We start from the raw sequence: 60948 nt of genomic DNA on the forward strand, positions 1-60948 counted from the left end.
TTCAAAGCTGTACATTTTTTATAAAGGAGAAGGAAAGGCAGAATTACCAGGGTGGTGAAAAGTTGTTAGACTCACCAGGGGTTACTAGTTGCTTACGTCCTACCTTGGGTCTAACCCGACCCTTAAAAAAAAAAAAAAAAAAAGCACAGTACTTTTCAGCTGTACAATCTGCTCCCATATCATTCTAGTATCACAAACATGCTGGGCAAGCACATACACAATAGAGAATTCTGCCAATTTCTATACTGGGCATGTGCCCAGCTTGAGAAGGTTTAGGGAATACCTGGGATATCAATACAATATGGCAGTGAGAAAAAGTACTTTGGACCAGTGCCTAACAACTTGGCACTCCCTGTGATTCTACCTCTATTTCTCCTTTAAATGCCAACAAAAGCCAATGAGGTACAATTTTTTTAGACAGCTCCAGGGAATATAATTGATATCATGGGATCCTAGGCTGGTGCTCTGCTTCTCTAAAAATACTAAAAAAAAAATAAAAAAGTAGATGAAGGTTTAAAATTAACTTTTCGAAAGATGCAGAGAGTGATATTCTAAGACAATTTGCAATTGGTTTTCATTGTTTATTATTTGTGGTTTTTGAGTTTCAGCAGCTCTCCAGTTTGCAATTTCAGCAATGCGGTTGCTAGGGTCCAAATGAAGAGACAATAATATGAATAGGAGAGGGCCTGATTAGAAAGATGAGTAATAAAGCGTAGCAATAATTATAATTTGTATACAGAGCATTTGCTTTTAGATGGGGTCAGTGACCCCTATAAGCTGGAATGGTCAGAAGAAGGAGGCAAAAAAAAAATAAAGGCCATTTGAAAGTTGCTTAGAATTAGCCATTCCATAACATACTAAAAGTTAACTTAAAGGTGAGCCGTCCCTTTAAAAGAAAAGTACCCTTTTAGAGAACAGGAATGCATGTTATAATCTAAGGAGGGCCCAGACCACATGTTGGACCTCAAAGTGGGGCTTGGAGTAAAAGTATGACAAAGAGAATCAACCAGTCTGTTACAAAGAAGCGGTTATAATTTAATATATTAGTCACCGGTAAAATGTCAGGTTTGGGAGTATGCCCTGACTATTTGCCCGTACATGGTAGAACATGCACCCAAATCCTATCCACATCTTGCTTTGTGTTCTTCTTCTGTGAGTACTTATGATTGAAAGACAGGGAAGCTTTGGGAGCAGAGGAGTATACACTTTCCCAGACTGACACACACGCAACCCTAACCTGCAATGGTCATCAACCCAAATCCACCCAACTGGTGGTAGACCAGTGGGTCACCATGGGTTTCGGGTCAAATATATCAAAGTGTAACAATTTACAGAGTTGGCAGCCAGCCAGCCTTGACAGTCAAGTATAAAGCAGTTGAGAAAACATGTGTTTAACTTTGATAAAACAACACATTGTGAAATTGAACTACCCCTTTAAATCAATGTGCAAGTTTTTTTAGTAGAAAGTTACAAAGAACGTGTTTTTCTGTACCCCCCCCCCCCCATGAGAGTGATTATGCAACAGGCAAGACTAATAGCAGGATAAAGCTGCTCAAAGCAGAAGGATAAGAGAGATCTGGCAAAATGAGTGCGAGTTCATATGTAGCACAGGTGCCTTAAAGGAGAAGGAAAGGCTAAAATGAAGTAAACTTTATCAGAAAGGTCTATATAAATACACCAGTAAATCCTCAAAAACCCCACACGTAGTGCTGTTTTGAGTCCTGTGTCAAAAGAAACACATCATTTCTTTCCTTCTATTGTGTACACATGGGCTTCTGTATCAGACTTCCTGTTTTCAGCTTAAACCGCTAGGGCTTGAGCATGCTCAGTTTGCTCCTCTCTCCATCTCCCCCTCCCTGCAGTAATCTGAACCCAGAACTATGAGTGAGCAGGGAAACACTCAGGCAGGAAGTGATGTCATAACAAGACAATATGGCAGCTGCTATCCTAAACAAGCTTCTAGAGCTGTTTACTCAGGTATGATAAAGCATTCTGCAGAATAAATACAGTGTTATAGCTTGCAGTATTGTGGATAATCTATTGGCAATAAACTGCTTCGGTTGCTTTCCTTCTCCTTTAAACAGCTTAGATGCAATATGCTGAGCATTTCCCATAATCAATGAGTTATATTACTTTTCAAACAAGTTTGGGTTACTCTGGTGTGACTGACACTGCTTACAAAGTGACTAGATTAGTATTGAGTTTTTAAAACCTTTGTCGTACTCTTTATGTGACCACTGTTTGAGGCTCGGACACGCAGGCCTCGCTCCCCAAAGGCAGCAGATCATCTTAAATCATTCCATTTCAGAGTTTAACGTTGGATACTGATCAATAGAAAGATCATCTCGGAGGGAGATCCCGGCATCTGAAAAGGGTTGGCCTCTAGTAATGCAAAGGCCAAATCTAACAGGAGAAACTGCTTAATCAGGGATGACCAGTTTGTAGCCCTCTAACCCTCCAGCTGTGGCAGGGCAGCAGGCTGTATCCATTTAATGTCTATACATATTATTATTATTATTATTATAGCCTTTGTACTTTATCTACTTCTGCCCTAAGGGCCACTGTAACACTCGAAGCCCAGGAGACCAGCCCTAAAGGATAGCAACACCTAACCAATAGAAAAGCCCCAGTTCCAAGCTGGATCCACTCTTGAGTAATAGGTGCTCTCTCTGTACACTCAAATTCAAAAATACATCATTATTATAACAATAGCCGTGTGATGACCTAGGGAAGACGACTATCCTATGTCCCTGCAGCTAAAGCCTGGCGCCGTGGCTGCTGGGAGTTGTAGTCCAACAAGAGCCCAAGGGCCGCAGGTTGAAGCGTGACAGGCAGATACACTTACCATGTACAGGGTGAAGGGGAAGCAGAGGAGGAAGAGCCAGATGTAGAGGTGTAGGGTATTGACAAAGGTACTCTGGTGGGGGTCATAATACCAGCCTCCGGTGATGGAAGCCCAGACTCCCTGCCGGAGGATTTGTAGCGTCTGGGAACCCATGGTCCTTTCCACCTTCCCAACCGGGTCACCGCACCAGCCCTCCGGGCCTCTCTTCACCTGCCCGTCCGCAACAGAATGAGAACGCGGCGATGGGAGACAGGCCCGGGCGGCCTCTCGGCAGCCATTTTATCTCCTCTCACCCCACTGAGGAAGCGATGGTCCTCCAGCGACTAGCGGCCTATACCTCCGACTCTCGCTCTCCCCCTCAGCGTTACCATAGAGTAAATGCTAGAACGCCTCCTTGCAGGCGGCTGGGGCTCCTATCCATGTCCTTTGCGCCACCCAGCGATTATATGTAGTATTGCAGCTGTGATGTGTTACTACATCAAGTAAGAAATGTCACCGCGAATCCCAAGTGTCATTTTATCACGAGCATCTTAAAGGGCCAGAGTGAGACATCAAATAATTCTTAAAATTCAGTGCGTATCTAATGTGTAATATTGGTGTGCATCAGGTCCGGACTGAGAACTAAAATAGGCCCTGGCATTTCAGATACTCAGAGGCCCAAACAGCTCATACCAGCCCACTAAATAGTGACTTTCTATGGCACCTTCTTCTGACTGTTTCCAGCTTTCAAATGGGGGTCACTGACCCCATCTAAAAAACAAATGCTTTGTAAGGATACAAATGTACTGTTATTGCTCATTTTTTTATTATATTCATGTCTCTTATTCAAATCAACGCATGGTTGCTAGGGTAATTATGAGCTTAGCAACCAGACTGAAATGGCAAAATGTAGAGCTGCTGCCGAATACAAAGCTAAATAAATCAAAAACCACATATAATAAAGAACTGAAAAGCAATTGCAAATTGTTTTAGAACATCACTCTCTACGTCATACTAAAAATTCATTCAAAGGTGGACAACCTTTCCAGAAACTGGTCATATTCTAAATACTGAATGAAACTGACCTAACAGGGGAGTAACTGCAGGGGGTGTTATCGCACCCTGGCCTGCTACTAGGGTTGCCATCTTATCCAGATAAAAATACTGGCCTTCCTAAATATTTATCTTTTTCCCTTATTAATAACATTGGGATCAACCATCAATTTTACCGGCCAGGCAGATAAAATTCCAGCCAGGTGGCAACCCTACCCACAACCTCTGCACTTGGCCCGACCCTCCTTAGTTAAGTTACTGTGACCTAATACCTATATCTATTTGGCCCGTGAATATGGTACAGTAGTCCCAACATTTTACAATGGCCAAAGGCTTTCAGGAGAATGATAGGAGCCTCCTACCAGGGGTTTTTTTCCTCAGGCCTGGCACTGATAAGAACAGCCATGTTGACAGGCCAGCTGGAACATGATAGGGTCACATGACAGCCTCTTAGAAATACTGCCCCATGGCTTGGTAGTTTCATGAAACAAAACAAGACAACTGACGTGCCTCTTATGCCCATCTCTTGTTCCGGCCTTGCTCATTGCTGTTGGTCCAGGAGGTTCACCCAGCACAAGCACAGAAAATGTCTTTATTGCATGCTTTAATATAATCAAGTTCATCTGGTTGATGATAGTACTCCAAAATGGTGTTAGTAAGGATTAGTGCTGAGAGTAATTTCCCTATGTTTCTATCTGCCATCCTGGGTTTCTAAATAACAGTCTATAATAAGAAATTATAGTCACGCTGCAGTTGAATTGTGCTGTTTACTCTCAACAAGCTTTTGTTCCTTCTTTGTGCTCTTTACAACAGCTGTAGGTTCATATGTAGATGCTATGCCAGCTAACATGCCCACAGTGTCACCTCTTTATGTAGCCTTAAAGGAGAAACAAACCCTTAATAAAAAAAACCCTACCCTACATAGACCGTCCTCCCTCCTCCCCCCAGCCTAGCTGCCCCCGGGGCAAATTCCCCTAACTCTTTACTTACCCCTCCATGCAGATTCTGTCAAGCGGAGTTCACGTGCGCCATCTTCTTCTCTTCGGTAATCTTTGGAATGAGACCGGCGAAGCGGTGCATGCGCAGTTGGAGCAATTTTCTGTATCGCGACAACTGCACGAAACTCGCGAAAATTGCAGAATCTTCGGTCTCATTCCGAAGTTTAACAAAGCAGCTGAAGATGGCGCCTTATGCACTAAGCAAATAGTAATGCAAGGGACTAAAAAAATCACCAAAGAACAGGTATGAATACTATGCTATTGCATTTAAACAATCACTTAATCTTTTCACTTCATAACGTTACGCAACTGACAGAATCTTTATAAAAGTAAATGACTTGAATGTGTTCTTTCTTGTTCATAAACTTCAAGTATTTCTTCATTCCATATCAGGGTGGTGTGTAAATCAACAAAGCAAGCAGAAGACAAGCCACGTGATTTTGCCCTGTGTGAATCCAGGCAATCCCTGCCCTCAGTCCAGATATGGGTAACAAACAAAACAGGGATGGTCCCAGTCTGAGTACCCAGGACTTCCAAGTGGAGAAGGGAAGACTTTACAGGATAGACTCATATTTCCCCTCGTTCCTGGACTTCAGAGGCCCACTTTCAGACCCAAAGCTTAACTAGTTCAGACACAGACAACTTATAGTTAACCAAGTCTTACCCAAATAAACAGAGCCTACCTAATTTATTATAAGCCTGTTCAAACTATCAGCAGCCCACACAGTAATTCCAGACAGTGTAAGCTTTTGTTTAGCAACAAACTAATGCAAATTCTACAGTATATTTGTATGATGGGGTCGGCTGGAGTCTGGACAAAGGTGAACCAGGACAATAACCCACAGCAATCAATCAGAGACTTCTTTCCCTAGTGTCCCTGTAGTGAACTGATTGAAGCAAATTGCTGATTTGTTGCAGTGGGCTACTACACTGTTTCAAATACTCCTAATACTTATAAATGAGATCCATCACTTGGAATTGACTGAGCCATCTCTGCTGAAATTGGAAGCAGGATAAATGGTTAGAACAGCATGGTTTTTTTTAATTTGCACATTCCATATTGTCATAGAGGATGTGGTTACACACAATCAAGGAGAACAGAAAGTAGAAAGACCATCATGACTTATGTCCCTATTTCATTACTTTCCTTTCAACATTGAAACATTGTAACATTTGCATGTACATCTGTACAATAGATCTGTACATAGTGTTGGCTGATTGCACTTATTGAAAGGGTATCAAACAGATGTGACATGAATGCATATGAATGAAGTAGCAGATGGATACACACAATAAGAAGCTATAAAAATTACTATAGCAATCATCTATAGCTTTTATGGGAGGATAATCCAATACACAGAGTAGGTATGTGCCTAGAATTTAGGGCCCCCAGCCTAATGGAGAATTCACACTTGTATTAGATGCTAAGCAGTTTAACTGAGTGGGGGTTTAAAATCCCAAGCACAGTGATGCATTGTCCTAACATGATTGGAGTGATTCAGTTAGCATTGGGGGATAACAGCCAGTGCACTGACCCAAGAGTTCAGGGGTCCCCAGAGGGTTGATCTGGCAATATCTGCTTTATTATAGGCCTGGAATGGCAATCTGTAAATTCTGACAAATGCCAGAGGGGCTGCTGTAAGATGTCATAGATGGTTACTATTTAGTGGGCCTATTGGGGCTTGTTTGGGCCTCTGGGTAATTGAAATGCCAGGCCTATTTTGAATCCCAGTCCAGTCCTGCTTTATTACATATACTATTGACACTTAGACTTTTCAAAAGTATGCCCACTTTGTCCAGCTTGTAGTTTAGGGAATTAAGTTTGGTTGGGATACATTATTCACTGCATGGTATCTAAGACAAGTTGTTGCATACATGATTATATGCTTTGTATAGGCCAAAAATAGAGGCACTAGTCTGTCACTAAATAGGCACAGCAAGCATGTTCCATTTTCTTTCTAGCTATCAGACTGTTGTGTTCTGAGATCAGTAGTAGTATTTAGTACCTAGTAGTAAAACCTGTTCATCCACATTCAGGAAATATATATATATATATATATAATTCCAGAAAGAACCGCACTACAACTTGTTCTGTTGAATCATTTCACATTTTATTGTGCTCAATTTGCGTGTCCAACGTTTCGGCCCACATTAGGGCCTTTGTCCTTAGTTGGAGTGCGGTTCTTTCTGGAATTATATGATAAATTTTGATCCAGCACCCACCATCGAACTAACAGATCCGGATCAGAGTGCGACTGCCTATGTGGAAATTATATATATATATATATATATATATATATATATATATATATATATATATATATATATATATATATATATATAAATCCGTAAGTGACTTCCCTTATTCGCAGGGTTCACAGTCACATTAGTAATTGTCTGGAGGGCCTGGCGTTCATTGGCGCTCCCGCTTGTGCCTGCCACAAACACCCTCCCTCCCTCCCCGTGCTCACTCAGGCGCGATCGCATCAATTTAAAGAAGAAGAAAGCAGCAGGGAGGGGGATTTGAAAGCATTAGAGGAGACAGACCCATCGGCCCAGGCCCCCCACCCCTTGGGGTCTGCTCCCTCTATAGTTACTACAGTGCCAATGAGCCATGAATATCCTGTAAATTATATTTTTATAATCTACAGTCTGGTCATTTCCCTATGGGACCAGACTGTAAATTATATCCTTATAAACGGTGTGTTCTGACATCAGAACGCGCCGTTTATAACAGGGGCCCCCAGGCCGCTGAATTTTGACACAGCGCGTCGGAATTTGACGCAGCACATCGGAATTTGATGCCGCGTGTCCGAATCGGACACCGGCGTGCCCAAAAAGGACGCCGACCAAAATTTGACTCCGACCCCCCCACAAAATGTAGATTATAATGCATAATGTACCCCATACTAGAAATTTATAAAGATATTAGAAGTCACCTCAGAGTTATGTGACCTGTATAAAAGCACTCGGCCTTCGGCCTCGTGTTTGATATGGTCACATAACTCCTCGGTGACATAATATCTTTATAAATTACAGTAGGGGGTACATTCGGCCTCGTGTTTGATATGGTCACATAACTCGTCGGTGACATAATATCTTTATAAATTACAGTAGGGGGTACATTATGCATTATAATCTACGTTTTGTGTGAAATGTTGGGAGGGAGGTGGAGGGGTCGGAATCCAATTCTGGTCGCCGGCGTCCAAATTGGGCGCGCCGGCGTTCAATTTGAACGCAGCAGCGGCAAATTCGGATGCTCTGCATCAAATTCGGACGCATGGCATCAAATTTGGCCTGTTATAAACGGCGTGTTCTGACATCAGAATGTGCCGTTTATAAGGATATAATTTACAGTCTGGTCCCATAGGGAAATGACCAGACTGTAGATTATATAGTGGATAATGTGATATCATGAGTTATGATTGGTGCTTAGTGATGTGATTTGTGTCACATGACTCACTGACATTAAAATAAATAATTTACCCCTTTTTGTGAAATAGGCCAGCATCCTCATGCTTTTTACATGGTGATGTAACTCCTTGTTGAATTCTAATACCTTTATAAATTACAGTAATTCTCTATATACTACACAAGATCCATGAATATCCAGTAAATTATATCATATAAACAGTGCTAGTTATGTTGATCTGTGCCCTTCTGTATGGTCATGTGACTCTTTGGTGATTTCTAGCATTGAAAATTACAGTAGAGGGTACATTCTATCCTGTAATTTATACAGATTAGTGATGTCATCAGTTATAAACAATGTTTAGTGATGAAATGTGTGTCACATCATTTATGGTAACTTGTGTATTATAAAAAATAACTTAAACCCCTGATGTAAAATATGAGGATATTAAAGGAACTGTATAAAAGCCTACAGCCTTGTGACTTTAGTAGTTATGGGACTCCTCTGTGACTTATAACAACTCATTTACAAGGGAAACTGATTGCAAGTGCAGAGTGCAAAGTGAAATTCTGAGCACCTAGCCATCTTAATTTTACCCACAGTGCAGCATTTCCCCCCAAATTCCAGCATCACTGCAGCCTTGAGCCAGCAATGCATCTGACACAATTGCAGGCATTGTGTTTAGTGATGGGTGAATTTGCAGCGTTTTGCTTTGCAGAAAAATCCGCAAATTTCCTGCAAAACGGCAAAAAATTCGCGAAATGGCACCGGCGTCTAGTTTTTGCCGTCTGCATCCATTTTTGACGCACATTCTTGCACGCTGGCGAGAATGTGCCGGCGTCTAAAAAGCAGGCCGGTGAATTTTCGTGGCCGTTTCACAAATTTATTCGCCAAAATTTATATAGCGGAAAGTCGCCACAAATTCGCGCCTGGCGAATAAATTCGCCCATCACTAATTGTGTTCAATCTAGTGTGCACTTTGGTGTGAATCAGACACAATTGTGCTGAATATCTTAATTGTTTGGATGTCCTTATTTCAGACACAGTGTCAAAATAATGTATGCACATGATTTTTTAGGTGCACATGTGCAGCATCCATTGATGCATGCCACTCTGAGAACCCTGTAGCTACTGCCTCCTTCGAGGGTGGCTGATGCTGCAGTGTTGCCTTTTGTCAACAGGTGCACTGCACATGGTTTGCATGAAGAGTAGGGATAGAAGTAGTGGCACCAAGCGTATCAATATGTAAGTGAACAAATTAAAATATCTTAGATCATCATATCTAAAGATCATTTCATCTTATGCAAAAATACATCTTGCAGATACTGAATTGATAGAAAGCTGTAAAATGTGCTCAGAGCAGGTGAACACTTCTAGCTGTTAAATTCTTTAGTAAATCCCACTTTTGGGGGGAAAAAGTCACATGGAAAAATAAAAATAAGAAACAGCGTGAGACATCAAAGCTATGTGTATCAATGTGAAAATTCAAAATAAGACGCCAGAAACCCAGGTTCAATACCCAAATATAGTTTCTTCCTGGGTGCTCTAAATTTGCTATTTTGTCTAATCTTTGGTTTTTGACCCTTCTTCCTGTTCCTGACCCAGGGCCAGATTTGATGAAGCTTGTCCCTGAGGCCACATGGTCCCAACACTGGGCACTTTGCGCGCACGGCCCCCCCCCCTGAGGCCGCAGGTTTCTCACGCCGGCCCCTTAGGGCACGCAACCCCCCAACTGCACGCGAGCGCACTCTCCAGCACCTGAGCACCGAGAAACTTTGAGTCCCCAGTACTCCTCAGGATGTGGATGGGTGGCATGCCGCCTCTAAAATTTTGCTGCCCTAGGCCCCGGGCCTTTTTGGCCTCGCCACAAATCCGGGCCTGTCTTGACCTTGCTGATTGCTGCCTGCCACTAACTATTGCCTGGATTACCACATTGAGCCTCTTAAACCCAGCAATAGCGAACTAACTATATTGCCACTTGGACTGTCTCTGCCTGCATTACAGCTTCCTCCTTTCAACATCATTTGGCCATGACATTATGTGACATCCGGTCATGCCAGGCTTCATGGATTACATTTTTGGCTAACTAACTTTATTGTAAACATTTTTATTTTGCACAGCTTATCTGTTTACCCAGTTTTTATTTTTACACTGAATTGTGTATTGTCACTTGGAATGTCTCTGTTTGCCTGCATTGCAGCTTCCTCCTTTCAACATCATTTCGCCATGACATTATGTTAGACATCCGGTCACTCCAGCCTTTATAGATTACATTTTTGGCTAACTAACTATATTGGAAACATTTTTATTTTGCACAGCTTATCTGTTTACCCAGTTTTTATTTTTACACTGAATTATTCCTTTAAGTACTAAATTACAACAAATCTTTAGGCCTAGGCATACAGGCCATTTTGACTGCTGTTGGAACTTGAAGAACACAACAATAGTCATGATGTCCCTATTCACTTGTCAACATTTGTAATGTTACTTAATAGAAAGTAACCCTGGCTGATGCACTCAGAGCAGTGAGTAGTGACAGAAGCATTTTATGTTCAATTTATTGCTTGAGGTCCACCTCAGACAGGCACATAATAGGTACCTTGGCAGTTAAATAAAATGTCACGCTTCATGCAGTAGTTTTACAGGTGCCAGTAAAAAGTCTAATAAACATTAATTGAGAACAATGACCATTTAAAGTTTGCCTTACTCCCGAACACAGACTTACAATATAACCATCAGCATTTGCAAACTTTTGGCATTGTCTTCAGTCTTTTCAAGGAGGTTGTTTTTCCTGCTATTGCTGTACATAAATAAGTGTGCCAAGGATAATTGTTCTGTTTTGGTTTTGTTATAACCATTTGCCGTTTCTCCATCATGATTATTCTTCTTTACCTTACATTACATCTTTGCTTGCTTTGGTTTTAACAGAATAACGATATGTTCTAAATTGGATGTAGATCTACCTGCAATATAGCTTGATTGATCAGGAAGGGGTTATACAGGGGTCTGACACAGTCAGAGGTATTCTTTCTCTCTAATTTTAAACAATTTCAGAATATCAATATCTGTTCAGACTAATATTCCCAAATTCACTCTTTGAGAATATACCCAGGGGCCCCTCATTCATATATAACTATGGCTCACAACATGCTCAGAATCACACAGCCTTCAAGAACCAGCTTGAAAAAGATCAAAAGCGGACAGTGGCAACCAAAGTCGACTGTGTATGTATTTCTCAGAACTTACAGTACAATGTACTGTAATAAAAGAGGCAATACACTCAATGACCAACCTTAGAGAAACCCAACTGATCAGCCTTGTGTGGCATTGCAAAGGGATGGCTATTCTACTCTAGAAAGCTACAGCAGAGTATACTGGTTAAATTGGTCAATCCATAGCTGTACTAGCTGTATGGCTACTTTAAGGATGCTGACAGAAAACCAGAGATTTTAACCACCCAAGAAAGATCTGTAAATGCCAGCATACAGGGACAATATCTTAATTATACACTCTAATAAATATGCTACACTTCATAGATAAGAAAAAAATATACATGCACAGAATCTCACAATCTCCTCCTTCACGACCTCCTCTGATGAAGCAGTGCAATATACACATGTCTTATATTGGACATGCTCATCCTTTTCTTTTCATTTACTTTTTTCAAAAAGTGTTCTGTTATAAAGGACTAATTATAATGGTTTAAGTTTTACTTTCCCCCTTCCACCCACTTGAAACGGGGAGTGTTAGTTTCCGAAATTATGGCATATGTATAATGAGTCCCTTTCTATAATGCTGCTTGTGTGTAAGGCTTACAGGTATGGAGGTAGATTTAAATTTTAACTGTTCCTTTTCCAGCAACTGTATCAAAGGTTCAAGGAGGATTAATTCCAGGGTTCCTTGTGTCAATGTGTGAATTTACAAGATGGTCTACAGAGGTGCATTGACACTCACTTCAGTTGCAAATAGGGCTTCCATCAGGTTTCCAACATGCCCCCTCCTCTAAGTGATGCATTCTCAGGATGGTGTGTGCATGGTGTGTGCATTCCCCTAGTGCAGAAAAGTAGGATACCTCAGTCCTTTTCAGCTCCACTGCCAGATTAAGCTGCAAAATGCACTTTAACATAAACATTGAAAGAAATGATCTCACAAATAAGCTATTGCAATAAAGAGAAAATACACTTTTCAACATAATGACTGTTAATATGCGGTACATAGTATTTCTATAGTGCTTTGGTGTCACATTATCAATTACTGCCACATGATGGCAGTCTTTGCTTCAACCAGAAAGGGGCTTTCACTGCAGAAATTAACTAACAATAACAAGAGTAAAGCTGGCTTGAATCAGCAGTTTATAGTTAGTGCATGTCTTACATTCTTCCAAAGTGGAATTCATTAGGCACAGTGCCATACTTCAAATGAAGCAAAACACAATGCAAGCAAATACTGGTAGTGATGTATGATTTGTCTTAGAATGGGATTTATTTTCTGTTAGGTTCTTTTTAAAGGCTTGCAGGAATTCAGCATTGCATGGTTGTCCCTGTGAGACCCCGGACTTTACAGTATTTGCCATTTTTTCATCACTCAATATCTGCTACCCTCGTAATTGGTAGCTGTTGCAAACTTGGTAAATGCTTAGTGATTCTCGATCCTCACAAGGCTGGCACTGCAGATTTACTCAGTAGTCAACTGGGGTATTAGTAGACTCCAGATCAGAAAAAGCTAAGAGGTAACACTGATGCATGTATCAATACTATTTATGTAGCTGCTATCTTTGTCCTAATTAATACAGTTTTATCTGTACTGATGAGAACAGCACCTTTATAAGTAAACACATTAGAGGCCTGATGTATAGTGCAGAAGTCAGCATGCAAAGGCTGCAATTAGTAATTTTTTTGCACATTTCAGCTGTCTCCTGCATTGTGTAACTTGCTGCAGGCCTCTGCTCTCCTCTTTCAAGTAAAGAGTTCTGCAGCATGTCCCATGGATCTAGCCTTTACTGAGCTTACTCCCCTTACCACCCCTGCACAACTAAGAAATCATTTACCCCCCAGACAGCTCCAAATTTCCATTTTTAAATACAGAAATTCAACCCTTAAAGTTACTAGAGCTGTCTGATGCAAGGTTCTCACCTCCGTCATGGCAGGACTCAGAGTGTCAAACACACTACTAGGCTTGTAGTAATTAAAAGAAAAAAAAATCTGTGCCAGAGAAGAAACACTGCATGACAGTGAAGGAAAAAACAGAGGCAGAAAGTAGGATTAAAAAAAAGGTAAAGAAATAAGAGGTACGGGTTAAGTGACGAGGGGATGGGGTGACATTTCTAGGATTTGGATCTTGGGACTGGGTTGTAGGGCCCCTGGGGGATCAGGCATGGTGGGCCCCTGACACCCCAGTCTGACACTGCTTGTGAAAGACATTACATGGACATATTAATTAACTCTGGAAGGGGATTTACACATTCCTTCCCCCAGTAGGAAGTTTTTTTGATAAACAATAGCACATTTCCTGTCAGCCAATGAATGTAGCATTAGGCTTAGTTTCCTGTGTGTTAACTGCAGTTGTTTTTGTCAATTGGTAGGGCCAGGAAAAAGCTGGTGAACAGGCATATTACTAGATAAATAGGAATTAGTTCTGGGGAAAACAGAAATGATTTGAGTTGCTGTCCTACCAACAGCAGACTGCTTATTGGTTTGTATATATGTTTATGAATATAAGCTTGCTGACTACAACCAAAGGCACTGTTGGGGCTGGGAGGCAATTTAAAATGTTTTATCCAATTCACCCTCCTATATTTCTACCTCTGTGAATGTGTGTGGATGTGTGTGCAGGGGTGCTTCGCTAATGAGGCGAGTTGAGGTTGCCGCCTCAGGCAGCAGCGCCCCACTAGGTACCAGGTGCAGCAAAAATGTTGCTCCTGGTACTTTAAGAGTGAATTTCCAGGAGAGGGGGGGCAGCAGCAACTGCTGCTGCCTCAGGCGGCAGAGGGGCCAGGATCGCCCCTGTGTGTGTGGTGTAAGGGTGTAATGATTTGTGTATACGAGTGTAGTTTAATGAGTGGGTTATGAATCGGTGGGTTGTGGGTGACTTAAGTAGAAATGTCTGTGAAGATTCTTATTCATCCAGGTCATGGTATATCTGTACAAATAAGTCAAATCAACTGGACTTGCTGAAGATGTTTCACCAGTCATCCAACTGGCTTTCTCAATTCAGAATAACTTGTAAATAGGATCTTTCTTTGGGAAAATATCCTCTGGAATGTTTCTCCAATCAACATAATCTGTTTATCATAATACGCAAGGATGTCATGAAGTTAGGTGTTGATTGTTTTAGCATGATTGGAGCTTTGATGTGTGCTAGAGTGGAAGCAGGCCCTGCGACTGCAGGGGGACCAGAAGGTATAGGGGGCACCATGAGCCTCTAATTAATGAGCAATTTAAACATATATTGGTAAAACAGGTCAACCTCTGTATATGTTGAAATTAATTTTCTGTGGGGTCCAGTAACATCTAGTTACGCCACTGTTCTGGAGGCCACTGTTTGAGTATCTTGCAGTACAGTGGTCAAATTTTACCGTCATCTCTTCTGTCTTCACTCCTAGTCCTAGATTTAGTCCCCACAAACAATATTATGCGGATCTGTTCTGTATAATTGCTTCGCATGTACGATGTATTTCAATTAAGTTGTTTCATGAGGGTCTACCACCTCAAGCGTTACACTGTCATGGAAACGTCACTACATTACACTAAGGGGCAGATTTATCAAGGGTCAATTTCGAGTTCATGTGAGTTATTTAATGTAACCTGTAAGTGTTTAACAGCTACCACTCAAGGCATCTATGACAAGGACAATTCTTTGCGCTTGCCTAGGATTGCAAAAGTCATTCTTGTCATTCTTGTCATTCTTGTCATTCGGAAGATGATACTTCTTTTTGCTCCCCAAGTCCAAGACATTGTATTTAATGGGGTAGCTTATATTTAAATTACAACAAAGGGGATCTAAAAATGCAAATAAAGATTGTAAAAAAAAAATTACAATAAATTTCTAAAGTTAGTTGGTATGGTTATTATTCAGAAAGATGACCTGCCAGGCAAATCAACACACTACAATCCGTCTAGCTAAAAACAGAGCTAAAGGTTTATCTTAAGGAAACATTAAAGACCTCAAAACAGAGTCAGAACCAAGACTGGGCACTTATTATAAACACATTCTCTTTCCTTTGTTGCTAGATTCATGCTTCTTGACTTATCCAACCAGCATGATGCTGATAAGTAAATATTAAGGCTGAACTGGCAAAAGAAGCCATTTGGTAGGTATGCAATTTCAGCTTTTTCTTCAGGGGTACAGGGCCTTTAAATTTGTTGTTTAGACCCTTGTTTAACAATTTCACTGAGGAAGAACTCGTGTTACCTTCACTCTTCTGAGGAGGATGTGTTACCCCCCCAAGCCACTGGCAGGTAAACCCAGGGTCAACTCTCCATTTTTAATTCCCAAAGGAGTCTTTCTAGCAAAGTTTCTTTAATTCCATCTGGCACTAGTTTGCACAAAAACACTTTCATTTTTGGTCAGATTGGGAGAAGAGGATCTGATGTTAGCAGGTACAGTTGGCAACTAAAAAAATTGGGAGAAGAGGATCTGATGTTAGCAGGTACAGTTGGCAACTAAAAAAAATGCCTGAAATCCTCTGACAGCACCTAAGACCCTAAGAAACCCCTGCCAGCATCAGTCTTCACCGCTGCCCTTTTGGAGCCCCAGAACTTTATGCTGAGTGCCTGCACACATCAAAATTGGGACCAGAGGAAACAAAAAAGATTACTTTTGGTCAGTTCCACCCATTGTCTTCTCCTTAATTAGCTTGTTTGCCAAAAAAGGGACCCTCAAAGTACAATAAAACCGAAACTTAATTTCATCTGGCCCTAGTTTGTATAAAAACTCTTTCTTTTGTGGTCAAGTTGGAAGAACAGATCCTAATCGTAGAAGGTACTGTTGTCAACCAGAAAAAAACTGTCTGGTAACCTCTGACGCCACTGTAAAAAAAGAACTTAAAAACCAAAAATAATTTTAGTAGCCATTAGATTATCCTAATTTAGCCAATAGTCCCTAAATTGGTAAAAATATTTTCCTTTTCTGTACCAGAAAAGTCTGTACCAGACTGAAAGTCTGTCTATGAGTAACCATGGATGACAACCGCTGTGGTCTAAGGCTAGTGCCACAAAGGGGCTGGAATTGACCTACTGAAATACGGAGGCAGAGAATTAGCCCCTACACGGGCATGAGCCTTCTCTTCTGCCTGCACTTGGGAACCATTATGTTGGCTCAGGTGCAGGCACATGCAGCTGGTTTCGGTAAGAAAAACAAGACTTTGCATTATCGTGCCGAAATCAGCCATGATGCAGGCAGGAGGGGAAGCTAATGCCCACGTAGGGGCTGTTTTTTGGCCTGCATATTTCACTGACATACGCAGACCTATTTCAGCCTTGTGGGCACAAGCCTAACTCCTTTATGAAACGGGAAACCCCTGCCAGCATTGGTCTTCACTAAGGCCCTTTGGGGTCTCAGAACTTTCTTCTGAGGAACTGACAGGGAACCTGCACCCATCAGAATTAGGAAACAAAGAGTAAAAGATTACTTTTGGTCAATTTCACCCATTAGCCCATGTTTTGCCTCACATGTGAACAAAAATACTCCTTCTTTTGGAGCTTCCTATAGATCTGTCCACATTTCAAATAAGGGGTGGGTGTGTCCTAAGGATCCCTACAGAGCTGGGCCAGGCGCCCTAGGCAACTTGGCCGGCCCCGGCACCTGGCTGTGTGCACATGCGCAAAGTGATGCATGCGCGAAGTGACGCCGGTGCAAGAAGCCTGGGAATTGGGGGCCACATGTGGGGTAGGCGATAGAGCAGGTATGTACCTGGTGCCCCCCCCAGCTTTGCTTTGCACCCTAGGCACGTGCCTACTGCAAAGAGTCAGAAGAAAAAGCCAAATAACTATAAACAATAAATAATGAAAACCAATTAAAAAAAAGTTGCTTAGAATTGGCCATTCTATAACATAATAAAAGTTACCTTAAAGGTGACTCACCCCTTTAAAGGCAGCGATTAGAATTGATACAATAGTTGCTTATACTCCAGAGATGCTGCTGACAAATTGGTGAAAAATATGTTGTAGAGACAAAACTTTAACTAATCCTTATACACATACATGTTCATGGTCTGTTTGTTTAAAGGGTAACAAAACCCAAAATTTCTTGACAGACGTCACTATAAGTAGCACAAGTGGTGATTAAATTTAAATACGACACTATGTTGTTTTCTATTATTTCCCTTTTTAATTGTACTCCTTCTCCAGCATTAGTTTGCTGATCGTTATTGGATAATCTTCCTATCAGGTCAGCCTAGTTGCTGATTGGTTCCTATCCGACAGTGCAGTGTGTTGAGTGGTGCAAGCATCAGGAAGCAGGGATAACAGCATTTTTGCATTATTTTCAATAAATCGACCCAAAAGAACACTTTTTAAAGCACATTCCTTATTCATTTAAAAGAGTATAAAGTACTGGCACATCCTTATTTTTCACACAACGTCTCCTTTAATTTCCCTGGGCCCTAGTTTGCATTAAAGGGGAACTACACAAAAAAATAACTTAAGCTTTTTGAAAAGTAAACATAATTTTCAAGCAACTTTGCAATATACATCATTTAAAAAATATGCAGACTTTTCATGATATTTTTTAATGGTTTCTGACAGTTCCCTAAGCCCAGCCCCCTGCTCTCCTGCTGATCTCTCTGACTACTTTGCTGAGCTGTCTGACTACTGTTACTTTGTATCAACAGCCTGTATCCTCCAAACCAGGGGACACCAACTGCCAAGCCGTGGCCCAGAACCGGTCCAGCGGACAGTCCTGAAGTGGGCTGCAAAACAATTAACACGTGCCAAATTGGACGCCGGCCCCTCCTACCCCCTCCCTGACCCCCTTCCCGACCTCGGTCCTTGCAAAAAAGTTTGGCTATTCTTTGGTCCCCACAATTCCCTGCACATGTGATTTCAATAAGGAAAGGAACATCACAGTGCAATGCATTGTGGGTTATGTAGTTCCTGCATGCTGTCTGTAAGATGTGGAGAAGTTGTTACAATTTGTAACATAAATGTTTAGTCCCTCCTTCCCTGCCAGGATTTCAAATGTTGCAGAAAGAGAATAACTGTTTAAACAGCTGGATTTCAGCATAGAAAATGGCATTTATTTATTTATATACTTTTTGAAGAAACCGATAATGGTGATGGGTATATTAGGGTCTCTTTATCAAATCTTGGTTTGGAAGCCGGAGTTCCCCTTTAAAAAAAAAACAAAAAAAAAAAACTTTCCTTTTTCAGTCAAATTGGAAGGAAAAGTTCTGACGGCAGAAGTTACTGTTGACAAACACGAAAATGTCATTTTTCAGGTCCGTGCCACAATTCGGAGCTCTAAGCAGAAATTATAATGACTTCTGAGGAAATGTTGGAATCTGAGGAGGCAGCGGGCAGGCAACTAAAACAACAGAAAAGTCTTCTTTTTTTTTTCTCAAACAAAAGTAGGAGGTAGTGCGAGCAGTAATAAAACAGTTATTTATAAACACTGGGCAAATTTGCACCTGGGCAGTAACCCGTGGAAACCAATCAGATAATTGCTTTCAGTGTTCAACCTACAGCTGGCAGAAAAAAGCTAATCACTGATTGGTTGCTTTGGGATACTGAGCCTGACAGAGTGGAATAGACCGCTTCGGATTGACAGAAACTTAGTTTCTACTCGTCGCTCTTACGAGGCACCTAAGTGATGCGTCGCGGCGTTTACGTGTAGTCGTGACTCCGGTCTCGCGAGATGAGATTTGAAGCGTCGGGATTTTGTGAAAGAGTGGGTGGAGGGAGCTTGCAGTGAACAGCTATGCGGAAGGTGTAAGTGTCGAACCGGGACTGCGGGCTGTATCAAGAAAAGCCCGGGCACGGTGCATTTACGCGGATTAGAGGATGACGTTTGAACTCAGCCCCAGCCTGTCACATTCTCATACGGCTCTACCGGGACCGGGAAAACTGTGATAAAACTAGGTGTAGAGAAAAGATGCTGCTCTAGCAACCTCCCTCCTTCTGAAGTCTGCAGCTCACTGAATGCAGAGGGCCTGGTAATTGATTGGTACCTGGTTTTATTTGTGCCAATCCCAGCAGTGCAACCTCAGGCTTCTCAGCATCTTATGATAGCAGGCACCTTGCGTTGTACTAGTAATACACGTCTTGACTTCTTAAATATAATGACTTCTGATCCACTTTCACATTTATTAGTCTGTGCATGAGCACAAGGCTCTAAACCCTAATCCTCCCCTATGGATCATTTCAATGGAGCCCCTCAGATCTCTCCTCTCTTTGTCTGGCAGCAGCAAAACTACCTTTGGGGCAACTAGGGCTGGTGGAAATGCCTCAGCGTTACCTGTGCCGTTGGTTTCAGAGGAGGATGAAGAACAGGAGGAGAGAGGCAGTACACCGACTAGACAGGATTGTATGGAAGAAGAGGATGACGGCGGAGGAGGATCTGGTGAAGTTGCCATTGCAGAACAGCCTTCGTCCTCCTCCTCCGCAACTAACCCTTTGTACTGGACGGCTGTGTTTGACTATGAGGCATCTGCAGAGGATGAGCTGACCTTGCGTCTGGGTGACCTGGTCCAGGTTCTGTCCAAAGACTTCAGTGTGTCTGGCGATGAGGGATGGTGGACTGGAAAGATCCAAGATCGTGTGGGCATCTTTCCCAGTAACTATGTAACCAGGACACAGAGCTTCTCCAGCAAGCTACAGGGAAAGAGGGTGGAAGAGCTCCCCTGCTACCCAGCCTCAGCTTTGCAATGTAAGATAACACGGTGATGTGTTGGGGGGAAGGCATTTTACAAAGGGTTAAATGTTTTTAACATTTTCTAGAATAAAAGTTCATTTAGGTAATAATAGGCTAAAGCTCAACTTTTCTATAAAATTAATGAGCCTGCTGTGACACTAGTTTATGTGTAAATTGACCCACCACTACCGTGAAAATGCATATTACCAGCATATTTGGAAAGGATGCTTTTATTTGGCTTCCTTGTTTATAGGCCAGAAAGTGTAGTGCCACTTTGTCATAATGCAACTATAAATGTTACTGTTTATATTAAAGATGTTTTTTTTTTTATTTTTAAAAAGCATGAACTATTGTAGCCAAAGGCAGCTGATAGACTTTGAGCAGTGCTGATTCTGCTACATTATTCAAAGAGTTCAAACAAGAAAACCAAAGGGGATGCACACATACTGCCTTTACATTCAATAACATTAACAAATCGCTTTAAATCCACTAGAGCTTTGCGATTAACTTGCAATGAAAAATTTCTTAGGGTTATATTCTTTTCATTATTATGCAAAAAAAAAAACGTTTTGGGTGAAAAACGGCAGGCAGCTGTTATTTCATTTTCCTTTGTGGTATGTTGCACTGATATCTGAGCTATACACTATTCAAAAACATATTGCTTGGAAAAGCTGAGCAAGCATTGCACAACATTTTAGGGATAATTTGGCCATTGGAGGACTTGAGTCCGTAAAGAAGCATACTTCTTTAAAACAATCATAGCTGCTCCCAGTGATATTAAATACACGTATGCAGCTAAATAAAACTGCCTGTGCAGTTACGTAGTGCAGAATATTTTAGCGAATATTTAAAGGTAAATCACAGATAAATGAGCTAAATGTGCTGTTGTTATACACCGTGTATACAGGACCAGTGTACTGTAGTGTTTTATAGTTAACCATCATAAACATTAAACGAAAGATCTGTATTTTGCAAGCAGTCCTTCTATGCAGCCATCTAGTTCATTCGTTACCTTGGGGACTTATGGGTAGACTGCAACATGGCCAATGTACTGTAACATAATGGAGGAAGAGGCAAAAGGCCTCTCTGCATCCTCTAAAAAACACATTGTTCAGCATGATTACACACACAATTCCTTACCTCCGCTGGGCCTCTCCGCTTCAGCGACGGGGCCAGCACCAGGAAGTCTGACACAATACTTTATACTAGTAAAAAAACAACAATGGCAATCTAAGCAGGCTCCTGCCATTTGATTTTATTTTTTTGCTTAAAGCATCTACATTTAAAGGAGACCTACAGGATAAATAAAAAAAATCCCTAATTGTGTAGGCAGTAATGAATACTATATAATGCTGGTTTTTCTTTTGGCTCTCAATTAATATTATCTTCATAATAGCCCCTTTATTGGAGCTCCCCATAAATGGTCTCTGTCCCTGTTTCAAATGAAGGGTGGGTGTGTCCTAACTGTCCCTGCCAGAAGTACAGTAGGAGGGGGGCAGCCAATCACAGCCCTGCAGCAGTCACACAAGCAAAGACATACTTCAGTTCCCTATCAGTTCAGCCTAGCTGCTGATTGGTTCCTATCCTACAGTGTCTGCTGAGTGCCGCCGGCTCCCCTGCACAGCCAGAAAATACAGCGGGCAGGAAGTGGAACAGATGGGCGGGGTTAGTAGGGTTTTTGCAGACATTTTCAATAAAGTAACTAGAAGCACTACTTTTTAAAGCATATTCCTTCTATATCTAAAATAGTTCAATGCACTGGCATATTCTTGTTTTTACATAATATGTCTCCTTTAACATTTCTGTACAGCAGTGATTTTATTTGAATGATACCTTCTCTATACTGGATTATATTCTGAGAGAGTATCCTTCGGTGCTGCAATGGTCCGTATTATATCCCATTAGGCCAAAGTGATGCCCTATCGTACAGAATGCCTAGGTAGATAGTTACATGCAAGAAGGAAACTGATGGCGATCACAGTGTAGCAGATATTGACATTGTTAGTTTAAAATCTTTGTGGCTTATAAGATTTCCACAAAAAGAGGGGGTTTCCCCCCATAATGAAAGAAAATGTAGTTCTAAAAAACGTTCATATGCTCATTGGTTTCGGTGATTTTTAACTGGATGTTTGCATTCTCTGCTGTCCTGGTTCTGAAACAATGGAGCAGAAGCCAGCTGACTTGAGGGTTACTGAATTCTGCAACATTGTTCATTGTTGAGTGAAAACCAGGACTGAGCAACGATGTGCAGCCTGGCTCATAACCCTTAGAATGTGCTGGTCACTTTATGTAAACTAATGTTGGGCATGGATAGAAGCTGGCCATAGTAGCAAAAATACCATTCTTCAGACCGTGTGCGGAGTTGCCCTGCCTTTTTTTTGTACCATGGCAATCGGTCTGTCAGTCAAAATTTCCAGAACATTGTTTGAGTTGATATTTTTCCTACTTTTTTATCTGAATGGTAATTATGATCAGTAGACTGAAACGAATGAGCGTCGAATGATACTGCTTTCAATAGCAATTATGACGGCACCTGTCACAGGACAGAATGGAATCCTGTGTGGTGGAACAAGTGAAAGAAAGCTACTGCACAGGACCACATGAAGAAATAGCAATGTGCAACCCTTAGGCTTACGTATTTGGTTTATTTGTATTGTGTGTGTGTGTGTGTGTGTGTTACTTTCATAGTCTTTGGCACCCATCTTTATGGCAGTGTGTAACTATAAATGTGTTACATATTTTTTATGAATTAACAGGGCATGGCATTGATTTATACCAGTATGTTATCTGCACCTGGGTACATTTGGGTTATTATTCTTAAATGTGCTCCTCTGTGTTCATGTGTGGTGGTGGGGAACCTGTCTCTAGAATCTCCCTAAAGTGCCCTCAACACTTTTCATGTAGTGGGCATAGTAACTGACATTGAATATGCTTGTGGCTAAATGACATCAAAATTATGATGTGATATAACAGGCTCACATTTGCCCATGATAATTTGTAACGATTTTATTTTGCGGATTCTCTGTTGGCATTATAAATTGTATTAATGTGAACTGGTAACTTACTTATGTTCATTTCAATTTGTCTGTATTGCCTTTGATAACCTGTAAACTCCTGTTTTGCATATATTGCATTTGTTTGAAAAGCAATAAAAAATATTGATGGACAAAAAAAAAAATTATGATGTGAAACATAGGAGTCTAGGTTGCCAGTGTTGGGACAGGGGCCTGTAAATATACAGTGAATAAAGCATCCCCAGTGCAATATATAAGGATTGTATAAGTCATCAAGGTAAGCTAAGCACTGATTATTACTAATTACATCACTTAGTACCATTTATAAGGATATCATTTACAGGGTATTTGTAAAATATATATATATGTCTATCTGGACGGACCTGCAATAGACACAAATGTGTCTATTTACGGTATATTCATCAAAAAGTGAAGTTAAAAAAGATCACTACAGTCCGCTAGAGTGAAATGCCGCCTCTTTTCATTCATTTCTATGGGCGTATTTATCAAAGGGTAAAAGTGAAAGTTCGATAAATACGCCTTTAAAAATCCCATAGAAATGAATGGAGAGAGGCGGTATTTCACTCTAACGGATTGTGGTTATCTCTAACTTCACTTTTTGATAAAGATACCCCAATGTATGGAAAAGGCACTTTAAATAAAAGAAGGGAGCTGTTGTAGTAAAATGTTAGCTCTTTTTGCTCACATAAAATCAGATGCAAAATGTGTGCCTTTGTAGGCTATGTATGTGCAGAGAATATGGAATTATTCATGTAACACAGAGGTAGAATCCCCGTTAACCACATTTGCTTGCCCAGTTCTATCTCTTTGTTTTCTATACTCTAAGTTTTATGGGTCAGTGGTTTTTAAGTTCATTTCATGTTTTTCAGAGTAGCTTTGAGATGTCACAATTATGTTTATAAATTAAATATTAAACATTTATAAATTAATATACCATTCCTGTTATTTGTAAATATGAAGGTTGTGGATACTATACATTGCTATTTTGTGTAATTACATGTACTGATTCAACAATGTTGCACTATTCTGCTCTTCTTAAGCCTAAACCTCCAGTTTTTTCCCCCACTAGCCCTTAAACACTTATGCTAGTTTCATTTTTTAAAGGCCTGTTAAGTGAATTTGATTGTGTAAAGCAGCGCTGTCAAACTTCTGTGGTACTGAGGGCCGGAATTTTTCTGGCCTACATTGTAGAGGGCTGATAATGGAAGCCACTGTTGACCACTCCCCTTTGTAAACCACACCCACTTTAAACCACACCAATGTTAAAAAAAGAAATGTTAAGACGATACCCACGTTAATGGTGGTAGCACACAAAAAAACGAAATGGTTGCTGCTCACTGCAGGGATATTACTCCTAACTTATATGTGAAAATGTTTTTCATATAAAGACATACTTCTGTAATGTTCTGCAGTATTTGGTTATTTGAGGCACTGGCACACAAGTGTTGTTCCCTTATACTGTAATTACGCTTGACTTTAGTAACATGGGAGTAGCTGAGCTGAAGGTGCTAGCAGGTTGGCCTAGATTTGCATGTGTGAGAATAGTGTGCCTTCTACCGTTGCTTAAATGTTTAGAACCTGGATCAAATATATCTTTGAACTTTTGCTTTTTTTGTCCCAGTATAATTGCAGTCGTCTGCTTTCTTCTGATAAAACAAACAAAAAGCTTTTTTGCTGACTAAAGAGATGATGGAGTGAAATTCAATACAAATTTTCTTCTAGCATAATATTTTATTGTTTTGTGTTCTTGCCTGACGTTACTTTTTTTTTGTTGTTCTTTTTAAATTACCCTTCAGTAGAAGAAATAGACTTTTCAGAGCTGGTCTTAGAAGAAATCATTGGAATTGGAGGTTTCGGGAAGGTGTACCGTGCCATCTGGGGACAGGAGGAGGTGGCTGTGAAAGCGGCCCGCCATGACCCTGATGAAGATATTAGCCAGACTATTGAGAATGTCAGGCAAGAAGCCAAACTCTTTGCAATGCTTGATCACCCAAACATCATCGCTCTTAAAGGAGTTTACTTAAAGGAGCCCAACCTGTGCTTGATCATGGAGTTTGCCCGGGGTGGATCCCTAAACAGGGTGCTGTCTGGGAAGAAGATTCCCCCTGATATCCTGGTGAACTGGGCAGTACAAATTGCCAGAGGGATGAATTACTTGCACAATGAAGCCATTGTTCCTGTTATACATCGGGATCTCAAGTCCAGCAATAGTAAGTACAAATATGGTCTGTAATTCCAATCCATATCACACTCTGCAATGCTACTTCTTGCTTTGAACACACAACACTGTGTCTCTGCAATGATTTTAAAGTAACAGTTCAGTGTACAAATATAAACGGGTTAAATAGATCGTATGTGCATAATAAATGTTTCTAATATAGTTAGTAGCCATAATTGTAATTTATAAAGGCTGGAGTGACCAGATGTCGAACAGAACACTACTTCCTGCTTTTCAGCTTTCTAACTCTTGAGTTAGTCAGCTACTTTAAGGGGGCCACATGGGACATAACTGTTCAGTGAGTTTGCAATTGATCCTTAGCATGAAGCTCCGATTCAGAGCAAACAGTTATGACCCATGTGCCCCCTTCAAGTCACTGATTGGTTATTGCCTGGTAACTTGGTATCAGTGGAAACCAAGAGAGCTGCAAAGCAGAAAGTAGTGTTCTGGCTATTATGTTACACATCCAGTCACTCCAGCCTTTATACATTACATTTTTGGTTAATTAACTATATTAGAAACATTTTTTATTTTGCATAAACTGTCTATTTACACCCAGTCTTTATTTTTACAATGAACAATTCCTTTAACGTTACTTTTGCCATCTTGCTGAAAACAGGACCCCTCTGAAGATTCTTTTGAAGGGGGCCCAGCACACTCTAGTTACCCCACTGGAAGTAGATATTGCTAAACAAAGCTCTTTTATGTTTCGTCAATGATTAATTCAATAGTTATTTCGTGGTAAAAATCAAGCAAGCTCTTTAGCTTGTTTATGATAATTTAATCACTCTGATAGATTGGATAAAACAGCAAAAACTAATGGAAAGTAAATTACATTACATTACATATAACTGGTATTCATCTGAATTTTTGAAAAATCTGCACTAGAATTATTTGTACAGCTATTGGACCTATTATCCAGAATGCTCTGGACCTGGGGTTTTCCGGATAACAGATCTTTTCATAATTTGGAATTCATTCATAAAGTCTGCTCGCAAATCATGTAAAAATTAAATAAACCCTGTAGGCTGGTTTTGCTTCCAATAAGGATTATATCTTAATTTGGATCACGCACAAGGTACTGTTTTATTATTAAAGAGAAAAAGGGAAAAAAAATTTAAAAAATTTGGATTATTTGGATAAAATGGAGTCTATGGGAGATGTCCTTTACGTCATTTGGAGCTTTCTGGATAACGGGTTTCCGGGTAACGTATCCTATACCTATAGATGTTTCATTTGAATAGGCTGCTAGGTGTCTTTTAGGAATGATTAGGTTATTAAACTTTGAATCAAGGTTTTGTAATGAAGATATCCCATTAAATAAAGACTAACTTTTAATGGGATCATTGTGAAAGTTCATGATGTCACCTGTTTTAAAGTGACAACAGTCATCTCCAATAAACCTGTACAGTGAAACAGGATTTTAATTTTACAAGTATGGTTTATTAAACCCTTGCATGGCAGGCTGGCTTACCTGAGAAGCATTCTGTAGTCTGTAACCTATCATCATTATTATTTGCTCTTTAAGGCATTTCTAACACTTAAACCCTAAACATCAGCTTTGGAAAAGCCATAATGTGTATTAGCTCTGAATCCCTTTGGCAAAGCCATAACCAGTAATCCTGAATTCTAGTTGCAGCAGATGCTAAACTGTAAAATTCTGTAAGTCTTATTTGTCCTTTGTTCCTAGGAAAATTAACTGATATTAACAGTTTTTTATTCCTGTATTTTGTTACTAGGAGTAGTATTTGGAATTTACTGTTGGTTCTTGGTGCACAGGATTAATAAGTGATATTCCCACAACTATTTCTAACCAAATGTTCAATTCCAAAGTCTGAGTTGCACATAATATACTTTTATTAGTTTCTAGGTCCAAATCATGCATTAGAACACAGAGAGGCACATTTATCAAAGGTCGAAAAAAAAATTTTTAATTTGGCCAATAGAAACACACCTAACTGGGTGTGTGTCATAGTTTGTGATGTGAGTGAAATTCAGTCAAAATACCCCATTAGGCACAACTTGCTTATAAATAAAAAATCTTGTATGCTTGGGGCCTCCTGCTTAACTGGAGTGAATAAAAACCTAGCACAGAATAGGTTATTATTCCTTTCACAGGATCTATTCTCAATAATAAGAACGTATAAAACACTCCCTTTAAAATATAAACCCTGTGCAAAATCTATATACAAATTAACAGTGGAGTGTGTAACAATAGTGCAGAGACCGTTCACCCTGGAACACTTAGGGGCAGATTTAAAAATTCGACTTCGACCATTCGTCATCTAAAACCTGCCGAATTGCTGTTTTAGCCTATGGGTGACCTCCTAGAACCTCCTAGAATGCTCTATTCCTGCGATTCGAACGATTCGAATTCAGACCTATTCGATCGAAAACGGACATATTCGACCCAAAAAAAAAACTTTGACTTAATTTCGATTGGTCTTTTTGAATTCAAAGGTTTTTTTAATTCGACCCTTGATAAATATGCCCCTTATGTTCCAAGTGGTCATCACTTCTTATGCCCGCTTTCTGTGTTTTCCTGTATTCCTCATTCCCTTCATGTGGAATTTACACCGCTCAGACCCCACAGCGTCTTCTGATTTAAAGGTCAAGTCATTGGTGGTGTACATTCCATAGGTCCTGAGCTTTGGTTGTAACCACTTTAGCTATGCTCTCTAGCAGATGCTCAGGATGCTGGTAACCTGGTCTGCTCTGGCTTTAGGAGCTGGTTAGATCTTGTATACACTGTCCAGCTTTACACCCACTTTCCCCAATCCCGTTTGACAGTTCTGGTAATAATCATATAACACCCGTCTAACGATCCATTTAGATCAGGGGTGTCCAACCTTTTGGCTTCCCTGGGCCACATTTGAAGAAGAAAAATTTTCTGGGGCCGCACATGAAATACACAACACTTTTGATTTATAAAAATAAAGGAAATACACAGAAATTAACTACAATACCAGCTAGATAACCAGATTGAGCTAAGCTGCACGGGAACGAATAGCAAGAGCTATAAGGAAAATATGTACTATATTACCATTTATGGCTGCCAAATGTAAAACATAGCAGGCGATGGGAGAGGTGCCACTTAAAAATGCTTACCTACCTTTCCAAATAACGACCGAACGCTCACTTTCAGGTTGATCAGCTCAGAGTTTCTGCTGTAGGAAGCTGTGTACATCTCACAGGAACAAATAACTGTTTAAAAAAATAACTGTTTAAAAAATGCCTGTTCATGGATGGCACACATCGCATACAAACAGGGTTGCCAGGTCTAATTTTTAAAACCAGCCCAAAAATAGCCAAGTGGCACTTCAAAGGTAGCCAAAAATAGCTCAATATTTGCAGTAAAAAAAGTCTAAAAAATAAATGAACGTATGTGAAAATATGCCTTTTTTAAATTTTCACTGTTTTGCTAATTTTCTAACAAAGCAAAATGGTAGGTACAGACTTGACCATCACCAGGGGCGTAACTAAAAGAGGCCCAATTTGTAACTGGCGTATTTTCATAAAAAATTATTTATTTCACTGCACATACTGTGCTATGTTTGGGCTACTTTTGAAGTTGAATAAACAATTTATTTATAATTCATTTTTCAGTTACAAAATTAATTCTCTATTTTTGATACTATGAACTGTGAATGTAATTAAGAAGTGATTATTCATTGCAATGCACTTATAAGCTATTAAGTACATTTACCTCATAATTAATTATCTTAAAAAACAAATCAATTGATTATTGGGAATCACAGGGGGCTTGGGAATTCATTTCTTTTTAACTAATTTTTGTATTAATTCTAATTTATTGCACTGCTCTTTAATTAGCCTTATCCTACAGACCTACACACAGTGAATTTAGTAAAAATAATAATTCCAGAAAATTGTGGAATAGGTATATGGCCAAGGGGTGTTATTACACAAATCCCTACTTCCAAATTTATCATGTCAAATGCAAAGCACTAAGCCAGACTAAAACAGTTAAAAATTCTGTACCTGTAAAAATACTGTGCAGGTGTATTGTGCTGAACCAGGGGAGATGAGGTAATAATAATTGGTTGCTGTGGAGTGCAAGAGTGCCAGACTTGCCAGTAAGCTGCAGGCTGAAGCTAGCCTTTCATTAGGCAGGAGAAGAGCCACGTAGTTTTGGGAGTTGCTCGCCACGTAGTTTTGGGAGTTGCGCTCTCTCTCTGTGCCTTTATCACGCTGCCAGACAAGAGTAGGCAGGGCCCAGCAAAGCCAGGAAATTGGCGCCAAAAACAGCAGCAGCTAGCAGCCGTTGGGGAGACTGGAGAACACAGGCGGTGACTTCATACGCAGAGCGTCGGTGCTGACGTCACACGCAAAGCGCCGGCGCTGACGTCACACGCACCGCACGCACAGCGAGGCTGCAGCCAGCAAAGCTGTGGGGAGAGGAGGCGTGCCTTTGCTCTGACGCGCAACATGCCAAACAGATTGCTTCCTGCTGGGCCGCATGGATCTCCATTCAGGGCCGCATGCGGCCCGCGGGCCGCGGGTTGGACACCCCTGATTTAGATCTAAATTTTTCTATGACCTTCAAATTCAGTCATATGCAGACAAAACAAGTCAAGTCTTGAGAAGTAGAGATTTGATTAATAATTTTACATTATTCACACCAACAGGTTTGGATTCTCTTCCTATTCAGACCAATTTGAATGTAGGTAATTAGCAACTACTGTTTTAATATATACAGACATTTTAAAGGAACAGTTCAGTGTAAAAATAAAAGCTGTATAGGCTGTGCAAAATAAGAAATGTTTTTAATATAGTTAAGTTAGCCAAAAATGTCATCTATAAAGGCTGGAGTGAATGGAATGGAATAGATTACATTTATGGCTAACTATATTAGAAACATTTTTTATTTTGGACAGCCTATCTATTTGCCCAGTTTTTATTTTTACATTGAACAATTCCTTTAAGTCACTAAGGAATTCCATGACCCTATACAGGCAAGTAGGCCACAGACTTTTATAAGTACCTGCGATCTGGTACAGCACATCATTTTTTTTAGACAAGTCAGGGATGGGACCTGTTATCCAGAATGCGTGAGACCTGGTGGGGGGGGGGGTTAGCACCAATTGTTAAAATATACTGATATTTGAAGTCACTGAGGAATTCCATTACCCCATACAGGCAAGAAGGCCACAGGCTTTTATAAGTACCTGCGATCCCCATTAATCGGGTACAGCACATCGTTTCGTATACATGTCAGGGATAGAACCTGTTATCCAGAATGCTTGAGACCTGGGGGGGGGAATTGATATTTGAAGTCACTGAGGAATTGTTGGGACCTGGAGTTTTCCGGATAAGGGATCTTTCGTAATCTGGATATCATAGTTTAAAGGAGAATTCAACCCATAATAAAAAAAAATGGGTTGAATTCTCCTTTAAGGGGGTTATTTATTTAACCTTGATTTTTTTTTTCTGGTCGAGGTTTTTGGGGCAAAAGCTCAAATTTTTCGAGGAAAAAAAAAAGCTTTAATTTTTCAAGATTTATTATAACCCGATGCTATAAAAATTCTGAATCTGTAAATCCGACATCTCAAACCTGTCGAGGTCATGTATAAGTCAATGGCAGATGTCCCTATAGTAATTTGAAGATATCCTGATCTGCGCTGGGTTTAGCCCGATAATCGGAAAAATTCAGGGGTTTCAGGTAATAAACTGAAAAATCAGAAAAAAGTAGGATTCGGGTTTTCGTGTGATAATCTTTGACGATACCGTTATAATGTAAAATTGTGGATGGGAGTTTGGTCGAGCTTTCTTTATTTAAAGAAATGAGATCAATTGTATTTGAATAAATATTTATGGGAGATGGCCTTCCTGTAATCTGGAGCTTTCTGGATAACAGGATTCTGGATAATGGATCCTATACAAATATTGGGTACAATTGATCTCCCTGAACCCTGTTTGCGAGAACAGATTTTTCAGGCCATTCAGTGATTTTGTGTACTAATCCAAATGACCGCATACATTGACTGTGGAATGAATATAGCACTAGATCTATAGGTCTATAGGATCGGGGTGCAACATTGTTCCTGCAGTCCACACTGAAACCTCACGATTTTGGGATGTAGTCTGCTGCAGTGCCACTCAGTGGGTGTCAGTTATTCAGTTTCAGGACTGATGGTTTCTTAAAAAAAAAAGTTTTATAGACCAGTCCTGTAAAGAAATGGCAAGGGGATTTACTGAAAAGAAAAGGTTGGCCAAATTACAAATGTGGATCAAACAACTGTAAGGGAATCTTCCAGTGCTGCCCTATCAATATTCTGGACTCATGCACATTTCGCAGAAGCGTAACTAGAGGGGGGCGGGCCCTGGCGCAGGACGCGCAGCCTGGCCCCCGCCCCCCTCCGTACACCCGGAAACTGTCCGGGAATATGCGCCGCGCGGACTTTGCGGACTGCCGGTAGTTCCGCCACTGACATTTCTATAGACTAAGTTACACTGTGACATACAATATTGTCATTGCTTTTGTAATGGGGCTGGGGAAGCAATCAATGTTAGGCCCCTGTCTCTATTGCTGAAGGACATCTGCTGCATTCATTAAAAACAAGTCAAGGTTTATTGAAGATTTTTTAATAAAATGTCTTTTTCAGTGCCCAGGGGAGCAGTGTCAGTCCCTAGTGACCTGTTATACAAAAGAGCCCCAAGTCATTTCTCTTGAAATGACTTCTTTAAGATTGTAGCAGAAACTTTATGATTGTAGCAGAGCTTACAAATGAATATTTAAGCCATGAAACCAGAGCAGCAATAATGACTACACATTGGAAGTGAAAGCAGAAGGTTTATAGTCAGGAATAATGTCTGCACAATCTGGTAATGCCAGAAACCTTGCAAATCAAATATCTGCATTGATCATTGTGTAGTGTAAGAGTTTCAATGCTAAGAGCCCAGGGGAAATGAAATATGAAGTGCCCATTGCAGGTATCCATGCTGCATTCTGCTTGCTGCTCTCTGCTGAACAAGAATTCGGGTTTGAAAGCAGAATTGTAATAAAACTGACCACATCAGCATTCTTACTGAAGAAAATCAATTCCAAAATATGTCTCCCTATAACAAGGGCATTATTAGCAGCAGAAAGATTATAGGAATCTATATAATCCTTTGCCCTTTGAAAATGACCTGCGTTCCCTTCGCCTGTCCTATTAGCACCCCTTGCCTACTCCGACCTCTGACCCTTCTGGTGTTAGAATGTTAGGAACTACCTAAAATTGTTGCTTGGTGTAGGGTCTTGATAGAAGAAAGAAAAGAAGTACCAGTAGTCTTGTGCTGTGAAACTGCTTTTCTTCCATAGTGACATTCTCTTTCAAGGGATGTTTTACCTTTAAGTATTTTAAGGAATGTCCTATTCCTTTGCAACTTTGCAATTGGACTTTATTTCTTTTTTTTTCTGCCTCTTACCAGCATTCACTTGAGGGTTGGCCAAAAAAAAAGATTTCTCTGTGAGGTACAATTTTCTTGTTATTGTTACTTTTTATTACTTATCTATCTATTCAGTCCCTCGCCTATTCATATTTCAGTCTCTCATTCAAACCACTGACTGGTTGCTATGGTAAGTAAGACCCTAGCAACCAGGTAACTGCTGAAATACAAAGCTGCTGAACAAAAAGCTAAATAACTGGAAAACCACTTACATGTTTTAAAGAAGGCCACTTGCTTATTGTCTCCGTGTATAAATGTCTACGACCCGTCATACTAAGTTAATTGAAAGGTGAACTACCCCTTTAAATAGAAGGATGAATTTGTGTCACTATTTGAAAATTGAGGTGCAAATGCGGAACCCGAAAGAATGGGTCAAAATCAATTCCAACCATGCAAGGCTTAATAACATAATGGTGTTATTACGCCAAGAGGCCTCTCACATAAAAAAGTGTGTATACAGACAGTGTATATCAGAATTGTATTTGTCTTAAGACTTTTTTTTAACATAGAACTATATTACATTCAAAAACTATTTTAAGGGTTAGTGATTGGAGAAGCAGCCAAGGCACGGTATTGGCACAAAGCTAATATAAACTATGCAGGTATTGTGATTCATGAAATTGTGTAGATTGTTGCCCCCCTTTATAAGAAATAAATAAATAAAAAAATTACAAGACATGATAAGGAAGTCACACCATTACCAGGCAATATGTTTCCTCATACAATAATATGCTGAGAAAGCTGATCTAAGTGCTAATAATATTGTATAGCACATTGTCCTAGACATGTTTACACTTATTTTCCAATGCCAAAATGTATGTTTGATGATGGTGTGCTTGTAGCAAGCCCTTGTTCGTTTCCATTGTTCTGTGCCAAGATTATCCAAACTCTGCATTGTTAGCTGACACTCTCAAAAGCACCGCATTTCCAACCCTTCCGCACTACTGCATCTTGGAATTAGGAGCAAGCACGTCCATTCTGCTGAGAGCCTTGCTGCATAGTTAAAATACTAGTTTTTGTAAAGTCATTGAGGGCAGCTCAGTTGTTAGAGCACTGGGGTTCTGAAGTTTGATTCTTTTTCACTTTGTCTGCATGGGCTTCCTCCTGGTTCTCTGGTTTTCTTCCAGTCCTTAAGTTTAGGCAGGTTAATACATTTAGGTTGATTGGCTCCTGATAATAATTGACTTTTAAGTGTTTGTGTGAATGTGATTAGGACTTTAGACTGTAAGCTTACTGGGGATAATGAATGATCTCTGCAAAGTGCTCAGGGCAAAAAATGCTCAGGCTCTGGGATCTTTCTAAGGAAGTGACACCTTTTTACTTTTATACTCTTGCTAGGGACCCTTGTGTAGGCTTGGGCTTGCACATGCATAGCATAATAAAATATTTAGTGTATTTTAGTACACTGTGCATGTGTAAAGCAAAGCTATGCAAGGGAATACATGTAAGATAGAAGGCCTGTGCATTTTTTTCTGAAAAGTGACCCTGACCCAAAGAAAATACATATTTATGTCACTGGGGGATGGAGGGGGTGCTTAACATTTTGGCACCCCCATTGAATTAGCCTTTCCTTTAAACTCTTAATGCATGCATAAAGCCAAGCTATGCAAGGAACCCCTGGGAAAATTGCATTTTTTTTTCAAAGTAGCCCTGACCCAGGGAAAACATATTTAATTCACGGGGGGGGGGGGCAGTGCCTAACATTTTGGCACCCCTATTGAATTAGCCTTTCCTTGTCCTTTAAACTCTTAAATGCATGCATAAAGCCAAGCTGTGCAAGGGATCCCTGGGAATAGATGTAAGATAGAAGGGATAAAAATATCCCTAGGCTGGTGCATTTTTTTTAATGTGGCCCTTACCCAGGGAAAAACCCCTCTAATTCACTGGGGGGGGGTGCCTAACATATTGGCACCCCCATAGAATTATGTCCTTAAAACTGTTAACGGCTGCCCCATGTGAAGGTCAAAAAATGTCCTAATATTTTAGATGCCGACCATTTATATTTTAAGATGATGTGCTGTGTGTGTACCGGCGATTGCTTAAGTGGTGTTTATGCTGAATGCACACAAATTACACAGGACCAGAGATGTTCTGAAGCTTGTGGAAAGGTTAATTGAATGACCTTGACAGTTTCTGACTGCTGAGAGAGGATCGTGCAGTCACAGGGGATTCAACGCTGATGGTTCATCGAGAAACTTTAATATCCCTGTGTCAGAATATCGTAATTGCTGCTGATGTTCATTTGTACCATCTGATGTCTCCTGTATAATTGGCAGATCTATGCATTAAATTATTCAAAGCTGCAGTTTATACAGTCACATTCCAGCCATTCGCTTGAAGTAAGGTGGGAGCTTTTGGCAAGAGCACCTCTAAACCAGATCAGCAGTAAGGAAACCCTCGTTGTGTTCTGTTGCCTCTTCACATTTATACATGGGACAGTAATGCTGTTTTTGTGCACACGCAACACAACATATTAGCATATTGATTTGGCTTGAGCAGAATAACTTTACAGTATGATGAGACTTGTATGAAGTACACTTGCTGAAACAGTGATCTATTTGGCTGAAACATAATAATATGGTTGTTGATGACAGGGGTTAAGATACCAGAAGAGAACAAAAATAAAGTACATGATAGAACATATATCTTGATTGCAGTTTGTGAAAGCAAGTGATTTCATTGAAAAAAACTTAATGCGTCTATTCCTGCGCTCCCCTGCGGCTGAACGCACAAAAAAAAACCGCAGGGGAGCGCATCTTCAACCGCGCGTCAGTAAGAGCCCTAACTGCTGCCTTTAATAAAACTCAGGGATTCTGCTCAGCAAGGATAAACAGTAGAAATATATCCACAAAATGTATCAATTTAGAACAGGGAATTTACAGGCGACCCCCCCCCCCCCCAGGCTGCTTAGAAGGTGAAAAATTAGACTTTACACTTCAATATTTGAAAAACAGTCACACATAGAAAATAGAAAGAGAATAGAAAGTAACTGGAAAAAGCTTTTATTTCTGGTGAACTATCTGAAACCAACTGAACTGAAAAAAGTGTTGGAAGGTGAACAACTCCAGACTGAAAGTTTCATCTGTACATGCCCCTTTTTGGCATGTTACATTGACCCCCCGCAAGTGACTTAGTCCTTTAGGGCAGGGCTGTCCAATTGGCGGCCCACGCCCCCCCCCTTGTGTGGCTCCCACATGAAAGTCTGCCTGCTGTGTCTGCTTACCTTGTGTAACATTTAAAATCTATCACTACAGAGATTAACTGCCCCCTGCATTGTTTAAACCTCAAATTCACACTGTAATCCCCCGTATTGTTCACACATAATCCCCCCTGCATTGTTCACACTTGTAACACCTCTATTCTTTACACCCCTAAAAGCCCTGTACTGTTCACACCTGAGACATTGACTGAAACTGCCCACATTGTTCACCTGTTCACACTCATACAAACTACTAGAGGGGCACAGCACTGTGTCACTGTATGTAGTACATTTTAGAGTGATCATGATAGGTTTCCCTGTCTCCTGCTCTGTTCTGCCTTCTCTATGCTCCCTGTGTGTGCCATACTCTGCCTGCCCTATGCTCCCTGTGTGTGCCCTACTCTGCCTGCCCTATGTTCCCTGTGTGTGTCATACTCTGTATGCCCTATGCTCTGTGTGTGTGTGCCATACTCTGCCTGCCTCATGCTACCTGTGTGTGCCATACTTTGCCTATCCTACTCTGCCTGTGTGTGTGCCATACTCTGCCTGCCCTATGGTCCTCGGGTGTGCCATACTCTGCCTTCCCTATGCTCCCTGTATTTGCTATACTCTGCCGGTGTGCCCTGCTCTGTCTGTGGAACATTAGCCTGGTCTTGGTTCTGGGTGTTTTTTAGCATTTGAAAATTGTTAGGGGCCCCTAAGGTGTTAAATCATGTGCTGGGGTGCAGTGTTATCCACAGGGGAGTATGGGTCGTGTCGATTTAAGGATATTTCTTAATATGACTTACTAAACATGTTTCACATATGAGTGATGAGTGATATGCCTGCAGTGAGCACCAACCATTTGTTTTTTTTGGTGTGCTACCCCCATTAATGTGGACATGGTCTTGTGGTTTAAAGTGGGTGTGGTTTAAAAACAGGGAGTGGTTAACACAGGCTTCCATAAGCCCTCCGCCATGTAGGCCAGAGAAATACCGGCCCTCGGTACCACAGAAGTTGGACAGCACTGCTTTAGGGTAATGGCTCACAAGTTGTTTTGTTCGCTTTAAAAAGGACTGAAGTGCCATGTGGTTGCTGCCAATGTAAATCACCGAAGGTCAATGATTCAAATCCCAAAAATCTTGCAAAAAAAGCCTCGGAGGATTTTTTAGCACAATCTTAAGAATTTAACCACGCTGATTCACATTGCCAGCAAAGGAACATTTTGGTCCAGCATGTCATTGCTCAAAAGAGGCCTCCAGCTCTTTGTCATATGGAACATCAAGAACATCAGTGAATAGATAAATGGCAGGTTGGCCCATGTATGGGATACCACATTTTGCTCCTCTTGTTTCGTTACCCTGTATTTTTTAGTGACTTTTAATGCCGAAAACATTTTGAAGGTCAGACCCTTTCTTTACAGCCGTTGCCTCTTCTATTGTAAAATGTAAATTCAGACCCCCCCCCCCCAACATTCTGCCACATCTCAAGATTGTGTTGTTCGTGATGGGCACACTACACTGCAAAGGAAAAAGATTTAGCTAGTGGCTTTAGCAGCAATTTTAGCGTAGATCCCTTTCCTCAGGAAGTCCGTTATCAGCTCGGGTCAGACATCCTGTTCAGTCCACAGGCCTGGCTGATATGCTGCGTCAGCTGTTAACCATTTCACTGCCACAGCCACTTCTCTTTAGGAATCGACGAGGCACTCTGCAGAGAACAATAACTTTTTGATGGCACAACTGTGACAGTTTCAGCATATGGGAAAGGTGGGGGTATGAGGACATGGATACGCACCCATACACACATGTATAGGCAAAGATAACACCGGCCCTGTATTTGTGACCTTCCGAGCCGGTAAAAATTATTTGTGGTGCCAATGTTATTAATAATGGAAGATAGCAAGGCCAGAAAAGTTGCAGAGCCTGATTCAAGTCCTTTTGGTAAATCCAGTAACTGTCAGGATATATTAATTGAAAGAGAATGGGCTATTTTCTTGGTTGTAGAAACATTTAGTTCAAGGGGATTTCCATTAAAACTGTTATATTTCTTTAATCACACAATGAAAATGATTTTTCAGTGGTTTTAGAGTTTGTTTGTTTTTTCTAATTGAAAGCAGTATCTGTCTGGTTGATATATTTTGAGCTCTGTAAGTTCAGACTCCGGAAAGAATAGAACTAAAGCCAGCTGCTAAAGAATCCTGGAGGAGAACTGGCTTGTCCTACATTGTTTCCAGAGAACAGAAGTGGACAAACAAATACTGCTACTTCAGTTGCAACTAATTAACAAATCACTTTAAAACCCCTGGACAGAGGAGCACCACGGGCAGCCGCAGCATGGAGGTATGCACCAATTGGATCCAGCATATGGAATGTGAACCCAAATCTGTGTTAGTCTCAATCCAATCTGCACCTCCGACTCTCCTCAACTGTCAAATGAACTCCCAATTCCAAAATAATGTGCTCTTGGCCTGCTCCAAACATAGAACCATGCGAGAAACAAGATAATCAAATATTCTCCAATAATTCAGTTTTTCATTATGGACAAAAAAATATAGCATGTGCAAGTACCAGCCGTTTTAATAAAAAAAACCATTGCACTTACAAAATATCCTTAATATTTGAGCATCTCACGTTTTACAAACGCAGTCCCGAATAGCGTCCATTTCAGCTTGTATTGATGTGTATTGCTCCTATAGTGCTAATATCAAGGAGATTTTGTAAGTGCAATAGTTTTTTTATTAATATGGAATGTGACACAGGGTGGGCTCCTTACAGCAGGCTGAAGAGTTGGGGTGCATGTTCATAAAGAAGCCCCTGGAATATTGTATGGCAGTGTGCATGAGTGCTGTATAACCCTCTGAATATTCTCTGCATGTATTTTGACTATGGAGAATGCCTACAATCAACTCATAACAGGGACACCTAAAGGAAACTGTTAGATGTTTCTCTAATTAGCTGGCATACTACATGCATGACTTATGTATATCAAATAGATTTGCTGCAGTCCAGACATGCAGGGCTCCATATGAATACCTAGCAGGCCCACGTTCAACATCCAGTTGGACAGCCCTGTTGCAAATGTAATAACAACTGGACTGCCTTCAAATTTTTTAATAATCACTCATCAGTGGAATAATAATAAAAAAAAAACATTAAACAGTAAACATTAGTGTATGTAAATGTCTTGTTGTTGAGCTTTGCTGCTGTGTGAGAGATATTTCAGAATCCTTTGTTGCTAGTGGACTTGAAGCTGGTGCCAGGAGTTAATCTTGTCCCTCTGTCTTCCTTTATAAGAGAGCAGGTTGTTGCATTCCTGTGAGAGCAGCAGAACAAAAGCGCAGGTCACGTGTGTGCTGCCCGCCCGCTGTGCTTGCGGGAAAGATAAGGGCAGCAAAACAAAAGTACTGGATTCCCGTGACTCTCTAATAGACTGGAGAATGAAACGCTTGATTGCTTCAGAAAGGCCGCGGATTACTAATAAACTCAATACTGTACAGCTGCACTATTCATTCTGTAACTCTTCAGTGGCTACTGATATCTTGGCTTATTGCCCAATTTATTAACTTATACATTCATTCATTCGTTACTTTTTATAATGAAAAGTTGTGTTTGAAGTAGCAGCAGTCGTAGAGTTTATGGGTACGGCATAGTCTCCCAAACTGGTGGACTGGCACCTTAAGGAGCTCAGAGCATCATGAAGATCAGTCAGCATTAGGTGTGGGGCAGAAGACCTTTGGTGGCTGTCCTCCATACCCCTGAAAATGAAGCATGGAATCTGTTAGGACAGTATATTGTATTGTATTATAAGGCACTTTGTAGGCCCTGCAGGAGAGGTTTCCCACGGGCGACAAGTGTTCTGTCTGTAATGGCCCTAAAGAAGAGAGAGATGCATAAGCTGATGAATCTGAAAGGTGTTGGTCAGGGGGTTGGGTTTGGTGTCCATAATGTTGGTCATTTTCGAATAAAATGTGCAGCTTATGTCAAACTGAGACAGCTCTCTAGTCATCATTAGGGTTTAGCCCAAGGCAAGAGGAACTTTTAATTGAAATTGTATATTAGCCAAGATTATATATGGAAAAATCAATATAGGACTAGGAGCTGCAAGATTGCATCTGTGGGGTAGCAGGGGTTTCTTCTGTTGTGCAAAGAATAGTTTTCCTCTATCAGAGATTTTTATTTATTTATTTATTTTTGGAGGTTCAATTCCTCCTTTTGCAGTCCAGCTGTTTAACCCCTGATTGCTCGTTGAAGCTGAGGTTTTGGGTGCTAATTACAATAAGCAATGCAATAATACAGCTCTCTTCAAAAAAAAAAAAAAATTGGGTACATTTATTGGAACATCCAATGTTTTGGTTATCAGCATGACCTTTCTAAAGGACTGATTAAGAATTTAAAAGAAACTGTTTGCCAGCACTTCCCTTTTTTGAATGTGGCTTTACTTGTTATTAGAATAAAGCATTGCACTTCAGTTCCCTTTCTGCAGGCTGGGAGAATCTATTTACTTTATGGTAGATTGCTTCCTTCTCTTAAGCTGGCAATAGACGCAAAGACCTGATCGCAAGAATCGAGGATTCGTTAGATTTTCGGACCGTGTGTGGAGAGTCCCGACATTTTTCGTCCGGCAGAGATCGGTCGTTTGGTCGATCGGACAGGGCAAAAGATTTCTGTCGGCTGTGGGTAATATCTCTGCATGTTTTGCAGATCTACGATTTTCAGAGGGAGACTGTCACCAGCTTTGGTCGGACATAACTTTCATACGATTGTTGTCAGGGGCAGAACATCGGCTGATCTGTTCTTTTGTACTTTATTTGATCTGAATGATTAGTGGCAGGTCGGGAGATGGGAAAGTCCGATCGTACAATGATTCGTACGATCGGATCGTTACGTCTATGGCCATCTTAATTCTCTTTCACTCAGGCCTCACCTGTCTTTGTAGAATTGTTTATTCCCAAACTATAGCTTAGGGTACCCCGAAGTTCAGTCATGATTGGCCAACAGATTTTTAAGGGGTAGTTCAACAAAACATTGATATGCTGAGACAATATGCATTTACTTTTCACTATTTCTATTTATTTCAGTTCTTTAGCTTTTTGTTCAACATCTCTTGAGTTTGATATTTCAGCAGCTATCTGACTTCCTGGGTCTTATTTACCCTAACAACCTGGCAATGGTTTAAAAAGCGAGACTGGAAAATCAAATATGAGGGGGCCTAAATAGGAATAGTAGTTCTAAAAAGTAACAATAAATTTGTAGCCACACAAGGTAATCGTTTTTGGCTTCCAGGGTCAGTTACATTATTATGTGACAGTTTTTGAAAGCTGGAAAGAGGCATACTGTATGTCTACATCATTGTAAAAGTTAATTTAAAGGTTAACTACTCCTTTAAAGCTCTGCTAATAAATCTATTGGCTGATTACTCCTTTAAAGCTCTGCTAATAAATCTATTGGCCGATCATGGTACAACTCCTGGGCACCCTAAGCTGTTGTATGAGAATGAACAATTCTATGAAGTCACATTGATGAGAGGGTGGCCCTTGCTGTAGCTATATTTCCTTCTCTTTTATACTTTCTGCTTTCAGAAGGACACTGAGTAACCTCCAGTAATTAGACTAATGCTTCCATAATTGGCTCTCTGCATTGTGATTTTCATTAATGATAGCTTCAGTCGTTTCAGGTTCTCCCTTGAGGCCATCGGTATATGCTTACCCATCCCATCCTCCGAACAATATATTTCTCCAGACCCACCCACACTATGATACTGCATTGCCTTTCAGAATCCTGGACCCGAATTTAGTTGTAGCCCTGTACAGATAACCCCAGTTAACAGAAATGTTTCCAGTTGTAGATGCCCACAGCTGGACTGCTAGTGACTGCCTTGCCATACCACCATACCATTATATTACTGTTTTCTTTATTTGCACAGTTCTTGTTTCATAGGCCCTTTTGCATTCTCCACACACCACTGGCCACACACTGTACACTTATTTTTCTTACCCTGGTTCTGCTTGATATTCATGATGTTTTAATATTTATTAAACTGTTGTGTCTTCTGACAGTTTTAATTCTGCAAATGGTAGAAGATGGGGACCTGAGTAACAAAATATTGAAGATCACAGACTTCGGCCTGGCAAGGGAGTGGCATAGGACCACAAAGATGAGCGCAGCTGGCACCTATGCATGGATGGCACCAGAAGTCATTCGCTCTTCTATGTTCTCCAAGGGAAGTGATGTGTGGAGGTAGGTCATCTACATTTACCGATGTAGCCTTTATTTAACTCCCCATTCTAATGTACTGTAAATGTCATGCCTTATCTTTTTTGGTACATGCTTCATCGTAATTACCTGAGGCAGAGATGTACCCATCTTTCAACATTAGTTCAAAGAATAGGGCTTGTGTGAAAATTGTTTTGCCTATTGTTTAATTAGGAAATATTTGTGGTTTTTGTTATTCTTTGCACTAAACAGGACAAGACCTGACATTTAGGGCGTTATTAATCAAAGGTCGAATGTCAAATTTTTGTATACCTCGAATGAACTCACAACTTGAATTGATCTTATTTAAGAGAAATCTTGAATGGAAAAACCTCAATTCTGCAAGTTCGAGCTACGAAACCCGAAAACTCAATTTGATGTAGAAAAAACAACTTGAATCTCTCGAACTGATCGAGTTTTTTTGGGCAAAACCCAAAACATCATGCAGTCTATTAACATCTTCAGATGGTTCAAGGGACCTATGCCATTGACTCCTACATGGCCTTGACAGGTTTTAGATGGTGTATTTTCAGATTCATGCTATTTCCAGGGTTGGGGTATAATAAATCTCAATAAATTTAGTTGTTTTTAGGTTTTTTTAAAAAAAACTTGAAAATGTGAGTTTTGACTTGAAAACTCGAACCTTAATAAATATGCCCCTTAAAGGCACAATCTACATTCAGGTCTTATGTGTACAATCACAACAAATCACCAGTCAACAGATAAGCCCTCTGTGTAATGAGCTGTCTTTATCATAATGGCTCACAAAGGATTGCACTGGTGAAAGGGAAGGGTTTGTTACACAGAGGGTGTATTACTTGAACTAGTGATTTGTTTTGACAAAATCATGTTTGTGCTCAGTAAATAGTTTTCTCTCATTCCATAGGGGTACACATGCCTTTCCTATTCTTGTAAATTAGACCACTGGGCACTTCCCTGATGGGGTTCCATGCTACATCATTAGTCTTAATGTGGGCGTCACTACCAACTTAGGGAATATAGGTCAAGTTGACTAAAGTGTGGAAAGTTAATGGCATGGAAGGGAATTCTCTGTGCTCCTGCCTCCTAGTATTAGACTTTCAGCTGTAAAAAAAACCAAAAAAAAACTTTAAACTCTTTTAATCTTAATGGGGAACATATCTATAATCAAGTATACAAAGGTTGTATGTATTATTTTTAATGTAGGTGTGATGTAATACTTTTATATTATACTATTTTTATATTAAAGCTATGGAGTGCTGCTGTGGGAACTTCTAACTGGGGAGGTACCATTCCGTGGGATTGATGGCCTAGCCGTGGCTTATGGTGTTGCCATGAATAAACTGGCTCTTCCAATACCTTCAACGTGTCCGGAACCTTTTGCAAGACTGATGGAAGGTAAGAGATGTGTATATCACTGATAATCAGGGAAGAAGGCAATTGGTCATTCATTTGGTTCTTACAGTTACCCAAAGACAAAGATACCTGTTTAGGGAAAAACATTCACTGCTAAGCGTGACCCTCCTTTTTTTTAATTTTTCTTATATAGGCTGCAGAGCATAGGGCTAAACTTGTAGTGTAGTCAGAACTTTACATCTCTTTTTATCATTCACCCGAATTCACTCCAACCCTGCTGGCCCTATGCCTTGCTTAGAATATGTATTTGGCTTTCAGTGTCTGTCCTATTTGATTCTGTCCCTACTTAGCTATCTACAGCTATGCTCACAAACTATTCCTTTGTTGGATCCTTACTTTACCCCTGCCTATAGTTCCTTTCTCATCTGTGTTGTTCTGTCTCCATCATGTTCATATATCTCAATTACTTGATCCAATGTGTCTTCCTTTTTTGGTCTGGCTAAAATGTTTCCCCTTTAAGTTCCCAGCCTTTGTGCTGTTATCCTTACCCCTTGATCATGTTCATAATATATCCCTCCCTTGTTTCCCAGCTTTCTTTTTTGTATTTATTTACCCCTGACCCCACAATTCTCAGTTCTGAGTGACATGAATAACAACAGTAGCAAAAACTCCTTTACTCTCTTTTACCTTTCTTTCAAGGTCCTCACACACAGAATTAGCATAAGAAACCACAAATGCACTCCGTAGGGGGGGAATCAATACAATTTTGTAAGTGTACAGAAAATGATGGTCATTCAAAGATCCCACAGAGGTCACCAAAAAGATATAGAGATGTTGTCTTGAAATAAAAATTTTGGTGACCTCCCGTATATGTACAGGTTTCTGCTCCCTTGGCTAAGGGTCTAGAACTGGTGTACCCGGACCACACTTTTTTTGGTGAGTTTTCAACATTGGTGGATGTATTTCTGTGATTGACACAGGTTTGTGATTCAAAACAATACAAAATTGCCCCCCGAAAAACTCTAGATACCTGCTAGAAACAATGCATCAAATCCAGGATTTCATCGGAATTCGCACTGGGTACAACACATTGTGCACCAGGCATAAGCAAAATCTATTTATTAGTATATAGACCCTGTGCTGAACATATGTTTTGTCTATTGTTTTGATCAAGAAAAAAAAATTATGTTTTTTGTTATTTCTTGAGCTAAACTGGGGAAACAAAGTAATTGAAGCCACTCCATGTTTGGTCATTGTGAAATATATAATTAGATTACCAGTGCACAGATAAAGAGAAGTCCATTATTCAGGGTGTTATTTGTTTACTAGTGATCTAATTGCCTGCCATGAGAGGACCAAAGATGGAGTAGCTTCAGTTTCCCTGTTTGCCCTGTTTATATAAACCATAGACTTTTCATGATTAAAACAAATAGTAAAACTATATTCAGCACAAGTCAAAAAGGGTATGAGAGAGAGGAGCCCCATCATTATATAATATGTGTGCAGTCAAAGGTGCCAAGCTGCCCTAAAGATAAGAAACCTCACTCACTGTCTGACATGTTTAGGCATACATATTTACTTTGCCACCCAAATAAGGCACATGCAAGCCATATTGCAGTAAAACAAAAAAGAAAACTCTGTTATTAAAGCTCTCTAACTGTAAATTGCTAAATAATATACAATGCACTAACCTTATAATAATTTACTCTCACATATTAGTAGATAAATAAAGATGGTGTGGTTGCAGAACGAGAGGGAAAAATATTGCCATATTACATTTAGTAATCCTGATTTATGCAGTAAAAGCATATTTACCGGCCAAAAGGCCAGTAACACATAGGATATTTTGCTCAGTGACTGGCAGAATTCAGTGCATAGATTACTCAAGAGAGTTTTATTTTTGGTGCCATGGTCTACAGTGACAGGCTGATGGCTGCTGGTAGACAAAATGCCCCATGTGCCGAAAGAAGAGATGCACAGAATTCTGGATTGTGTTTGGGATTTGGCACAATCCAAGCATTTTTAACAGGATTCAGCTGAACCAAATCCTAACTATATAAAGAGTAAAATTTTACATTTTGTGCATGTTCATTAGTAATTTCCATCCGGCATGAGGATTCAGTTTGGTATTTGGCTTAATCCGTACCCCAGGATTCATGGATTTGGCTGAACTCTGAAAAGAAGGGTTTGGTTCATCCCTAGCCGAAAGCATTACAGGGTTGTACACAAGCACAGATAATTTGCCCTAACCCGGTATCCAGTAGCAATTGGCTACTTTCAGTATTCTAGCTACAATAGACCAATAAATGTTAGCCTGATTTAAGGCTGTCTGTATCTGAGCTTCTGAATAACTCCATGTTTTTTCCTTCCTAGACTGTTGGAACCCTGATCCTCATTGCCGACCTCCATTCACCAACATATTGTTCCAGCTTACCACTATAGAGGAATCTGGCTTCTTTGAGATGCCCAAGGAGTCATTCCATTCACTGCAGGAAGATTGGAAGCGTGAGATCCAAGAGATGTTTGATCAGCTCAGGGCTAAAGAAAAGGTAAGACTAAACTTTCAAAAACATTTTTAAAAGAGGATTACCTATATTCTAGTCGAAATTTTAACATTGAGAGATAAACCGTAACAAGATCAGCGATGTTAACTTTGCAGTGGATCTCCTAGTCCTTTTATACCCATTCGGTTTATGCCTGAGGATGGCTGGAAGTTTTCTGCACAAAAATGTTAAACTTGAACTTGCTGCACCACAAGCTTAATCAGACAAATGTTTTATGCATTCAAAGTTGGCCACAGGGGGTCACCATCTTATAACTTTGTTAAACATCTTTGCAAGACCAAGATCTCTACACAGTTCCCGACTGCTCTACAGGGAAACAAACAAAGCTGCTTGAGTTCTGCATGTCTGGGAAGTAAGACGGGCTCCCCCTGCTGTTCATAAGTATGATTGTTTCCATGCAGAGCAGTTAGCGACCGTTTGACAGTTCCTATCCACAGCAGAAAATGAAGGGAGGATTTCACTGCATACAATCAGGTTTATTTTAAAAACGGTACACATTTTGTTAATTAAAGTATATTAGACATAGGTTTCTTTTTAATTAAAGTAAAAATGGGATTTAATTTTTTTGCCATTACATGCCCTTTCAATAGTTGTCAGATTTATACATTTCAGGTTTTTAAACAGGAAATATACCCCTTTGATCAACATGAGTTCAGTAAATCTCAGTAAAGCTTGTACTGAGCTGTGAAATCTGCAGATTTTATACTTTTCATTAATTGGCACGACCTTATAGGCTACAATAGAACCCTGATACGTAGAATTTATGGTGCTTGACACTTGGATCCTTACAGTCAGCACTGTAGATTCTGCAGCAGTGTGAGAATCAAAGTTCTTTTTGCTGAACAACACAGAAATTATTTGCACTGCGATATCTTATATCCGACAGGTATTCTGCTTTCAGTATCTCTGTTGTTGCGTGTTTGTTGTTGTGTATGATAGCAGACAGATTTGCACTGATACCGAGTAATACTCTCTCTGTTTGCATTTCCAGTCTTCAGTGCCATGCTGCACACAGTGCCTAGTATAGTCTGCAAGAAACTCAATTAGCAAGTGATTTCTCTACAGCCAAAAGGCTAAATCCATATTACACTAGTGCTTTTCTATTCTAATGTATTTAGTACCGCCTATATACCCATTTACCATTAAAGCACTGAAGCAAATTTTTACCATGTTAAAATCCATTTTGCTTCTCACATCCTGGTGTTTTATGTCAGATTTTATTACTGTGTGTTTCGCCTATTTGTGTTTTACAGCATACTAAACGCATATACACTGTCTGTATTAATACAAGCACACACACATAACAATGCTACCACAATCCCTAACATATTTGCTGTGATTATGGTTTTTATGAGATAGTGAAAGGTTTGTGTTTTTTCTTTTAACCCCAAGAATTTTTTTCTTTTAACCCCAGGAGTTGCGGAGCTGGGAAGAAGAACTGTCCCGGGCTGCATTAGAACAGAAAAACCATGAGGAACTGCTGAGAAGGAGGGAGCAAGAGCTGGCCGAGCGGGAGATCGACATTCTGGAACGGGAGCTGAACATCATCATTCACCAACTTTGTCAAGAGAAACCCAAAGTGAAGAAGCGAAAAGGGAAGTTTAAGAAAAACAAACTAAAGCTCAAGGATGGCAACATTATCAGCTTGCCTTCTGGTGGGTCTCACGGACATCTAGTCTCTGTATTAAGTTATCATTATTAATATTCACTTTCCTGTGTGATACTAACAGTAGTAGGGGAGACAGAAATAAACACTGGTAATTTTTCGAGTGTGGGCCCCTGCTGGCAAGCTTAATAAGTGTAATTAAATGGACATTAACATTCCGTTAAAAGGTCAATACGTGCCTAGTGGCCTACAGCAAACAATTTCAAGTTTGATTCCATTATTCTAACTGCAGTAGACTAGTATATGCTACCTTCTGTGCTGGAAGTTGTTAACTTAGTCTTGGGGAGCAAGCTCCTCACAAGTCCGAGACTAAATAAACAGCTTTCCTTCAAAGACACTGGGGCTTAATTATCAACACTGGGCAAATTTGCCCAAGGGCAGTTACCTATAGCAACCAATCAGTGATTTGCTTTTTAAAGCCAGCTGCAAGTAGAACAATGAATGCAGCAATTTGATTGGTTGCCATGGGTTACTGCCCATGGGCAAATTTGCCCAGTGTTGATAAATGACCCCCACTGTTCCTTCCACTCAGTACAAAATAAACAAATATGCTTGATAGTTCTTGTATCTGGTCAGAATGTGCTTTAAATAATACACCCTGTCTAATGATCTAATGGCCATTTATGAGCCATGTCTCATTGTAAACTACCTGGGCTACCTACTGCCAATGAAGGAAGGAGGAGTGTGACACAAACTCCTGGAATCTACAGCTGGAAGAATATTGGAAGCAATATGCTGGTACCAAAAAACTTTGTCTTAGCTTTTGTGGAGGCACTTGGGTGCTTATATATTTGAAAATATATAGTAACCCGAGAGCCAGGTACAGGGCTCAGTTTGATCGCCGGAAGTGCAGTTTAACCGGATGTGACGTCACACACAGCAGTCATACCACATGTAAGAACTACATAAGCAGTGCATAGTTCACCTGGCCCATATTTTGCCAGCCTGCCTGTAAAATTGATGCCTGATGTTATTAATAGGAAAGAAAAAAAATATAGGAAGGCTGGTATTTTCTTCTAGAAAAGGTGGCAACCTACCTGTGCCTCATGCATTGGATAGAATGCATTTAGAATTTTATTGACCTATGCTCACAGAAATCCTCATAGATGCATTAATTCCCCTGTTTTTACTCATGTAATAGTCCTTATTAAAGAATGGCCAAGCCACTAATTGATCTAGTTGTATATAGTATGCTCAGGCAGGGTTACATTTACAAGCATTTCTGTTAAAGGAATTGTTCAGTGTAAAAATAAAAACTGGGTAAATAAATAGGCTGTGCAAAATAAAAAATGTTTCTAATATAGTTAGTTAGCCAAAAATGTAATGTATAAAGGCTGGAGCGATTTGATGTATAACATGTCAGTCAGATCACTCCTTCCTGCTTTTCAGCTCTCTTGGTTTACACTGACTGGTTACCCTGGTTACCAGACAGTAACCATCAGATCATATCTGTTGCTTTTGAATCTGAGCTGAATGCTGAGGATCAATTACAAACTCACTGAACAGAAATGTACCATGTGGCCCCCCATAAAGTCACTGACTAACTCAGAGTTATAGAGCCGAAAAGCAGGAAGTTGGATTCTGGCTGTTTTATTAGACATCCAGTCACTCCAGCCTTTATACATTACATTTTTGCCTAACTAACTATATTATAAACATTTTTTATTTTGCACAGCCTATCTATTTACCCAGTTTTTATTTTCACACTGAACTGTTCCTTTAAGGGCTGTATTTACCAGCACACCAAGGGTGAGTCCTCTCCCTCTCCAAGCTTGGGTTTTATATATAATGATTTAGGGTTGTACACAGAATTATTATTTATTGCTATTTTGTTCTACTGCTTGAAGGAACATGAATGCTCAGATACAGCTAAGTAATGCGTGCCAGTGCTTGTTTTAATATTCAAGTGATTAATAGAAAATATACATAAGTTATATTCCTCAACTGTCCTAGGGAAGCAAATTTCCTTAGGAAATTGAGGCACTCCCAGTGTCATATGTGAACTTATCACTGCAGGTTAATAACACATAGCAACCAATCAGATGTCTGCTTTACAACAGGTTCCAAGTTATGGTATAGTATTTATAGTTCAGCCCTCCCTATAGTTGGCTCACTTTGATAGAACTTGTGTTATACTGGACGTATTACTGTGTCAATCCCAGCCTTTCTAGTATGTAAGGAGGTGTTCCACCTTTAAACTCACACAATAATAGGTGCCATTGCAAAACACTCTTAACTATTACAGTAACTGTGCTAAGACGTCAGAAAGGGGACCTCAAGAGGTTAACTGTGGCCAACAAGGTACTGATTAAACCACCTCTATTAGCCTGTGAATTTCCTTGTTAGCCACCTTCCCAAACATCTGATAATGTTCACAGAGCAGCTATGTAGGCTTTCTGTACTGTGCTGCAGAAAGAAATAGGGCTGTGTACGCAAGTCATTTCTAAAATATCAAGTGTTCACATGACACCGCACCAGATCTTGACAAAAGGAAAATGTCTTAAATGGTAAATGGACTCATTTTTGTTTTATCTGATAAAGATTACATGTTGAGCTGTACAGTTCTGCACATAATCCTTTTATTGTGTTTCTTAAAAACATAAGAGCTATTAAACAATGTTCTTTGTACAGCTTTCAAGTCCTCTGATGCCTCGTGCTTTGCTTTGCAGATTTCCAACACAAATTCACTGTGCAAGCTTCTCCGACCATGGACAAAAGGAAGAGTTTGATCAATACAAAGTTCAGCCCCCCTGCAAGTCCGACAATAATCCCACGGCTGCGAGCCATTCAGTGTAAGTTTTCTTGTTCTAAAGAACTGCAATTGTGTCCTGGGTAACCTGCGTCAAATCCTCATGACCATCACAGACACATACACAAAGAACATTTTATTTGCTCTTTAGCCTTTAACTGCGGCTAGAAAATACATTTACTAGGGATGTCACTTTACAATATGCACAGGACATAATCTGTCCCCTATTGTAAAGTAGAAATATATTAGAAGTGAATAGGGTTTAGGTCCTTTTATACAGGTTATGGTGTTCAGAGGAGACTCCTGATATGTTTATACATTGTCAGACTATAAGCAGGGCTCATTTTACCTCCTCTGTCACTATCTATTTGTTTTATAGATTCACCCTACTATTGTGCAGCACTTTGGAATATATTTGTGTTTTATAATTTAATATAATTATAATACACTTGGGGTCTGTTATTTCCTACATATGTATATTTTGATTTGCACTGTGGCACAAGTGCCAACTGAGATTATAATATATTACATCACTGAGCAGTTTTTATTAAAGGAGAACTAAAGCCTAACTAAAGAAGTAGGCTAGAAATGTTGTTCATTATGTTTTGGGCATCTATACCAGCCCAAGGCAACCCAGTCCTTTAGCAGTAGATATATGTGCCTCCAAATATACCCCAGTATCTCCTTATCTTCTTTTCTGCTGATTCACTGCACATGCTCTGTGCTGCTGTCAGTTACTGAGCTTTGGGATTGACACAAAATATACTGTTTATTCAGAATAAAAATGTCACACCATAAGGGTGATTAGTACTTTATACAGATAATTACTAGGTTGGCTGAGAAACCAGCACAATTTGCATTTGAATTTAATACCGTAATCAGCCTTGTAGCATCGGCTTATATTACAGACAGACCTCATTTTCTTCTTGATAATTTGCAACAGCCCTTAAGCTTAGCTTCTCAGAGCCCACTGAGCATGCGAGTGTCGCAGACACTTTCCAAGATGGTGACAACCTCTCAAGTCCCAGATCATTGCTGCTTTTGAGATGCTGAAACTTTAGGCTGGTGCAATAAGTTCAGCATGTGAAATATGGCATTTTTAACCATATTCATTTTTAGGGTTTAGTTCTCCTTTAAGAGGAAGAGTGACCGCTTTCCAGCCTATATAACTGTATTGGAAGTTTTATTGCTAAAAAGCCCTTTAAACTACCCAGTGTGCCATTAGTGTAACATGCCTATAGTCTGAAGTGTTGCTTACATCTATAGCCTGCTCTGTCAGAGCTTGACTATACATATATATGTTTTAAGGCATACAGACCTGTCTTGTATAGAGCCAAGCTTCATCTGGCTTTCCATTCTAAACAGTGACTCCTGGAGATTCTAACATCACAAAGAATTGCAGCACTGCCGGCCTAAAGGATGAAAGTGAAGAGGATGAAAAGAAAGAGACAAAGAAGAAAGTCCGCACATGGGCATCAGGAGCACTGGGCAGCAGAGACTCTGGGGCAGGAGAAGAAGGGTAAGAGCTCATACACCACAAGTAGAGTTGCCACACGGCCGGTATTTTACTGGCCTAGCCGGTAAAACACCTGCCAAGGCCCGGGGCCGGTATTACAAATTTACCGGCAATGCAATTGCCAGTAATTTGTAATACCCTTTAAAAAAAGCCCCTGGCCTGCCCCCAATTCGCAAAGAACTTAACTTTTTCCAGCGCCGTGGACGTCTCTGCGTCCCCTTTTGCGATGCGGACCGCCCCCTTTTGGTGCCCGTCCCCCCACTGGCCGGTATTATTTTTACGTAAAGGTGGCAACCCTAACCACAAGACTTTCAGAGCATTTATAGACCTTCTGTATGTTGAGTATGAGCACAATGACATTTCCCATTAGGAAAGCAATTCTTTATTTTTTTTTATAGACTTGTTTTTTCTCTTTAATAATAATAAGACAATGCATTGTACTGATAACTACACTAGCATAGATCCATATATTTTGTATTTTGATGGCAAAATATTTCTGGAAAAATCCAGGTACTAAGTAGTCCAACAACTGTATTAGGTTTGTTTTTTTTATATCGCAATGTACAGAGCATGAGCTCATTACACTAATGGCCTCCCCCAAGGACACCTCAGAGCCTCTACAGTGGAAAGTATAATGTATTAGATCAGCACTGTAACTCAGATAATCTTCCTGATGCTGCATTTGTCTGCCTGAAAAGATTAATTCAAATTGATCACGTTCAGTTCATTATAATTATTCAAAGAGCCTGGCATTTTTACTATGTAGGTTTATTGTTTGATCCCAGCACAATGTAACAATAATGTGCACTGGATCATTGGTTATTACCAGTGCTGTCCTCTTTCTGAGATATGCAGAATCATACATTGCCACAAATACGTCCTAAAATATTTACCATGTCCTTAATTTCTTCTCTCTCTTCAAAATCCCGATGGAGTTGTCATCAACTAGGATATAATCGATTGACTTATTCAAAGTCATATTCCAAAAAAAGACCACAAGTCTTTAATTTCAATGCTGTATTTTTTATGGTTTATATTCATTTTAGGCATTCTACTGTTAATCTTCCATTTTGATTATAAAATGGCCCCCTGGTTGGTGGGGTTGTTGAGCCCCTTTCAAACATATAAATTCCAAGCATGGGAGCTGCAAACATATAATGTAAATATGGTAGTTAATAGCTATAAGGAATTAAGACTGCTGCATCTGTCATAATGTTATACATTATGTTTTAGGCTTCTGTACCAGCCCGAGGTAACCACAGTCCTTTAGCAGTGAAGATATGTATCACCAAAGATGCCCCATTAGCTCCCCATCTTCTTTTCTGCTGATTCACTACACATGCTCTGTGCTGCTGTCACTTACTGAGCTTAGGGACCCACTCACAATATACTGTACACACAAGAATATAAATGTCACTAAATAAGGCTGATTATCTAGTATAGGTAAATCTAAAACTGGACTTGCTGACTAATCATAGAAGACGTTTCACTACTCATCCGAGCAGCTTCTTCAGTTCAACTGACTAGTGTGGGAAGTTCTCGGCATATACTAGATATACCATGACCTGGATGAATGAAAATCTTCATAGTCATATAAAGCTGATTAGTATAGTAATTAATAAAGATAATTACTACATGACAGCTCAGAAACCAGTGCAACTAGCATCAGAATTTAATAATCAGCCCTGTAGCATCTAATTTTCTGATGGATAATTTGCGACAACCCCTAAGCTTAGCTTCTCAACAGCTGCTCAGAGCCCAGTGAGCATGTGAGTGTCGCATCCAAGGTGGTGACAGGTTTGAAGTCCTGGATCATTGCTGCTATTGAGAAGCTGAAACTTTAGGCTGATGCCATAAAGTCCATAAATAAAATATGGCATTTTTAGCCATATTCGTTTTAGGGTTTAGTTCTCCTTTAAGGTGAACAACTACTGAACAACTGATAATGCAGGGATGCTTGCTTAGCGAAGTTACTTTACTGGAACACAACTGAACCACATCAATCTGACAACAAATTGAGGTCACTTAGGGGTATATTTATCAAAGAGTGAAGTTAATAGTGAAGTTCCGCCACTAGAGTGAAATTCCGCCACTCTCCATTCATTTCTATGGGATTTTTATAGGCGTATTATCAAAGGGTGAACTTTCACTTTCAGCCATTTATAAATACGCCTTTCAAAATCCCATAGAAATGAATTGAGAGCTACGGAATTTCACTCTAGTGGCGGAACTTCACTCTTTGATATATTTACCCCCTAGACTCTAATCCCTTCTTGATTCCATTTTGCTCTATTCAATAACTTCAGTAAGCAAGCACTCTGCATTCGTCATATGGATGAGCTTTAACTAAGGAATAGTTAACTACTTAAATAAAACATAAATATTGTATGGGACATTGGGCTGTGTGCCATAGAAAGTGCACCTGTGAACCAGACAGAGAATAATGAGCTGCTCCCTCTGTGTTGCCTGAGCTCTCAGAACTATATAGGTTGGACTAAGGCATTGAAAGATAAAACCGACAGAATTAAAGAAATGGAGGCACAGAAGCCTTTATCATAATGAGAGAGAGTATAATACACATATACAATTACCATTGTTTGTAGTATAGCATCATCGCTTTATGCAGTTATAAAAAATGGTAAACTTACAATATCTTAACAAATGTCTGTTATGGATTAGCGGCCCTGTCTTATAATATCTTGGATTATATAAATTTAGATATTACTGCAATATGCCTTTTAGATCTTATTTACTTCTGTTTTATTTTCTTTTTTTTTTCTTTTAGTCTTATTAGAGTTTCTGTCGATGGATTAAAGCCCAGTTCTCCTAACACATCAAACCACCGGAAGCCCCTCAGAACTTCCTCAACACCTGGCTTCAATGCTGTAATCGAAACAGGTGAGAAACACATGCATACTTCAGTTTGTAGGTTGACTATACAGCTACTGATAATTAAAGAAGCACCCTGCTATGATAGAGATACTTATAGCTACAGCATAAACTATATAGTGCTCCACCAGTTGCTGTCATTTTAGGATTTCCAGAAGCTGCTCATACATGTCCATATACTCTCTTTCCTGTAGGAAGCCGATTGGATTACCTTTCAGTAGGGATGCACCGAATCCAGGATTCGGTTCGGGATTCGGCCTTTTTCAGCAGGATTCGGATTCGGCCGAATCCTTCTGCCCAGCCGAACTGAATCCGAATTTGCATATGCAAATTAGGGGCGGGAGGGAAATTGCATGACTTTTTGTCAGAAAACAAGGAAGTAAAAAATGTTTTCCCCTTACCACCCCTAATTTGCATATGCAAATTAGGATTCGGTTCGGTATTCGGCTGAATCTTTCACGAAGGATTCGGGGGTTCGCCGAATCCAAAAAAGTGGATTCGGTGCATCCCTACCTTTCAGAGTCACAGTGTTATTCCCTTCCATTGCACTTTGTGTTTGCATTCAGGGTGCAAGCAGTGTTAAGTCTAGCAAAAGTGAGAGCAAGTGACTCATCTCTCACTCAGAGTGGCTGGGTTTGATCTCTGTGTCAGGCCCTTTGGACCTTAATCAAGTCCTTTAATTCCTCTGAGCAAACTCTGTGCACAATAAATAGCACTGTGTAAGAAAAAGAATTGTAATCATTTTGAATTTAAATGGACAAAGCAACTGCATAAAAACACAAACTAAATGTACATAAAAATACACATGCTTAACTGATTAAGCACACAAACAATCAATTGGAATTATCATACCTGTTTAAATGTGCAGTTTCAGGGTTCCCTTTTATGTATTTAAGTTATGTGAACCTGTTTTTTCTTGTTCCACAGGGGTGGAGAATAATGCTGACACTGCAAACCAGACTGACACAAAAGAGGTCCAAACACCTACCCCAAACAAATCCTACCTCTGCATTCCATTCCATAAAGGAGAAGATGTGGAGGGGCCCTTTAGCGACGCCAGTGAAAATCCCACACCTGTGAATTCTGCAAACAGCACCCCACAGCTTACTCCCACCAATAGCCTCAAGCGTGGATCCCAGCATAAGAGGTGCTCATTAGTTCTCCTTGGTTGTGGGTCTCTCCTTGCTACTGTAGGTTTAGGCTTTGACCTTATGGAAGCAGGCAAGTGCCAGTTAGGTCAAGAAGAACCAGAACCAAAGGAAGAGAAGAAAAAAAAGGAAACTTTTTTTCAGCGTGCTGCCCGTCCCAGGAGAAGCACCAGCCCTCCGTCAAAAAAACTCTTTAGAAAAGAAGAGTCTCCATCTCATCCAGCTGAACCCACAACGTCTCTCACTCTGCAGTCTTTGTCTTCCATATCTGAATGTAATTCTACACGCTCATTGCTACGCTCCGATAGTGACGAGCTTATAGTATACGAAATGCCCACTTCTCCAGTGGAGGAACAGCCGCCGGTTGTTATTAGTCCATTAGTCAATGTGCACATAGAAACATTTAAACGGGATCCCAACCAGTCCCTCACACCAACCCATGTAACTATGAATTCCAGAGTCCATCAGGCACACAGAAGGACTCCTTCTGATGGAGCTATTAAGGCAGTCTCTGTAATTGCTAATGGAACATCACCTAATAATTGCTTTGTAAGCTGTACGGGAACAAGTAAGTATCATTGTTGTGTTCATAAATTGCATATTAATATGAAAAGAAGGTATAAAATGTATGCTATATAGGGAAGATTGCAAAAGAAAAAGTGCTATGTGTTTCTTTCACAGGAATAATCTTGTACCATAATCATCTTATCATTTGTGCTTATATATGTAGTTCCATGTACAAATGCCAAGAAGCTGTAATGTGCCTGTTAAGGTTGTGAGCATCCTGAACAAACAAAAGAATAATTCGGAATGTATGAACTTCAAATAGCCTGGTTTCGTTCTCTGTAAACTGGGCAGTAGAAAGTCCACAGCTGCAGGAAGCAAGAAACAACAAAGTGTAGACTACTACATACTAATACTTTATTGCTAAGGCACAAAGTCAGATCTACACCAATTGCTACTAGGGTTGCCACCTTTTCTGGAAAAAAATACCGGCTTTCCTATTTATTTATCTTTTTCCCCTATTCATAGCATTGGGATGAACCATCATTTTTACTGGCCAGGCAGGTAAAATACCTTCCAGGTGGCAACCCTAATTGCTACCCACATTGTGAACCATAAAATTATAAGCAGTTGTTAGTTACTGAGCTTATACCAGAGACTGCTTTGCAAAAGGCATATGGGGAGGGCAGCAGTTTAGCACACCAAGGCACTGTTCATATTAAAGGAAAACTATACCCCTAAACAATGCAAGTCTCTATAAAAATATATTGCATAAAACAGCTCATATGTAAAACCTTGCTTCATGTAAATAAACCATTTTTATAATAATATACTTATTTAGTAGTATCTGCCATTGGGTAATCATAAATAGAAAATTGCCATTTAAAAAAAAAGGGCCGCCCACTGGGATCTTATGATTCACGATGCACACAAACATACCAAACAAACTATACATGTTAGGTCACATGAGCCAATTAACAGACAGAGTTGTGTCTTTTGCTTCATCACTTCTTCCTGTTACAGTTAGAGTTGTAGTATTTCTGGTCAGGTGATCTCTGAGGCAGCACAGAGACCATCACAAAATGGTGGCTCAAGGCAAGAGATGTAAAAGGGCAATATTTACTTAAATATATTTATTATAGTTTGGTATGATTCTTTAATATTCCACTCAATTTGATATAAACTATCGGTTGCTTTAGTATTCATTTTGGGATTTTTGGGAGTTTTCCTTTAAAGATGCAGGTCCATCTAGTTCCACTGAATATTGGCAGAAGAAATGCACCCATCTAGAAGTTTGTTGAGCAATAAGTATCTCTTGTTAATGGACAATTTTTATGTTGAGTTGAAATAGAATAGGCCTATTCCATATTTTTTAAGGAAAATATTTAGCACAGACACAGAGAAAATAGATGTGGAAAATTAGTAACAGATGTCAAAAGATTAAAGCAAAAAAAGATCCCTAAAGATTCCTAAAATGAATTTTAAGCGCTGGCCTAAATTTATCAGAACATGTTTGTTTAGAGAGGTCATTGAGTAGAGTTTTATTGTAAAAATATGATTGCCATTCTTATAATTTCTCGTCTTTTCTGCACAGGTAATGTACCTTCCCCAAGTCGAGACATGCACGATTTCCCACGTCTCCCAGATCCCAACCTCATTTTTCCTCCTACCCCCCGGCGCTGGAACATACAGCAGGACTCTGCTTTGGAAAGGCCTAAGACCTTGGAATTTGTTGCAAGGCCACGACCTTCCACTAACAGGCAAAGACTTGACTCTTGGTGGTTTGTTTCTCCCAGCAGAAACCGCAGTGAGTCTCCTGCTAACAGCTCATGCACTGATACTCCAAGCAATCTGGATTCTTGCTTTGCCAGCAGCAGTGGCAGCACTGTGGAAGAGAGACCTGCCTTTACGGGCTTCCTTCCATTCCAGGTGGCTCACCCCATCATTGAACGGACTCTGCTGGATGCGGATGTAGAAGGCCAGAGCCAGGACAGCACTATTCCTTTATGCAGAACCAAACCTAACACTTCTAAAACAGCAACCTGTGAACAAAAACCAGATTTTTGGTCTTAAAGATTGGCTCATTCATTACGCTAGCCTAAAACAAGATACAGCCACAAATCTTGCACTGAATGCACTTTGAGGATTTGATGAAATCACTGGAAGTCTATATGAGATTTAGTCAATACGCTGCTTGACCAGTTAACCACAGCTGTTTCATTCCTAGGCAGTGACCTCTCTGAAATCCTCTATAGCCTGCAAGAATTCACTAGAAAATCTTTTTTTTTTTTTTTTTTAATATTTTTTTAACCACTATATTATGTTAACGTGAACAAAATTCCCAAATATTCGCCATTTGTCCATATTTCCATTATGTTTTGTGCTTCGTGTTATCTATCACTCACTCTGTGAGCAGCCCATTTGCCAGTGATACACACAGAAGCAGCAGAAGTCAAGTTGACTTTTCAAGTGCCATTTCCTCCACGTGGCTCAAGTCTTTTCTGATATATGCAAATGGGATTATGGGATTTTCTCTGCAGTATTTTTTCTGCATATTCCAAAACAGGTCGCTCACACTGGTCACTGGGTTCCCTGGCCTTGGCCAGTAAACCCTGCACTGACACTCCTAATATTTTCCCTCTGGCAATATTAATGTCGAACATAGCTGTGCATTTTACACTGGACCAACCCCAAAGACGAGGAGCATTAAAATTAGGAAAAGATATTGCTTGGACGTAACTGGAACGTAACCCTGTTTGTGCGTCTGCATTGCCGCTCTCCATGTTCTTGTTGCCCTCTGTCATGCTGTTGTTTGTGTTATCTGTTGTTCAGACTGAGGTTTTAGCATTTTCTCTTGAATGGGCATACATTTAGTGCCATGAAAATATTCTTCTGTAGCTGCATGGATATATTATAAATTAAGTACAAAACATCCATATATGGCCTCTTGGCTACAACAACATAAGAATGATGAATGTGACCTGCAGTGCACTGCTATAATTGAGGGGCCATGTTAAAGGGCAAGTACTCCGGCTCCATTATGGACAGTGCAGTGCTGCTCACTTTTCCCCAGTCTTACTTTATGCTTTAAGACAAACCAGATATTAGCTCGTATGTGTGTGTGCGATTGTTCCTATGTATGGGGCGTGTCATATTTGTTTGTGTGTTGTCTGACCCTTTGGAAATTATTTTCTAAAGAGGAATATTTTCCTTTTTATTTATTTTTTTTTAAAGACCGCTCCATGTCTAATATTCCGAATCCAAATTAGTGTCATTGTGGGCAGATTCTTAAAGTAGAACTAAAGCCTAACTAAGTAGCTAGAAATGTTGTACATTATGTTTTGGGCTTCTGTACCAGCCCAAAGCAACCACAGCCCTTTAGCAGTAAAGATCTGTGTCTCCAAAGATGCCATAGTAGCTCCCCATCTTTTCTTCTGCTGATTCACTGCACATGCTCTGTGCTATTGTCACTTACTGAGCTTAGGGACCACTCACAATATACAGTACTCATAGAATAGAAATGTCACAATATAAGGCTGATTAGTAATTAATACAGATAATTATTACATGGCAGCTCAGAAATCAGCGCAACTAGCATCAGAATTTAATAATCAGCCTGGTAGCATCAGCTTATATTACAGACAAACCTCATTTTCTGCTTGATAATTTGTGACAACCCCTAAGCTTAGCTTCTCAACAGTTGCTCAGAGCCCACTGAGCATGTGAGTGTCACAGACACTTTCCAAGATGGTGACCCCTGTGACAAGTTTGAAGTCCTGGATCATTGCTGCTATTGACATGCCGAAACCTTAGGCAGTATATAAAATATGGCATTTTAGCCATATTCATATTTAGGGGATACTGACATAATTTTGAATTGTGTGCAGGGCCTTCCCCAGCGTACACCATTTTGGGATTGGCATTTTTTCCACTCAAATGACAGTATTTTCAAGGCTACAGCATGCCTCCCATCACTATGGAGAACTGGAAGTCGGTAACCTGCCCTTCCTAAAGTTCTCCATAGTGAACTTGGGCTGCTGTAGCCTCCAGAATATAGTGATTTAACTCGTTAAAGGTTTCAGTATTCCAGGATATGCATTTCAAAATTGAAATCAGCATTCCATTATCTGTTCATACATACTACTTGACTACTAAGAACGTGACTTGTATGTGTTTTTATTAGTGTGCTTTGTTTAATGTATGTTAGAAGATTATATTCCCCAAGTGGATCTGGTGAATGCTAGTAGCCCTGTATAAGCAGCAGGTCAGTGTTAGAATATTCACAAGGGTCACCAAATGCTGTGTGTGGATG

The 60948-nt window shown here is 40.1% G+C and overlaps 2 protein-coding genes across 10 annotated transcripts in view; one reads left to right on the plus strand and one right to left on the minus strand.

Moving 5' to 3' along the window:
• Positions 1-3248, minus strand: part of LOC108699189 (pecanex-like protein 1) — a 101002-nt gene extending 97754 nt beyond the window's left edge. For all 7 annotated transcript variants that reach the window (XM_018231092.2, XM_018231094.2, XM_018231093.2 and 4 more), the window contains exon 1: positions 2846-3248. In XM_018231092.2, coding sequence (XP_018086581.1) covers positions 2846-2998 — 153 coding nt within the window. In that variant the 5' untranslated portion in view covers positions 2999-3248. The remainder of the gene's footprint in view (positions 1-2845) is intronic.
• Positions 3249-19064: 15816 nt separating this feature from the next.
• Positions 19065-59960, plus strand: map3k9.L (mitogen-activated protein kinase kinase kinase 9 L homeolog). Of its 3 annotated transcripts, none has more exons than XM_018231095.2 (11): positions 19067-20149; positions 24966-25379; positions 42070-42250; positions 43494-43642; positions 45974-46149; positions 47579-47819; positions 50500-50622; positions 51945-52098; positions 54881-54993; positions 55912-56700; positions 58231-59960. In XM_018231095.2, the coding sequence occupies exons 1-11, from the start codon at positions 19648-19650 to the stop codon at positions 58707-58709; spliced, it is 3321 nt and encodes a 1106-aa protein (XP_018086584.1). In that variant the 5' UTR covers positions 19067-19647; the 3' UTR covers positions 58710-59960. The 3 variants fall into 3 exon arrangements, with proteins under 3 accessions (XP_018086585.1, XP_018086584.1, XP_041429232.1); XM_041573298.1 differs by having other exon boundaries at positions 20010-20149; positions 24969-25379; XM_018231096.2 differs by lacking the exon at positions 24966-25379 and having other exon boundaries at positions 19065-20149.
• Positions 59961-60948: the final 988 nt, after the last annotated feature.

Source organism: Xenopus laevis, chromosome 8L (assembly GCF_017654675.1).
Source record: "Xenopus laevis strain J_2021 chromosome 8L, Xenopus_laevis_v10.1, whole genome shotgun sequence".
NCBI lineage: Eukaryota > Metazoa > Chordata > Amphibia > Anura > Pipidae > Xenopus > Xenopus laevis.

What these genes read in the sequence shown, in the direction of transcription:
- map3k9.L (XM_018231095.2), top strand. Translation starts at nt 19,648, where the DNA reads ATGGAGCCCCTCAGATCTCTCCTCTCTTTGTCTGGCAGCAGCAAAACT. An exon ending in CCCAGCCTCAGCTTTGCAAT is followed by an intron (nt 20,150 to 24,965) that starts GTAAGATAACAC and finishes ATTACCCTTCAG; the next exon opens with TAGAAGAAATAGACTTTTCA. An exon ending in CAATGCTGTAATCGAAACAG is followed by an intron (nt 54,994 to 55,911) that starts GTGAGAAACACA and finishes CTTGTTCCACAG; the next exon opens with GGGTGGAGAATAATGCTGAC.